General features: G+C 37.5%; 8 protein-coding genes across 8 annotated transcripts; 3 read left to right on the top strand and 5 right to left on the bottom strand.

Annotated features, from left to right (window-relative positions):
• Positions 1 to 2,117: 2,117 nt before the first annotated feature.
• Positions 2,118 to 3,137, top strand: LOC130747563 (auxin-induced protein 15A-like). Its single transcript, XM_057600536.1, has one exon. It carries the CDS (start codon positions 2,580 to 2,582, stop codon positions 2,856 to 2,858), a length of 279 nt encoding a protein of 92 aa, XP_057456519.1. The 5' UTR covers positions 2,118 to 2,579; the 3' UTR covers positions 2,859 to 3,137.
• Positions 3,138 to 16,803: 13,666 nt separating this feature from the next.
• On the bottom strand, positions 16,804 to 18,250 carry LOC130747573 (auxin-induced protein 15A-like). Its single transcript, XM_057600543.1, has one exon. The coding sequence runs from the start codon at positions 17,204 to 17,206 to the stop codon at positions 16,955 to 16,957; it is 252 nt and encodes an 83-aa protein (XP_057456526.1). The 5' UTR covers positions 17,207 to 18,250; the 3' UTR covers positions 16,804 to 16,954.
• LOC130747571 (auxin-induced protein 6B-like) lies at positions 18,250 to 18,832 on the top strand. The gene has a single exon (XM_057600541.1). The coding sequence runs from the start codon at positions 18,322 to 18,324 to the stop codon at positions 18,598 to 18,600; it is 279 nt and encodes a 92-aa protein (XP_057456524.1). The 5' UTR covers positions 18,250 to 18,321; the 3' UTR covers positions 18,601 to 18,832.
• A 3,848-nt stretch (positions 18,833 to 22,680) lies between these two features.
• LOC130747567 (auxin-induced protein 15A-like) lies at positions 22,681 to 23,512 on the bottom strand. The gene has a single exon (XM_057600539.1). It carries the CDS (start codon positions 23,135 to 23,137, stop codon positions 22,859 to 22,861), a length of 279 nt encoding a protein of 92 aa, XP_057456522.1. The 5' UTR covers positions 23,138 to 23,512; the 3' UTR covers positions 22,681 to 22,858.
• Positions 23,513 to 25,599: 2,087 nt separating this feature from the next.
• LOC130747572 (auxin-induced protein X10A-like) lies at positions 25,600 to 26,450 on the bottom strand. Its single transcript, XM_057600542.1, has one exon. The coding sequence runs from the start codon at positions 26,023 to 26,025 to the stop codon at positions 25,753 to 25,755; it is 273 nt and encodes a 90-aa protein (XP_057456525.1). The 5' UTR covers positions 26,026 to 26,450; the 3' UTR covers positions 25,600 to 25,752.
• Positions 26,451 to 26,763: 313 nt separating this feature from the next.
• On the top strand, positions 26,764 to 27,582 carry LOC130747568 (auxin-induced protein 6B-like). Its single transcript, XM_057600540.1, has one exon. It carries the CDS (start codon positions 27,053 to 27,055, stop codon positions 27,329 to 27,331), a length of 279 nt encoding a protein of 92 aa, XP_057456523.1. The 5' UTR covers positions 26,764 to 27,052; the 3' UTR covers positions 27,332 to 27,582.
• A 4,644-nt stretch (positions 27,583 to 32,226) lies between these two features.
• LOC130747574 (auxin-induced protein 15A-like) lies at positions 32,227 to 33,338 on the bottom strand. The gene has a single exon (XM_057600545.1). It carries the CDS (start codon positions 32,652 to 32,654, stop codon positions 32,403 to 32,405), a length of 252 nt encoding a protein of 83 aa, XP_057456528.1. The 5' UTR covers positions 32,655 to 33,338; the 3' UTR covers positions 32,227 to 32,402.
• Positions 33,339 to 54,330: 20,992 nt separating this feature from the next.
• Positions 54,331 to 60,001, bottom strand: LOC130747566 (protein transport protein SEC31 homolog B-like). Its single transcript, XM_057600538.1, has 11 exons — positions 59,559 to 60,001; positions 58,167 to 58,212; positions 57,923 to 58,027; positions 57,720 to 57,810; positions 57,588 to 57,624; positions 57,401 to 57,500; positions 57,254 to 57,311; positions 55,967 to 56,064; positions 55,676 to 55,846; positions 55,147 to 55,353; positions 54,331 to 54,946 (listed from the first exon to the last, which is right to left on the bottom strand). Exons 1-11 carry the CDS (start codon positions 59,999 to 60,001, stop codon positions 54,551 to 54,553), a joined length of 1,752 nt encoding a protein of 583 aa, XP_057456521.1. The 3' UTR covers positions 54,331 to 54,550.
• Between the last annotated feature and the right edge of the window lie 11,937 nt (positions 60,002 to 71,938).

Below are 71,938 nucleotides of genomic sequence, written 5' to 3' on the forward strand. Positions count from 1 at the left end.
CAACGAACAAGAAATAGAGTAGCGGAGGGCACGGCATGAACCAGATGTGCAACAGTAGAACAAGAGGCACGGAACAACGGCAAGACGGCACGAGCAGGTTGTGAAAACACAAAAACAGAAGTTGCGCAACGACGGCAGGCACAAACAGGATGTGCGACCTAGGACGAACCAGAAAAAAACAGAGGGCAAGAAAACTGATTGAGGTATCACGTCAATGGGCTCTTGATACCATGTCAAAACGTTTTCTGGCTTGATGCCTTTCTCATCTTATTCCACACTAATATATAATCCAGCAGATTTACAATTGTTAATGACATATAATTGTACTTCCTAATTTGTGCAATCTAAAATAGGAATATAAATATCCTACAGTAAACCTATTGATTCTATTCTAAATAATACAATGTATAATAGGAAACACAACTAATAGCAGATTATATCTGCCTTAACAGTTATGACAAAGACCATGTCGGCTCAATGCGCAAAGACGGATCACTTCCTCTTAAAAAGTTGTGTGTTCGATTTCCGCTGCTGATGTGAGGGTTGTGTTGGTGGGCAGTCGGTAAGCCCTTCTATAAGCAAAGACCATGTTGGCTCAGTGCGCAAAGACAGATCACTTCCTCTCAAAAAGTTGTGTGTTAGATTCCCGCCGCCGATGTGAGGATTGTGTTGGTGTGCAATCAGTAAGTCCTTCTATAAGCAACCTATGGTCTTGAAGGCATGCCCTGACTTATGGTGGTGACTGAAGCCTTACCCACTCAAACTTTGATTCATCGAAAAAAAAAGGTGTTATCACAAAGAATAGAACGCAACCATTGAATTTCAATTCCTAGCAAACTACTACTGGAGTAATTACTAATTTGCAGATGTATATTACTAACTGGAGTAATTACTTTTTGCAATCATACGTCGATTATGTTGATGGATAACGAAAGAGATGTGTGAGAAATAGGAAATGTGAGATGTCATGTCTTGAAGATAAGAAGCAAGACATTAAACTGATTAAACAATTATTAAGTTCCTTGCAATACCAATCTCTTTCATTTTTAGGAAATAATTGTGTGGATGACTTATCTACAATGTGACCTGTTTACTCTAAAATCTTCACTGATGGATCCTCAATATGACTTTTTCATCTGAAAAACTAATGGGAGTAATTCAGAAAAAATGTGTTATCATTTTAATTCTTGTTTTCGCTTAATCTGTGTACTGATTACACAATTTTCATGCAACAGTAGCAGAGAACAGAACAGGGTGTCATAAGAAGTGATATAAATTTATTGAAATATGACCAAAAAGTCATATATCTGTTTATAACTACCTCTGTTCAATGGAATTTTCCATTTACAAAAGAAGGATAAAATAAAAAATTGAAGTGCTTGCTGTACAAGTTTTCTCAACTAATTTATGTATATAGTCTCCTTCCGAATGATTTATCATTCAATTCAAGCCAGATGTGAGGTCTAAGAAAGCATCTTCCTGGCAAGGAATTGTGAGACCACCCATTGGATGACAATACCCATATTTTTCTTCAGCTTGACTTAGTAATTCTTGGAATGAAGGTTGGTTCAAGTATGAAATGGGGATCACGAACCGCTTCATTTTCTCTCCAACATAGACTGCAAGATAGCCTTTTGGGACTCCAACAACCTTGGAAGCTATCCTTCTAATACCAGGTAAATGGAAGCCCATTGTTAAGAGTTGCAAAGATACCAAGAACAACACAACTAAAGCAGAAGCTTGTGTGAGAAAGAAATATTTGAATTTCTAGTCTGTGAGTGACTTGTATTGCTTGAGAATGCCAAGATGAGTATATATAGATAGATAGATAGATAGATAGATATACAAGTCACTGTGGAAACAATTCTGTGCTGAATTGAATGGTTGTTTGGAGGAGTTCTAGGGCCAATGGGATGTCACATGCTATTGTCTTCATGGTGTTTATCAAATTTTACTTGAGATTTGAGAACTCATACCATCTTATCTGCCCCTTTAGAATGAGACTTTAGGCTAATTATTGCATAGCTGATGTAAAGGCCATGTTCCAAACAAGCCAAAACATACCACATGGGCTCTTAATATTTGATGAACTATCAGTTCTTGCAATCCGGTATATAAACCATGAAATCTAGCTGTTAGCTACTAATGGAACTGGAGCCCAGGGAGGAACATATTTTGATATATTACTCACCAGTACTACATCAGCATTAAGCTGTGTTATCGAAATGAAGAAAACATGTCTAAAGCATGTTTACAAATATATGGAGTACCATTCAATGCAAGAACAAAAACATAAGGTCTCATTTGGTTGCAAGTGGGGGCCCTATATTGGTCATTGTTTAAAAGCGTGGGGTACACCCTAAGACAACACCACCTGATATCTCATCCGTATGCCCTCAATCCTTCAACAATCATTTCTCTTTGAATTGGGATTCCAAAGAAGCTAAAATACTATAAATACACTCCTCTTGTATTCACAAACACCACAAGTCATTGGCAATCCTCAAGTATTTAGGACACAATCTTCTTACAAATTTGAGATCTTTGTTTTCTTCTCCTTCCTTCAAATAAGCACAAAAATGGGTTTCCATTTACATGCTATTCGACGAGCATCATTCACTGCTATCCAAGGAAGTTCAAAATCTGCGAAAGTGCCTAAGGGTTATCTTGCAGTATATGTTGGAGAAAAACAGAAGCGGTTTGTGATTCCGCTATCATACTTGAACCAACCTTCATTTCAGGACTTGCTGTGTCAATCTGAGGAAGAGTTTGGATACGAACATCCCATGGGTGGCCTCACAATTCCTTGCAACGAAGATGTCTTCCATCAAATAACTTCTCGCTTGAATGGGCTCTAAAGCTCACACTATAGGAAACTGACATAGTGATTAGTAGAGACAATTTTGTACAATAGTCATCTTACTTGTAAAAATTATGCCTCTTCAAGTGAAAAGGGAAAATTTTACTATATGACAAATTCACATGCAAAGTTTACCCTTTACTTTTTTGTGTAATTACAATGAACTCAGCTAGCTACTAAATGTTTCTTTTATCAATTAAAATTTCCACCTCTCAGTACAACTAGGCCTTATGCTGCTGTGAAAAAAAATCTAATTGCTATAATAAATTCCAGAAAGAAATAAATGTGTGATTCCCAGCCAGAGTAAAGCTGAGGTTACTTTTTCTGGAGCTAAAACGCAAAGAAGACTACACATAAATCAATATAATCGGATGCAGTTCTCTGCATTCTCTAAATTCTGTCAAAAATAGGATATAAAAAAAATCATATTTAGTGCTATGCACTGTTCCTTGATAACTTCTAGTTTGATAAGGGGAACCACAGAAAATGAATCTGCTAATGAAGGTTACAGATTCGGTTAACAGGACAACAAATAGGGTCACTTGAGAATTAATTGAGCAGTCCCTAGTAAAGCTTAAGAAAACTAATTTTGTCACTCATGTGGTTACTGAAGGTATGAAAAACGGAAGAAAGGAGGGGTTTGAATAACGTTTTCAGTATAAAGCTTCCACCTTAAAGATTTTGACAAATCTTTCGAGAACTTAAGTGCTAAAGATAAGAGATAGAAAAGCACACAAGGATTTTATCCTGGTTCACTTGATAAATCACTCAAGCTACTCCAGTCCACCCGTTAAGGTGATTTCTTCCTTCTTAGAATGAAGGCAATCCACTAATCAGGTAAGAGTTACAACTGCACTTGAAACCTACAAGTGACTAACAATTACACTGACTTAGCTCACACTAAGATTCACTCTCTTAGTCTTCTCTAGGATCCGATCAACCTTGATCTCCTAAAGGAACTAAACAAACTGTTTATCAAAGAATTGTTTACAAGAGATTTGCTTCTAAAAAGCTAATAGTAAACTCAATGAATTTCAGATGAAAGAAAGCTTAGAAGAATTTGAATTTATCTTGTGTGTATGTAAATGCTTCTAGCCGCTTCTTTCAGTCTTCAGCCTCTTTATATACTCTAAGGATTAGGGTTGAGCGTTGCATGGAAAATGCTACCGTTGGAGGGCAGTTCTGGAAAATCCAGCTTCTGCTATGTCTGAGACTGTTAGGTAGGTCGTCAGGAAGGTACAGTTGCTTTTGTACTTGGATAGCGACTTGACCTTTAAACCTAGGAGACTTCTGATCAGGGGAATGCTTCATATTGGAACTTGTGAAGCCGGTTGATCAGAGTCAGAGGGAAAGCCCAGATCCTCTGACCATTGTTTCTTCTGATTCTGAACTCAGAGGGAAGTACATGGTCTTCAGAGTATCTTGCTTCTGGACATCAGAATTTCACTAATCAGCTTCTGGATCTTCAGAGTCTTCTACACCATCAGAATATCTGAGCCTTCAGTGTTTCTTGATTATCAGACTTTTTGGATTTTCAGAACTTCTAGTGACTGAGTCCACATCAGAGTTTGTATAACTTCAGAACTTCTGAAGCTTTTCCACTGTTCATACTGAACATGGTGAATGCGAAAGCGTTGCTTGGGTCGCTCTTTAACACAGTGCTTCTGATTTGTGTGAGATTGAGTTGAGGTCAGAGCCTGTAAATAGCACACTCAGAAAAACACGTTAGAGTACCACAATTGTTCATATCAAAAGGTTAACTTGTAATCATCAAAACATAGAGTTGTACTACTAGATCAAAACTTGATCTTACAATCTCCCCCTTTTTGATGATGACAAAACTAAGATTTTTGATGAACAATTCTTAAACATTAAACTAAATTCACTCAGAGTTTAGAGATATAGAATAATACTTATCCTGATGTGAATAGTTTATCTTGCTCATTCTGAATTCAAGTCACTGCTTGATTCTGAGCTTAGCTCCCCCTGAATCTAATACTTTGATGAAAACATTAGTAAAGTCTAGATTCTGAGCTAAATGATATAAGAGTTCAGAGTGAAAAACTTATGACATAGATGAAAATAGAGTAATCAGAACGCATAAGTAATCAGAGTCACAGACAAGGTATCAGAGTCTCGGGTATCAGAGTCAAATTAGAATCACTTCAGAAGAAGTGAAATGTATTCCTTGTATTTGCCCAGTGACACATCTATGGTCATAAAGGTGGAACTCTTAAATTCTCCAAAAGAAAAATAAATCACACTAACACATCTTACACATCAAAAACTGGGTTTACTCCCCCTTTTTGTCATAAGCAAAAAGCCTGGGGTGTGAAAAACTTAGCTTGAAGTACAAGGTACTCCCCCTTAGAGAAGGTCTAAGTTTAAAGAAAATGAAAACGATGCAAGAAACAGAGTTAGGCGAAATAAATAGAAGAGTTAATGCAAGATAAGAACGTTTACCACCGGCCAAGGGAGTAAAGAGGAGGGTCAGTTACCAAGAACCTAACCTCGAGAAACTGTAGGAGCATTAACTTTCAGAGAGAAAGTGAAGCCTATATAAAGCGTTGGAGAGAGATGTAAGCTTCACAACTCGAACAATTTTCAGTAAAAAAGAATGGCATCATACATCGTAGCACTAGAAGAGCTGAGAAAGAAGGCCTTTGAGGAGGACTTGTTCCTGAACATCAGGCATCCAGAGGGTACACAGACCATCTCAGAGCTAACACGGACACTGCTGGAGGAGGACCTGCGTCCAGAGTTGAAGAGAGACTTGAGGGAATTTCTTGCCTTCGTGGAGGAGGTGCAAGAACTCAGCCAGCTTGAACTCAAGCTGCTGGAAGAAAAAGAGATTTTTGAAGAGAAGCTCAAGACTGCAGAAGAGATTCTGGAGAGGGATGAGCTAAAAGACAGGCTCAACAACATCCAGTATGCACTGGAGCGTCTGGAGAAGGAGAGGGCAGAGCAGCGCCAGGAGTGCAGAAGAATGAGGAAGGATCCTCCATTCTAGACTATAGGAAAAGAATGTATGATGTAAACATAAAGAGATTATGAATAAAAAGATTTTTGCAAGCATATGTGACAAAAATATATATAGATATGCATAGATAATCACAAACGAACAAAGTAGAATAAATAAGGAAAAAGAAACAGAAATTAACAAAATAAAACAAAGTTAAAGAAAAAGAAAAGCGAAGAGATCCTAAAACTAGGGTTTATCAGATCGACGCAGAAGTTCCATCATCATGGGCTTCATTTCAAGTAGCATGGATTCATGAGTGTCAAGATGCTGTTCCATGATGTCGAGTCTGGACGAGCTTGACTGAGTAGAACTGGAAGGGACATTCTGAGCAGCTTGAGGAGCTGGAATGGAAGCAGAAGCAGCAGGAGTAAACACTACTGGTGCAAGTGCTTGGCATCTAAGGGCTTCAGCCTCAGCTTCAAGTCGTTCTGCCTCTAATCTGGCTTGTTCAGCTTGAGCTGCTGCTTGACGTGCAGCTTCTTCTGCTTATTCTTTCTTTCTCTTAGCCTCTTCAATAGCTTCAAGTAGCTTATGTCTCTGTTCTTGTTCATGAAGAGCCACCCTTCTAGCAAACGTTTGCTTTGCAGCCTCGATCCTCTGACTTCCTTCTGCATACAGGAGTTGCATCATAACTGGAACTTGAGCCACTATCCAAGTGCCCAGATTGTTCCACTCTTCAGCCACATGTTCAGCATTCTCGCTTAGGTCAGTCTGACCTTGCACATTGCGTAGCATCAAAGAGGCTTCATGATAGAAAATATTGATGCACTCAGAGAGAGATGTGGGTCGGAGGTGAGTGTAAGGAATTATAGAGAGGTTGGTTTCAGGAGAGGCTGGGTGATTGCTGCTGTGAGCTTCAGAGGCACCTTGTGGAGAGCCAATGTTAAACATTTGAGCATTTGGTTCAGAGGTTCCAAGGTGAGGTTCTGAAGTTTCAACCAGAGGATGGGGTGATCTAACTGAGGATTGGTTAGACACAGATTGTTCTGGTTCAGGTTCTGGTTGAATAGACTCTTGTTGGTCAGGGGCAGGGTGAGCTTGTTGAGCCAAAGGGTCTGCCTCATGTAAAGGATTGGCCAAGATAGGTTCATCTGGGTCAACTAGACGTTCAGGTCTAGGGCCAGGATATCTCCTAGGGCTTGGACAAGTGAGGTAATATTCTTCTAAGGTAGACACCTTTTCTTTTCTAACTTCCATGAATTTTCGAAGGGATTCAGAGTTGTTGGAAGGAGAAGAATCAGCAACATTTGTTGGGAATGATACATGTGTAAGGGCTGTGGCAGAGTCTGTATCCGTGGTTCTGAGAGCCAGACGTTCTGATGCTCTTGGGACAGAGTGATCAGAGGTTCTGGGTCCAGGTTCTGTTTGGGTAGGCTCTGGTTGCTCATGAATGATGGGTTCAGAAGTTAATGGGTTGTACGGGATGGTAATGGGAGAGGTTGGTTCTTCTGGCCTAGAGGGTTGGTTCTGGAGCAAATTCCAGAGAGGTGCTTCAGTAGGAGAGGGTTGAAAAAATGAAGACCTTGGGGAATGTGGTGGAGATGTGGTTTGTGCGGCTGGTTGGGACTCAGGAATAGGAGTGAGGGGATTTGAAGAGTGTTTGAGCATGGCTGATATGGGGAGTGCATCAAATAAATTCAAATCATCATCAGAAGCAACTGCAGACTTACTTGAATGTGCTGATGATCTTGTCACTCTGGTAGGAGTTTCAATCCTTCTGATCACTTCAGCAGCTGGTTCCACCCGAGTAGGCTTCACCACAATTCTGACCTGCTTCTTCTTCTTCTTAGGAGGACCATCCTCATTATCACCATCATCACCATCATCACCATCATCGGGCTTGCTGGTTTCATCATGTTTTCTCTTGGATTGACCAGCCTTCTTCTTTTTGATCAAAGGGACATCTGATTCCTCAGAAGATTCTTCTAGGATCATCTTCCTCTGAGCTTTCTTCTTGATAGGAGAAGGAAACTCTGGAGCTGGCGGCAGTCTGTTGAAGAATTCATCGAGATCAATTTCAAATCCTTGAGCCCTTAAGTCTTCAACATAGCACCTAATGGCTTCAGGATTGTCTGCCTGTGTCCACAGAGGGTAGTCATTCAGAGGCACCCTTCTACTTCTGATTTCTGAAGATGTGTCTTCATGGGCAGGAGCAATCTTCTTCTTGACTAGGCCCATTTTCTTTAGAGAATTTGCAGTGAAGACATCACTGACAATAGTGGTCAGATCCTCTGTGCATCCAGCATTTACCAGATCTTGAATGAGGCCACTCTCAATGAAGAGATCAGACAACAGTCTCCCGAAGGGAATATACTTGATTGCTGACTTGATGGAGGCAGTGGTACGAGACTTCCGGATACACTCCTTCAAGTAGGAGAACATGAAGTAGGGAAGGCAGATCTTCTTCTTGTCTTGGATGAAGAACAACATCGCCTTCTGGTTGAAGTTGATGTAGTCTGGGGAACTGCCCTTTGGTCTCTGGTTTATGCAGTGGAGCAAGATCTTGTGCCAGATCCTGAGCTTGGGATGAAGGTCCATCACTTTGTAATTCGTCTTGCCCGGTTTGTAATTGGTGTACAGGGCCTTGTTGGTCTCATCCTTCGTCTTGGGTTTCAGCTTCGATTCAGTGAATTGGAAACGATACCCAAAAGCAGTTTCTGCACCCAGCAAGTTTACGAAAGACTTCTCTGTAATGATGATCTTTCTTCCAAGAATGTGAGATACCACCTGAGTATCATCGCAGTCGGCGTGCTTCCAGAATTTCTTGATCAGTTTATCATACACCGGTCCTCGAAGCCTGTTGAAGTAATTTCCCCAACCTTGAACTTGGACTTCAGGACGAAAATCATACCCATTTGTAGCAAGGTTGTCGAGGTCGAATCTCCATTCTGCCAGTACTTGAAGTTCCTCAGGAGCATATACGCAGTGAACGACACAGCCCCGTTCTGCAATCGGAATAATCTGCTCTTGAGCTTGACCTTGATCTTGTGTCGGATTCTTAGGACCCCTTTGACCTGTTGCTAGACCAACTACCATATGAGGGAACTGGGTTGCATCTGCAGTAGCTCTTCTGGTTTTACTCACCATTTTTGGAGCGGTTGAAGGTTTAGGTAGAAGATGAAGGTTGAAAGATGAAGAGAGATCGAGAGAGAAATCGAGGATAAGCGGTTTTGAAATAGCAAGAGAGAGAGAGAGTAAAAACCGAAAGTGAAGGAGATCGTGTGTGTATAGTGGGTTTTGACAAATAACCGTTGTTGATTCAAAAAGCAATTTAAGATCAACGGTTGAAAATTAAAGATAGATATTAACAGTAAATACACATATCACACACAAGAGAGAAGCACATCTACACGCAATCATGACAGACTGTCACACGGGCACAAGGAACTATGCATCAGAAATACTGATACACGTGTTGCTGTCTCAGCTTCAGAGTCAGTACCAATGGGTACACACACTCTGATTGAGTTACCTTCTGGACTAGACATCTTCTGATCAAGAAGTATCATAGTCAGAGGTTCTGATCCATCTTCACTCTGGACAAAAGTCCATGTTCAGATTTTTCAGAATAAAATTAAATCTATCCTCTGCTAAGGGCTTTGTAAAGATATCTGCCCATTGATGGTCAGTATCAACAAACTTCAGAAGAAGTACGCCCTTCTGTACATAATCTCTAATAAAGTGATACTTTACCTCAATGTGCTTTGCCCTTGAATGCAAGATAGGATTCTTACTCAATGAGATTGCAGCAGTGTTATAACAATAGATTGGGATATTGCTCTCAAGGATCTGATAATCCTCCAGCTGATGTTTCATCCAGAGCATCTGAGTGCTGCATATTGCTGCTGAGATATATTCTGCCTCTCCAGTTGATAGTGCAATGGTTGATTGCCTCTTGCTTGCCCATGAGACTAGATTGCTTCCCAGAAATTGACAATTTCCAGAAGTACTTTTTCTCTCTATTCTATCTCCAGCATAATCAGCATCACAATAACCTGAAAGCTTATACTCTGATGTTTTCTTATACATCAAGCCAAGGTTAGTGGTGCCTTTCAGATACCTTAGGATCCTCTTAACAGCAGTTAAGTGGGTTTCCCTTGGATCTGATTGGAAACGAGCACATAAATGAACACTAAATAGTATGTCTGGCCTAGATGCAGTTAAGTATAGAAGTGAACCTATCATGCCACGATAGAGCTTCTGACATACTTTACCACTTTTATCTTCTTTCTCCAGAATGCATGTAGGATGCATTGGAGTCTTGGCCACTGTAGATTCCAGCATATTGAACTTCTTCAGAAGTTCTTTAGTGTACTTGCTCTGATGGATATATGTTCCTTCTGGTGTTTGATCAACTTGTATTCCCAGAAAGTACTTTAATTCTCCCATCATACTCATCTCAAATTCAGCCTGCATCATCTCAGAAAATTCTTTGCATAGAGATTGATTAGCAGAACCAAATATAATATCATCAACATAAATTTGCACAATTAAGATATCATCTTTATAAGTCTTGCAAAAGAGAGTTGTATCTACTTTACCCCTTACAAACTCATTCTCCAGAAGGAATGAGCTGAGTCTCTCATACCATGCTCTGGGAGCTTGCTTCAGACCATAGAGTGATTTCTTCAATTTGAACACATGGTCTGGCTTCTTCTCATCTTCAAAACCTGGGGGTTGATGAACATAGACTTCCTCTGAAATATAACCATTTAGGAAGGCACTCTTCACGTCCATCTGATGTAGAACTATGTTGAAATTCACTGAAAAAGATATCAACAGTCTGATTGCCTCCAGTCTTGCTACTGGAGCAAATGTTTCAGTGTAGTCTATTCCTTCCTGTTGGCTGTAGCCTTGAGCAACTAGCCTTGCCTTGTTTCTGACTACATCTCCTTTCTCATTCAGCTTGTTTCTGAATACCCATTTTGTTCCAATTACATGGACACTCTCAGGCTTCTTCACTAAGCTCCAAACATCGTTTTTGGAGAATTGATTCAATTCTTCTTCCGTAGTCAGAATCCAATCCTTGTCCTGAAGAGCTTCATCTATGGACTTGGGTTCAATTAAGGACACCAATCCTTTCAGACTGAGCAAGGTCTCTTCAGAGGGTCTGAAGGCTGATCTGGTTCTGACTGGTTCGTCTTTGTTGCCCAGAATCAATTCCTTAGGGTGAGCTGCAGTGATTCTGCTCTTCTTCAGAGTTTGTGAGTTAAAGGACCAGCTTCTTCCTCTGGTTCATCTTCCTCTGGAGCTTTGCCTTTGTCAGAAACATTAATGCTTAAATCTACAAACTTCTCAACTAGCTTTGACTGGTCAGAGTCAAGCTTATCGTCAAATCTAACATGAATAGATTCTTCAATAGTCTTAGCATCAGTATTATAAAATCTAAAACCTTTAGATCTCTCAGAATAACCAAGTAATAGACACTTAGAAGACTTAGCATCAAATTTATGCAATCTATCCTTAGTATTGAGAACATAACAAACACAGTCAAAAGGATGAAAATAAGAAATGTTGAGTTTTATGTTCTTCCACAATTCATAAGGAGTCTTATTCAGAATTGGTCTCACAGAGATTCTGTTCTGAATGTAACATGCTGTATTTACTACCTCTGCCCAAAAGTGCTTAGCCATGCCAGTTTCTTGGAGCATGGTTCTAGCCATCTCCTGAAGAGTTCTGTTCTTCCTCTCAACAACACCATTTTGTTGAGGAGTTCTGGGACAAGAGAAATCATGTGCAATTCCATAGGAATCAAACAGACTCTCAAACTTGTCATTCTCAAACTCTCCACCATGGTCACTTCTGACACGCACAATCCTACAAGCCTTCTCGTTTTGCACTTGAGCAATGAAGGTAGAGAACACAACATGAGACTCATCCTTGCGGGTTAGAAACTTTACCCATGTCCAGCGGCTATAGTCATCAACGATAACCATCCCATATCTCTTGCCACCTATAGACTCAGTTTTCACTGGTCCAAAAAGGTCGATATGCAGAAGTTCCAACGGCCTTGAGGTTGAGACAACATTCTTTGCCTTGAAAGAGACTTTTGTGAATTTGCCTTTCTGACATGCTTCACAGAGAGCGTCTGAAGCGAACTTCAGATTGGGTAAGCCCCTGACAAGGTTTAGCTTGCTCAGCTGAGAAATTTTTCTCATACTGGCATGCCCTAACCGTCTATGCCATACCCATTGCTCTTCATTAACAGACAGAAGACACTTCACATTCTGAGCCTCCAACTCAGATAATCTGATCTTATAGATGTTGTTCTTCCTCTTGCTGTTAAACAGAACAGAGCCATCGATTTGACTTACAGCCCGGCAGGACTTTTGATTGAATATAACATCATAACCCTTGTCAGCTAATTGACTTATAGACAATAAGTTATGTGTTAAGCCGTCTACCAATAACACATTATCAATGCATGGACTATTATCTACACAAATAGTACCAGTACCAACAATTTTACCCTTTTCATTTCCTCCAAAGCCAACTTCGCCTCCAGGCTTAAGTTTCAGCTCTCGGAACATACGCCTTTCTCCCGTCATGTGACGCGAGCATCCACTGTCCAGATACCATGATTGGTGTTTCAGTGAAGCTATCAAGGATATCTGCAACATAGATAATCTTGTCCTTAGGTACCCACTTTCTGGGTCCTCTCTTGTTAGTTACCCCAGAGGTTCTGATCACCTTGGGTGTCTCAACATGATATTTTAAAGGAATATTTGCATGATATTTAGTCATAGAGAAGGATCCCTTTTTAAGAGGGTTTTTAGCAACTTTAGCAGGTAAAGGATCAGGCAATATGGTACCAGAGGGAACAAAGCATTCATACAAGGATTTAGCTTTAGACACAGAGGGCTCATTTCTAATTGGTTTAGAATAGCCAATGCCATGCATTCCATTTCTGCTTACGCCATAGATCATTGAAGCCATTAAGCTTCTATCCACGCTCTTAACTAGGAATCTTTGAAAAGACTTTTCATACTTAGACTCATTTCTACAATCAGAGGCATCACAGGCAACAATTTCTTCTAACTTAGCAATCTGGTTCTTAAGCACAGAGTTAGAATTGATCAAAGCATGATTATCATTTTTCAAATCAGAAATAATTTTCTCATGTTCAGAAGGAGTCTTGGAAACAGCAGATAAGTCCTTTTTCAGCTTCTTATGCTTAGACAATAAGGAGTTATATTTATCCATGATATCAGACAATGCATGTTTCAGTTCAGAGGTAGAGAAAGAAGCGAATACCTCATTTTCATCGTCTGAGTTAGGATCTCCTTCTGATTCTGAGTCAGAGTCAACAGCTCCCTTTGACTCTGCTTCCTTGTCTTTGACAATAGCCATGAGTCCTTGGACTTCACCATCAGAGTCAACATCCTCTGACTCTGATTCATCAAATGTCACCATCAGACTCTTCTTTGTCTTGAAGTGCTTCTTTGGCTTCTTGTCCTTCTTCAACTTTGAACAGTCACTTTTGTAGTGCCCTGATTCTTTGCACTCAAAGCATGTGACTTCCTTAAGTGAGGACTTCTTCTGACCTGAGGATTCAGACTTTCCTTTTGCCTTTCCAGAGCCTTTGTATTTGCTCTGCCTGTGCTTCCAGATGCGATTGAGTCTCTTGGAGATCAGAGTCAGCTCATCTTCATCAGAATCTTCTGATGCTTCTTCAGATTCCTCTTCTTCAGCTTGAAGAGCTTTTGACTTCTCAGCCTTAGCCTTTTCAGATTTAGATTTCAAGGCTATGGACTTTTTCCTCAGATCTTGCATCTCTGAGCGCTTCAGCTCATGGCATTTCAAAATGCTGATGAGTTCTTCTAAACTCATATTCTCAACATCTCTCGTGAGCTCTATTGAAGTCACTAAAGGCATCCAACTTTCAGGAAGACACCTGATGACCCTTATGACATGATCTTTTGTTGTGTAGCTCTTGTTGAGAGGTCGTATGCCAGCTACAAGCAACTGGAATCTGGAGAACATTTCTTCAATGGACTCATTTGGCTCCATGATGAAGGATTCATACTTTTGGATCAAAGACAATGCCTTTGATTCTTTGACTTTCTTGTTTCCTTCATGAGACATCTTCAGAGATTCGAAAATGCCTTTCGCAAACTCACGATCTGTAATCTTCTGGTACTCTTCATAGGAAATAGCACTTAGAAGAATTGCTCTTGCTTTGTGATGTTGTGAGTACAGCTTCTTTTGATCTGCAATCATCTCTGACCTTGGGATCTTCTTGCCATCTGCATCAACGGGACGCTCGTAGCCATCCACAATAATATCCCAAAGATCTGCATCGAAACCCAGAAAGAAACTTTCCAGTCTATCTTTCCAATATTCGAACCTTTGACCGTCGAACATAGGAGGCTTTGCATTGTAACCATCTCTTTGAGTTTCACTGGTGGTGGCAGCCATTGTTTTTCACACCGGCCCGGATCACTGAACACTGTTAGGTGTGGTAATCAGAACTTGCGCTCTGATACCAATTGAAGGTATGAAAAACGGTAGAAAGGGAGGGGTTTAAATAACGTTTTCAGTATAAAGCTTCCACCTTAAAGATTTTGACAAATCTTTCGAGAACTTAAGTGCTAAAGATAAGAGATAGAAAAGCACACAAGGATTTTATCCTGGTTCACTTGATAAATCACTCAAGCTACTCCAATCCACCCGTTAAGGTGATTTCTTCCTTCTTAGAATGAAGGCAATCCACTAATCAGGTAAGAGTTACAACTGCACTTGAAACCTACAAGTGACTAACAATTACACTGACTTAGCTCACACTAAGATTCACTCTCTTAGTCTTCTCTAGGATCCGATCAACCTTGATCTCCTAAAGGAACTAAACAAACTGTTTATCAAAGAATTGTTTACAAGAGATTTGCTTCTAAAAAGCTAATAGTAAACTCAATGAATTTCAGATGAAAGAAAGCTTAGAAGAATTTGAATTTATCTTGTGTGTATGTAAATGCTTCTAGCCGCTTCTTTCAGTCTTCAGCCTCTTTATATACTCTAAGGATTAGGGTTGAGCGTTGCATGGAAAATGCTACCGTTGGAGGGCAGTTCTGGAAAATCCAGCTTCTGCTATGTCTGAGACTGTTAGGTAGGTCGTCAGGAAGGTACAGTTGCTTTTGTACTTGGATAGCGACTTGACCTTTAAACCTAGGAGACTTCTGATCAGGGGAATGCTTCATATTGGAACTTGTGAAGCCGGTTGATCAGAGTCAGAGGGAAAGCCCAGATCCTCTGACCATTGTTTCTTCTGATTCTGAACTCAGAGGGAAGTACATGGTCTTCAGAGTATCTTGCTTCTGGACATCAGAATTTCACTAATCAGCTTCTGGATCTTCAGAGTCTTCTACACCATCAGAATATCTGAGCCTTCAGTGTTTCTTGGTTATCAGACTTTCTGGATCTTCAGAACTTCTAGTGACTGAGTCCACATCAGAGTTTGTATAACTTCAGAACTTCTGAAGCTTTTCCACTGTTCATACTGAACATGGTGAATGCGAAAGCGTTGCTTGGGTCGCTCTTTAACACAGTGCTTCTGATTTGTGTGAGATTGAGTTGAGGTCAGAGCCTGTAAATAACACACTCAGAAAAACACGTTAGAGTACCACAATTGTTCATATCAAAAGGTTAACTTTTAATCATCAAAACATAGAGTTGTACTACTAGATCAAAACTTCATCTTACAGTTACTAACAGGCAAATTAAAGCTAAAATCAAGAAAGGGACATATCAATTATTGACACTAACTTACAACAATGTCTTAGTCTCAAATTACATAACAAGGTGAGCTGTACTTGTGCTGTTAGAAAAGCGGGTGGGTCTTGATGGAGACTGCAATCAGAAGCAGTTTCCGTTCTCTTCACAAGGACTTGCCGTGCAAGTTGTCTTAGCATGCAACCATTGAATTTTAGTTCCTACCAGATATGTGTCAACAAATGGAGTGTTTAATTTTGATGACTTTACATGATAATGCATACACATAAATCCATTCCTTTTTGCTATCATGGCTCCACTATATCAATGGAAAACCTAAGAGAGATGTGTGAGAAAATGAAAATATGACATGTCTTGAAGATAAGAAGAAAGACTATAAAATGGTTAAACAATAATTAAGTTCCTTTTTGTACCAATGTACTTCATTTCTAAGCAATGACAGTGTGGATGACTTATCTACAAAGTGGGCTAAAATCTTCACTGATTCTTGATGAAGACCTGCAAGACAACACCATGTGATGGTTAATGAGCTCTTGTCTCTCTCACCAGACCCCATCAAATAGCCCAGCCAGAAACCATTCACATCTGTAGAGAAGGATATCAGACTTACAAGAACTAATAGGAATCATTCAGTGAAATTGTGAAATCATTATAAATTTAGTTTTCCTTAGACCTTTGTGATACAAATTCCTTTGAGTATAGTTCATCTCCACCTATAGAAACAGAAGATTAAGCCATGCCTTAGATTTTCCAAATTTCAATTTTTTGTGTTGTACTTGTCAGATTTAAATAGTAATTATGCTGAAGCCAAACTACAGTTACTCTACACATTTTCTCAACCTAACAAGCTCAGTGGTCAAAGTGGAAAACATACAGAGAAAAGATTTTCACCCCAATTTTCAATGAATTTATAAGACTGGCTTTTGGTTGAAGAACTGGCACTTTCTTGCATATGCTTCCCTTCATTTTTTATTTTAACATTAAAGAGGCATTAGGCAAAGGCTACCATAGATTATCGTAAGTGATATGCAATGCACAGTACCAGACCATGATCAAACTTTTGAAACTGCTAAAAACCACTAAAGCTTTTAATTTTCACCTTTCAATCCTTAATAGAAATTTTGTAATAAAGGGATATAGTATTAAATTTCCAACACTAAATATATTTTCAGCAAAAATAAGATGTCTATAGAAATTCATTGAAATTGGACTAAATAGTCCAATAAATCTGTTCATAACTATCTCAGTTCAATGGAATTTTGCGCTTACAAAAGAATCATAAAAAGAAAAATGAAAGTGCCTTCTATACAATTAGCATCAACTAATCTATGTCAGTCCCCTTGAATTCAATTCAAGCGAGAAGTCAGGTCTAAGAAAGCGTCTTCTCTGCAAGGAATTGTGAGACCACCCATTGGATGAACATATCCATATTTTTCTTCAGCTTGCCTTAGTAGTTCTTGAAATGAAGGTTGATTCAAGTATGAAATGGGGATCACAAACCGCTTCATTTTCTCTCCAACATAGACTGCAAGATAGCCTTTTGGGACTCCAACAGCCTTGGAAGCGATCCTTCTAATACCAGGTAAGATGAAGCCCATTGTTATGAGTTGCAACACACCAAGAACAATACAACAAAAGCAGTAGCTTGTGTGTGAAAGAAATATCTGAATTCGTATTTTGTGAGTGACTTGTATTGCTTGACAATGCTAAGATGAGTGAGTATATATAGATAGATATACAAGTCTATGTGGAAGAAAATCTGTGCAGAATTGAATGGCTGGAGGAGTGTTAGCTGTTATTTAATGGGGTCCAGTGGGAGGCAAGGGCCAATGAGATGTCACATGCTATTGTCTTCATGGTGTTTATCAAGGATTTCATGAGATTTTAGAACTCATACCAACATATCTGCCCCATCAGGAAGAGACTTCTCAGCCAATAGGCTAATAATAATTGCACAACTGATATAATGTAATGATCTTCTTCCAAACAAGCCAAAAAATATCACATGGGTTCTTCATATTGTTAAACTACCAATTCTTGGAATCTGATACATAAACTATGAACTCTAGTTGATTGCTACTAATGGAATTGGAGGACAGGGAAGACCACATTTTGAACAACATCCTATTGTCCTACCTAATATTACTATTAATAGTACTGGGAAGTCATGAGGGTCCCAGAATTGCCAACCATTTCACTGATAACTAAAACAGTAAAATGTTCTGTCTATTGTAAGGAAGTTATGTGGAGATCAGTGGCTCCCTCCCCATAATAAATGTAATGCAATGCATATCCATAAACTTAAGCAATGGTCTATGATCTATAGTTATCCGTTTTCTAGCTGTATAATTACAAAAAAAAAACATGTCTAGAGCATGTTAGCAGAAAAATGGAATACCAGTCAATACATGAACTAAAATTAGGTTGCACTTGATTTATGTGCCATATGGCTGCAAGTGGATGCTTCATATTGGCCATTGTTTAACAAGGTGGGGTAAACTCTAAGACAGCACACCACCTGATATCTCATTGGTCCTATCCATCCTTCAACAATAATTTATCTTGGAATTGGATTTCAAAAGAACCTCAAAACTATAAATACGCTTCCTCTTGCCTTCGTAGACAAAGCAAGTCATTGGCATCCTCAAGTATTTAGATAAAACTTATATCTCAAATCTTTATTTTTTTCTCCTTCCTTCAAACAAGAACAAAAATGGGTTTCCGTTTATATGCTATTCGACGAGCATCATTCACTGCTAGCCAAGCAGCTTCAAAATCAGTTAAAGTGCCAAAGGGCTATCTTGCAGTGTATGTTGGTGAAAAACAAAAGCGGTTTGTGATTCCTTTATCCTACTTGAACCAACCTTCATTTCAAGACTTGCTGAGTCAAGCTGAGGATGAGTTTGGGTATGATCATCCCATGGGTGGCCTCACAATTCCATGCAGTGAAGATATCTTCCAACAGATAACTGCTAACTTGAATGGGCTCTAAATCATACACTACAGGAAACTGATGTAGATTAATAGAGACAATTTTGTAAAATAGGCATATGCTTATAACTTGTAAATATTACTTCATTTCACATGAAAAGGGAAAAAATTATATGATAGATTCACATACAAAGTTTATCCTTTTTTTTGAGTGATGACAATTAACTCAGTTACTAAATGATTCTTTTATCAATTCAAGTTTCCACTTCTTCCTACAAGTAGGGTCTTATGCAGGAGCAGCCTGGCTGCTTACGGTTAAAAATAATAATAACAGACCGGGTTACTCTCATAAATTTCACAGAATAAAGGAGTTGATGCATTCTTACTCTCAATTTTTCTTCTTATCTCTCTCTTTTCTTTTCCTATCACATATCTATCATAGAGATATGCGTGAGAAAGTGAAAATGTGGGATGTCTTTGAGAATAAGAAACAAGACATTAAATTTGTTAACCAATAATGAAGTTTCTTGCTTTACCAATCCTTTTCACTTTGAAGCAACAACTGTGTGGATGACTTATCTTCAAAGTGGGCTGTTAATTCTGAAATCTTCACTGATTCTTGATGAAGACCTATTAGACAACACCATGTGATGGTTAATGAGCCCTTGTATCTCTCTAGACCCCATCAAATGGTCCATTATCCATTCAATTCTTTCAGATGCAGCATTATAACTCATTTGAAAGAACTAATAGGGGCGATTCGCTTTCCCTGTGATTACACTTTCCTTTGAGTATGGTTTATGTCTACTTATAGATACAGAAGATTTTGCCATGCCTTAAAATTTTCAAAATTCAATTATCAGATTTCAATACTAATTATGCTGAAGCCAAATTGCAGTTGTTCTACAGATTTTCATAGAGATTAGATTCCTCCCCACCCTCCCTCCAATTTCAATGAATTTATATGACCAGCTTTTGGTTGAAGAACTGGTACTTTCTTGCATATGCTCCCGTTCAGTTTTTTCTAACATTAAGATGCATCAGGAAAATGCTACCATACATTAATTATCATTAGTATTGCACAATATCAGACCATGATCAAACTTTTTGAAACTTCTAAAAACCTCTAAAGCTTTTAATTTTTAATTTTCAATCCCTATAGAAATTTTATAATAAAGGATTACAGTATTAAACTTCAAACTCTAAATATATTTTTAGCAAAAACAAGATGTATATAGAAACTCATTGGAATTTGACAAAAAAGTCTAATATATCTGTTCACAACAATCTCAATTTGATGGAATTTTCCACTTACAAAAGAATGATAAAAAGAAAATTGAAAGTTTCTGCTGTACAATTAGCCTCAAGTCCTCAACTAATCTATGTCAGTCTCCTTCAGTATGATTTATCATTCAATTCAAGCGATAAGTGAGGTCTAAAAAGGCATCTTCCCTACAAGGAATTGTGAGACCACCCATTGGATGATCATATCCATATTTTTCTTCAGCTTGGCTTAGCAATTCTTGAAATGAAGGTTCATTCAAGTATGAAATGGGAATCACAAACCGCTTCATTTTCTCTCCAACATAGACTGCAAGATAGCCTTTTGGGACCCCACTAGCCTTGGAAGCTACCTTTCTAATACCAGGAAAGAGGAAGCCCATTGTTATGAGTTGCAACACACCGAGAATAATACAACTAAAGCAGTAGTCTGTGTGTGAAAGAAATATTTGAATTCGTATCTTGTGAGTGACTTGTGTTGCTTTAGAATGCCAAGAGGAGTATATATAGATAGACTTAAGAGTCTTTGTGGAAACAATTCTGTGCTGAATTGAATGGTTGGAGACTTGGAGGAGTGTTAGCTATTATTTAATGGGGTCCAGTAGGAGGCAAGGGCCAATGAGATGTCACATGCTATCGTCTTCATGGTGTTTATCAAGGATTTCATGAGATTTGAGAACTCATACCAACATATCTGCCCCATCAGAAATAGACTTTAATGTCAATATGCTAATAATAATTTCATAGCCGACATAATGTAATTGTCCTCTTCCAAACAAACCAAAACATATCACATGGGTTCTTCATATTGATAAACTACCTGTTCTTGGAATCTGATATATAAACCATCAAATATAGCTGATTGCTACTAATGGAATTGGAGGCCAGGGAAGATCACATTTTGAACAACATCCTCTGTCCCTACCTAATATTACGTTTATTTGCACTTGGAAGTCATGGGGGTCCCAGATTTGCCAACCACTTCACTGATCACTAAAACAGTAAAATGTTCTGTTTATTTTAAAAGAGATATGTGGAGATTAGACCCTCCCTCCCCATAATAAAAGTAATGCAATGTATATTCACAAACTTCAATGATCCATAGCTATCCATTTTCTAGCTGTGTTATCACAACGAAGGAAACATGTCTAGAGCATGTTAATAAAAATATGGATACCACTTAATAGAGTATAGTAGTATACAAACATTAGGACGCAAGTGGATGCTCTATATTGGTCATTGCTTAACAAGGTGGGGTACACTCTATGATAACACACCACCTGATATGTTACTGGTACTATCCATCCTTCAACAATAATTTTCTCTAGGAAATGGGTTTCCAAAGAACCTCAACTATAAGTACACTTCCTCTTGCCTTCATAGACAACACAAGTCATTGACATCCTCAAGTATTTAGATAAAACTTGAATTTCAGATCTTAACTTTGTTCTCCTTCCTTCAAACAAGCACAAAAATGGGTTTCCGTTTACATGCTACTCGACGGCCATCATTAACTGCTAGCCAAGCAGCTTCAAAATCTGTTAAAGTTCCGAAGGGCTATCTTGTAGTGTATGTTGGAGAGAAACATAAGAAGTTTGTGATCCTTGTATCATACTTGAACCAACCTTCATTTCAAGACTTGCTGAGTCAGGCTGAGGATGAGTTTGGATATGATCATCCCATGGGTGGCCTCACAATTCCTTGCAGCGAAGACGTCTTCCAACATATGACTTCTCACTTGAATGGGCTATAAAGCTCACACTATAGGAAATTGAAATAGAGATTAGTAGAGACAATTTTGTAAGATAGGCATCTTTTTAACTTGTAAAGATTACCCAGTTTCATGGGAAATGGAAAAAAATTACTATATGAAATTATGAATGACAAACTGATAAACAGATTTTTGGTCGTCAACTTTTGGGTTTAATTACTATGAATTCAAATACCAATCGTTACAATATTCACTTATTCATGAAATTAGGACCCTATGCGCAAGTAGTAAAGCTGGTTTCTGTTCAAAAAACAAAAGTTGTTAGTCACAATTGATTCCCAAGCAGAAACAAATTACTATAAGTGATTCACAACTTAAGCATCAGTTTATATGGGAAGGGATTAAAAGACTCTTAAATTTTATGCAGAGGTATGTAAAATTAAAATTATTGGTCCCAATCATACATAAGATGCCCCCTGCTAACTTCCAACACATGTGACAAAGGACTTAAAAATCAAGGTTTAATGATTTCCATGAATTTCAATGAATGAAATCCATAGCTAAATAAATATATCATTCCTTTGACGTGTGGTTTATCTCCACTAATAGATTTTCTTATTTCTCTTCTGAACATTTAGCATTTCAATAAAATTTTAACATTTCAATGATCACAGTTGTATTTACTATTTATCATACTTCTGTACTAATTATGGTGAATGATAACCACATTCTGAATTGAATGGGTGGAGGAGGGCTGTGGTTTATGAAGGATTACTGAGATTTGTGACCTCATACCAACTCATCTTCCGCTTCAGAAAGAGACTTTACAGCCAATACACTGTAATTAAAGTAATGCACTGAGATTGGTTAACTATAGGCTATCAGATATATAGGCTATTAATAATTGCATAGTCAATATAATGTGTAAAAAAATTATCTACTGTAAAGAAACTATGTGTAGATCAGCCACTCCCTCTCTGTAATTAAAGTAATGCACTGAGATTCACTAAATAACTATCGGCTAACAATTATAGAAATTTTGAAATTTATGGGAGAACATAGTCTATTCTGTCTAATAACAAGTAACCTTGCTCATGCTTCGTGAGTTCCTATGTTAAGCGAGAACTGAAAATTATAAAGAGCTGCTTGAGTAGTTGAATTCATTGTCAATACACCAAAAACATAAACTCCAAAAATTCGTCATTCTGATTAGTCTTTTTTCAAAATTTCAAGAGAAAGGGAATCTTTACAAATTGAGAAGATGCCTAAATGTACAAAACTGTCTCTACTAATCTGTGTCAGTCTCCTGCAGTGTTAGAATTAAGATTCATAGCCTATTCAGGTGAGAAGTCATATGTTGGAAGACATCTTCGCTGCAAGGAATCATGAGACCACCCATGGGATGATCATATCCAAACTCTTCCTCAGCTTGACTCAGCAAGTCTTGAAATGAAGGTTGGTTCAAGTATGATATGGGGATCACACACCGCTTCAGTTTCTCTCCAACATACACTGCAAGATAGCCCTTTGGCACGTCCACAGCTTTTGAAGATGCTCGGTTTGCAGCAAGTAATGCCTTTTTGATACCGGTTAAACGAAAACCCATTGTTGTATGTGTTAAAACTTGAGAGGAGAATAATAGTCTAAGGAAGACTTGAAAATAAGAACTAAGTGTTTGAAAGTTGAATATTTTTCTTTTCCTTGTGTTTGTTCTAAATGCTCACAGCCATGAATATATATAGATCAAAGAATATGTAAAGAAACAATTGGCAATTTAAATTATTGGTGGACTCCGGAAACAAGATGGGGTCATATGACCCAGCTGGGAGAGAAGGTCACATAAAGGGTCACATGGTTTTGTCTTAGAGGACTTTCTCAAGTACCAAAGTAGCATACCGTAATGGAAAATACAAGTACCACCCAATAGACCAAGAGCCAACAGATTACCCACCTTAAATAAATCAGATGTTTGTATGCCAGAGATTGTCTAATGGAAACATGCTGATACTTAATTAATAATTAGGAAGGCACGGGACCGCAGAGTTCATGTATGCATTTTTTCACGGGGTGTTGTTGCGTATAAATTGTTAGTACACAAAAATGTGGTTCATAGTTGCTCATGATTATGTGTTCAATATTGGTTCTCTTCTTATCTCCAAGCACTGTTACAGAACGATCAATCAGGTCCTGCTCAAGTCGTACTAGTTGCACCTTATCACTTTGATATTATTTGGTAGATGTATGTTAGTAACATGTCAATCTGAAGAATCATGTGATATGTCTAACACATGTCTACCATTAGATTAATTATAGCAAACTCCATGAACAAACATTAGGATCACTTGTCTATTGTCTTTAATTTCAAGTGGGCAATCTGTTGGCCATTATTTCAGAAGGTGAGGTAGGCAGTCCCATTTAACTTCCTAATCCTTGAAATGGACCTCTAAAGCAATAGCATGTGATCCCTTATCCTTCAGTGGACCACATCATTTTCCCTTCAAAATCCATTGATTGAGGGAATTAGTTGGCACTTGACATAGGCCCTTAACAACTATATATACACTACTTCTCAAGCAGCAGAAGTCATTGGCATTCTGAATTAACAGAATTCAACTATTTCTTTCTCATACAAGCCCTATAACATCAGTATATATTTTTTTTCTGTGTAGAGCAGTTAAAAACAATGGGTTTCCGCATATCAAGTATTATCAGAAGAGCATCGTTTTCTACAAATCAAGCATCTTCCAAGGGATTTGAGGTCCCAAAAGGCTACCTTGCAGTCTATGTTGGAGATAAAATGAGACGGTTCGTGATTCCCGTATCACACTTGAACCAACCTTCATTTCAAGAGTTACTACATCAAGCAGAAGAAGAGTTTGGATATGACCATCCAACAGGCGGTCTTACAATTCCATGCAGGGAGGATGAGTTCCTAAACCTCATGGCACAGATGAATGAATGAGCTCTAAATCATGCCAGCAGAGAGTGAGATAGATTAGTTGAGGCAAATTTGTACAGAATACATTTTATTCTATTATGAAGATTTTTCATTTTGTTTCTTCCATGTATCATTCCTTATGGAAGTAAACAAATTTTACCTGAATGAGAATACATGAAATTGTTTTAACACTTTCCAAGTCTCAATTAGTTTGATAAAGAAGTATCATTATCGAATTTCAGTTGATATATATATTATGCTAACAGGTAATAGGCTTTTAATGAATGCAAAAATATCAACACAATCAAATAGAACAGCACTGTACTAAAATGCAGAAACATTATAGAACTAGTTTGCAGACTAAAAATTCAAAATAAAAATTTATAGAGAACAAAATAGATGAAAGAAAATAAAATGATTTCAAGATTGGAAAATGAACATTCAAATCAAATTGAACAAGAACAAGACTTTTGGAGGCTCACTTACCAGACTGAGCTTTCTAGAAATGATGTGCATTTGAAGATCCAAACGGAAATTGCAAATTGCCCAAATTCACGAACCCTAATTTGAGCCTGAAGATGAAAGAGGATAAGCAAGGAGCATGATATAGAGGATAAGCGAGTGGTTCAATTTAGGAGTGAAACAGAGAGAGAAGCTCAAACATGTAAAAGAGAGAGAGAGATGCAATTATAATTGCCAGAAACAAAAACATTTTCTGGCGGTTTTACGTGACACTACAAAGGTAATGCCACTAAAATGACAATTTTTTGTAGTAATCAGATTTTTATGCTGAAGGCAAATACACATTTTCTCACCCTAACAAGCTCAGAGGCCAAAGTGGAAAATACACTCAACACACAGATAAGATTTTTTCCCAAATTTCAATGAATTTATATGACTGGTTTTTGGTTGAAGGACTGGCACTTTCTTGCACATGCTCCACTTAATTTTTTTTAATTCCAAAATTAAGAGGCATCAGGCAAAGGCTACCATATTATCCTAAGTCTTGCATAGTTTCAGACTTTTTAATCCTTATAGAAATTTTGTGATAAAGAACAATAGTATTAAATTTCCAACATCATATCTAAATTTTTCAGAAAAAATAAGATGTATATAGAAATCCATTGAAATTAGACAAGAAAGTTTAATATATCTGTTCATAAATATCTCAGTTCAATGGATTTTTCCACTTACAAAAGAATGATGTAAAGAAAATTGAAAGTGCCTGCTGTACAATTAGTCTCAGCTAATCTATGTAAGTATCCTTCAGTATGATCTAACATTCAATTCAAGCGAGAAGTGAGGTCTAAGAAAGCATCTTCCTTGCAAGGAATTGTGAGACCACCCATTGGATGATCATATCCATATTTGTCTTCAGCTTGGCTTAGTAATTCTTGAAATGAAGGTTGATTCAAGTATGAAATCGGGATCACGAACCGCTTCATCTTCTCTCCAACATAGACTGCAAGATAGCCTTTAGGGACTCCAACAGCCTCGGAAGCTGCTTCGGTTGCAGAAAATGATAACCTTCTAATACCAGGTAAGCGGAAACCCATTGTTATGACTTTTGAGTTGCAACACAGCAAAAACAATACAACAAGGATAGAAGCTTGTGTGTAATATTTGATTTCTTATTTTGTGAGTGGCTTATATTGCTTTAGAATGCCAAGATGAGTATATATAGATAGATATACAAGTCTATGTGGAAATTCTGTGCTGAATTGAATAATGGGGTCTAGTGGGAGTGGGAGGCAAAGGCCAATGAGATGTCACATGCTATTGTCTTCATGGTGTTTATCAAGGAGTATTTGGGATTAGAGAACTCATACCAACTTATCTGGCCCTTCAGAAGATATCTGGCCCTTCAGAAAGAGACTTTACATCCAAGGGGCTAATAATTTCATAGCTGATGTAATGGCCTTGTTCTAAACAAGTCAAAACATATCACATGGTTTCTTCATATTGATAAATTGTGTTCTCTGATATATAAACCATCAACTCTAACTGATAGCTACTAATGGAATTGGAGGCCAGGGAAGACCACATTTTGAATAACATCCTCTGTCCCTACCTAATATTACTATTAATTGCACTAGGAAGCCATGAGGGTCCCAGAATTTCCAACCACTTCACTGATCACTAAAATAGTTAAGGAAAAAAAAAACTTTTGTGAAGGAGTTATGTGTAGAACAGTTTCTCCCTCCCAAATAATAAAAGTAATGCAATGTATATCCACAAACTGTGTTATCACAACCAAGAAACATGTCTAGAGCATGTTAGAAAAAAATATGGAGCACCAGTTAATGCATGAACAAACATTAGGTTGCACTTGATTTACGTGCTGTATGGATGCAAGTGGATGCTCTATGTTGGCCATTGTTTAACAAGGTGGTGTACACTTCAACAATAATTTCTATTGGAATTGGGTTTCCAAAGAACCTCTCAAAACTATAAATACACTTATGTACTATCCATACTTCACAGCCAACAATAGTCATTGACATCCTCAAGTATTTAGAAAGAAAGAAAAAACTTGTGTTTCAAATCTTTTCTTCCTTCTCGTTCCTTCAAACAAGAACAAAAATGGGTTTTCGTTTACTTGCTATTCGACGAGCATCATTCACTTCTAGCCAAGCAGCTTCAAAATCTGTTAAAGTTTCGAAGGGCTATCTTGCAGTGTATGTTGGAGAAGAACAGAAGAGGTTTGTAATCCCTGTATCATACTTGAACCAACCTTCATTTCAAGAATTGCTGAGTCAAGCTGAGGACGAGTTTGGATATGATCATCCCATGGGTGGCCTCACAATTCCTTGCAGCGAAGATGTCTTCCAACAGATAACTACTCACTTGAATGGGCTCTAAATCTCACACTAAGGGAAACTGACATAGTGATTAGTAGAGACGATTTTGTACAATAGTCATTTTCTTATAACTTGTAAATATTACCCATTTTCATGGGAAATGGAAAAAACATTACTATTAGAATGACAAATTGATAAACAGATTTGGTCCTCTATTTTTTGGTTTAATTACAATGAATTCAGATACCAATTGTTTCTGCATATCAATTACAATATTCACTTCTTCCTTAAATTAGGACCCTGTGCATTAGTAGTAAAGCTTCTTTCTGTTCAAAAAAAAGTTGTTAGTCACACTTGATTCCCAAGCAGAAACGAATTACTATAAGTGATTCACAACTTCAGCATCAGTTTATAGGGTAAGGGATTAAAAACTTTTAAATTTCATGCAGAGGTCTGTAAAATTATAATTATTGGTCCCAATCATACATAAGATGCCGCCCCAGTCAACTTCCAACACAGGTGACAATGGACTTAAAATCAAGGTTTAATAATTTCCATGAATTTCAATGGATGAAATCTATAGCTAAAGAAATATCTCATTCCTGTGACGTGTGGTTTATCTCCACCAGTAGATTTTCTTATTTCTCTTCTGAAGATTTAGCCAAGCAATAAATAAAATTTTGAAAGTTCAATTATGCTTCAGGCCAACTACAGTCTACAGATTTTTTATCCTTACAAGCTCATTGGTAAAAGTGAAAAATCCACAGATTAGATTTTTGTGTTGTTGCTGAATTGAATGGTTGGATGAGGGCTGTTGTTTAACGGGGCCTAGTGGGAGTTAGGGCCAATAAGATGTCACATGCTATTGTCTTCATGGTTTTTATCAGGATTACTTGAGATTTGAGCCTCATGCCAACTTATTTGGACCTTCAGAAAGAGACTTTACAGCCAAGGGGCTAATAATAATTGCATAGCTGATATAATGTAATGGTCTTCTTTCAAACAATGCAAAACATATCACATGCTTCTACCAGCTCTTGAAATCAGGTCTACCATGAAATCCACCTGATACCAACTAATGGAATTGGAGTCGAGGGAAGACCACATTTTGTGAAAATATCCTATGTACTAACTACTGTTACTTGCAACTTGGACCCAGAATTGAGCCAACCACTTCACTACTCACTAAAACAGTAAAAAAAAAGTTATCCACTGTAAAGAGACAATGTGTAGATCAGTCACTCCCTCCCTGTAATTAAAGTAATGCACTGAGATATAAGGCAATCTTTAAGAGATTGGCTAAATAACTATAGGCTAATAATTAAAGAAAGTTTGAAACTTATGGGAACACAAGTCTATTCCGGTGTTCAGCGAGAACTGAACATTATAAAGATCTCCTTGAGTAGTTTAATTCATTGTCAATACAACAAAAACATAAACTCTATAGACTTACCATTCTGATTAGTCTTTTTTAAACATTTCAAGAGAAAGGGGATCTTTACAAATTGAGAAGATTTCTAAAGTACAAAACTGTCACTACTAATCTGTGTCAATCTCCTGCAGTGTGAAATTTCAGACTTATAACCTATTAAGGTGAGAAGTCATATGTTCGAATACATCTTCCCTGCAAGGAATCATGAGACCACCCATTGGATGATCATATCCAAACTATTCCTCTGACTCAGCAAGTCTTGAAATGAAGGTTGGTTTAAGTATGATATAGGGATCACACCGCTTCTGTTTTTCTCCAACATACACTGCAAGATAGCCCTTTGGCACGTCCAAAGCTTTTGAAGATGCTCTGTTTGAAGTAAATAGTGCCTTTTTGATACCGGTTAAACGAAAACCCATTGTTGTATAGACTTACCATTCTGATTAGTCTTTTTTAAACATTTCAAGAGAAAGGGGATCTTTACAAATTGAGAAGATTTCTAAAGTACAAAACTGTCACTACTAATCTGTGTCAATCTCCTGCAGTGTGAAATTTCAGACTTATAACCTATTAAGGTGAGAAGTCATATGTTCGAATACATCTTCCCTGCAAGGAATCATGAGACCACCCATTGGATGATCATATCCAAACTATTCCTCTGACTCAGCAAGTCTTGAAATGAAGGTTGGTTTAAGTATGATATAGGGATCACACCGCTTCTGTTTTTCTCCAACATACACTGCAAGATAGCCCTTTGGCACGTCCAAAGCTTTTGAAGATGCTCTGTTTGAAGTAAATAGTGCCTTTTTGATACCGGTTAAACGAAAACCCATTGTTGTATATTTTAAAATTAGAGAGGAGAATGGTCTAAAGAAGACTTATAAATAAGAACCAAGTGTTTGAAAGTTGAATGTTTTTTTGCTTGTGTTGGTTCTAAATGCTCACAGGAAGTCACAGACATGAATATATATAGATCAAATATGTGAAGAAACCATTGGCAACTTGAACTATTGGTGGACTCTGGTATCAAGATATGGGCCATATGACCAGCTGGGAGTGAAGGTCATATAAAGGGTCACATGGTATTGTCTTAGAGGACTTTCTCAAGTACATATAAAGGGTCACATGGTATTGTCTTAGAGGACTTTCTCAAGTACCAAAGTAGCATACTGAAATGGAAAATACAAGTACCACTTAATAGACCAAGAGCCAGCAGAGTACCTCACCTTAAATAAATCAGATGTTCGTATGCCAGAGACTGTCTAATGGGAACATGCTGATACTTAATAATTAGCAAGGCAAGGGACCAAGAGTTCATGTGTGCATTTTTTCACGAGGTGTTGTTGCTTGGAATTTGTCGTACACAAAAATGTGGTTCATAGTAGCTCATGATCATGTGTTCAATATTGGTTATCTTCTTATCTCCAAGCGCTGTTTCAGGACCATCAATCAGGTCCTGCTCAAGCTGTACTAGTTGCACACTATCACTTTGATATTAGTTAGTAGATATATATTAGTAGCATGTCCATCTAAAGAAACATGTGATATGTCTAAAGCATGTCTACCATTAGATTAATTATACAAACTGTATGAACAAACAATAGGTTTCACTTGTCCATTGTATTTAATTTCAAGTGGGCAATCTGTTGGCCATTATCTCATAAGGTGAGGTAGGCACTCCCACTTAACTTCCTAATCCTTGAAAGAGACCTCTAAGACAATAGCATGTGATCCTTGTCCTTCATTGGACCACATCATTTCCCTTCAAAATCTATAGATTGAGTAATTAGTTGGCAGAGGCCCTTAGCAACTATATATACACTACTTCTCAAGCAACACAAGTCATCAGCATCTTGATTCTTGAGTTATCAGAATTCAAATATTCCTTTCTCATACTAGTCCTCTGACATCAGTATACTGTTTTCTGTGTAGAGAAATAAAAAAACAATGGGTTTCCACAAGTTTCTTAGAAGAGCATCATTTTCTAAAACTCAAGCATCGTCCAAGGGATTAGAGGTTCCAAAAAGCCATCTTGCAGTCTATGTTGGAGATGAAATGAGGCGGTTTGTGATTCCAGTATCATACTTGAACCAACCTTCTTTTCAAGAGTTACTGCATCAAGCAGAAGAAGAATTTGGATATGATCATCCAACAGGTGGTCTCACAATTCTATGCAGGGAGGATGAGTTCTTAAACCTCATCTCTCAGTTGAATGAGCTGTAAATCATGCCAACAGAGAGGGAGATAGATTAATTGAGGCAAATTTGTACAGAATACATTTTTCTTCTATTATGAAGATTTTCCATTTTTTCTTCCGTGTATCATTTCTACAGAAGTAAAAAAATGACATCTACTGACATGAATGAGAATACAAGCAATTGCTAGAAATCTTTCAGATTTTTCCAAGTCTCAACAAATTCCAATATATAAAGAAGTATGATTATCAAATTTCAGAGGATATATACCAGGCTATATGCTTTTAATAGGATTAAGGGAATTAATTATTTTGCAGATATAAACCAAACTTGATAATGGTCATCATCACCGTTTCCCTACTGTATTCCATTGTGTCCTTGAGCCATACGTGGAAGTACATAAAACACATTTGTCCAATTGTTACTAGGTTCTTCTATAATCTTAAAATTCGGGTTAACTCTACCTCAAAAGATATTAGAGGTGAGGGTTCTATCCTCTCAAACAGATATATGAGAACAAAACAGATATATCTAGCATGATATATGATCTAAATTATCCATTTCCTTACAATATGTCAGCCAGATGTCACTTACCAGCTCAATATCAGCATTAATTTGTGTATCAAAATGAAGAAAACATGTCTCAGCATTAATCTGTGCTATCAAGAATCAACAAACCTCTGATTGTTGTTGAGAAGAACACTGGATATACAGCATGTGAGGTGGATTCTGCCATGACCAGAGGTAACTGTTTTGAACAATAAAAATTCATTTTTGATCAAAGAAATTCACTGGTTCATCATGAAGTCTTTGCCAGGAATAAGGAGTTTTTCTTTTAATTGGGTGAATGATTTGAAATTTTGTTTGATCTGGGTGGATCTTGGAGATGTTTACAAGGTGTTTAGAAAAATGCTCTAGAGATAATTGATTCTTTATGTTTTTACTCTTAACCTTGGACCTGCTTAAAAGGTGTTTATAAAAATGCTCCACATATAGGAATTAATAAAACTGGAGGTATGCATACTGTACAATTGATCAGTAAATTCGGCCTCCATTGGAATAAGTCCAGTAATGAGAACTGTTAAAGAAGAAATGGAGGAAGATGAGAGAAATCAAGGAATCAATATTATCATTATGACTTTTTCATCTGAAAGAACTAATAGGAGTCATTCAGTGAAAATGTGAAATCATTATAATTTTTCATTTTCCCTTAACCTGTGTGATTATATAATAATCATTCAACAGTAGCAGTAGAGGAGCAAAAGGGGAGAAACATAGAAAATAGTATGGAAGCTTTGACTGTCTATATATATAATTAATAGGAAAATATAAGATGTAATATAAATTCATTGAAATTTGACCAAAAGTCACATCTCTGTTTATAACTACATCAGTTCAATGGCATTTTCCATTTACGAAAGAAAGATAAAAAGAAAAATGAATGTGCCTTCTGTAAAGTTGGCCTCAGCTAATCTATGTCAGTCTCCTTAGGTATGATCTATCTTTCAATTTAAGCGTGAAGTGAGGCCTAAGAAAGCATCTTCTTTGCAAGGAATTGTGAGACCACCCATTGGATGATCATATCCGTATTTTTCTTCAGCTTGGCTTAATAGTTCTTGAAATGAAGGTTGATTCAGGTATGAAATGGGGATCACAAACCGTTTCATTTTCTCTGCAACATAGACTGCAAGATAGCCTTTTGGGACTCCAACAGCCTTGGAAGCTACCCTTCTAATACCAGGTAAGAGGAAGCCCATTGTTATGAGTGACACACGAAGAGCAATACAACTAAAGCAGTAGCTTGTGTGTGAAAGAAATATTTGAATTTGTATTTTGTGAGTGACTTGTATTGCTTGAGAATGCCAAGATGAGTGAGTATATATAGATAGATATACAAGTCTATGTGGAAGCAACTCTCTGCAGAATTAAATGGTTGGAAGAGTGTTGTTTAATGGAGTCTAGTGGGAGGCAAGGGCCAAGAAGATGTCACATGCTAATGTCTTCATGGTTTTGTGAAGGATTACTTGATATTTGAGAACTCAGACCAACTTATCTGCCCCTTCAGAAAGAGACTTTTCAGCCAATGGGCTAATACTTGCATAGCTGGTGTAATGACCTTGTTCTAAACAAGTCAGAACATATCACATGGGTTCTTCAAATTGATAAACTACCTGTTCTCGGAATCTGATATATAAGCCATCAAATCTAACTGATAGATACTAATGGAATTGGAGGCCAGGGAAGATCACATTTTGAACAACATCCTATGTCCCTACCTAATATTACTATTAATTGCACTTGGAAGCCATGATGGTCCCAGAAGAATAGCCAACCACTTCTGTGATCACAAAAACAGTAAAATGTTTTGTCTATTGTAAAGGAGTTATGTGGAGATCAGTGGTTCCCTCCCCATAATAGAAGTAATGCACTGTATATCCACAAGCTTCAGCAATGGTCTATGTTCTATAGCTATCCATTTTCTAGCTGTGTTATCACAAAGAAGAAAACATGTCTAGAGCATGTTAGCAAAAATATGGAATACCAGTTAATGCATGAACTAACATTAGGTTGGACTTGATTTACGTGTCATATAGATGCAAGTTCATGCTTCTATATTGGTCATTGTTTAACAAGGTGGGGTACACTATGACACATACCACCAGATATACCATTGGTCCTAATACTAAGCATCCTTCAGCAATAATTTATCTTGGAATTGGGTTTCCAAAGAACCTCAAAACTATAAATACACTTCATCTTGCCTTCACAGACAACACAAGTCATTGGCATCCTCAAGTATTTAGATAAAACTTATATCTCAAATCTTTACTTTGTTCTCCTTCCTTCAAACAAGAACAAAAATGGGTTTCCGTTTACCTGCTATTCGACGAGCATCATTCACTCCTAGCCAAGCAGCTTCAAAATCTGTTAAAGTGCCAAAGGGCTATCTTGCGGTGTATGTTGGTGAAAAACAAAAGCGGTTTGTGATCCCTATATCATACTTGAACCAACCTTCATTTCAAGACTTGCTGAGTCAAGCTGAGGATGAGTTTGGATATGATCATCCCACGGGTGGCCTCACAATTCCTTGTAGTGAAGATGTCTTCCAACAGACAACTGCTCACTTGAATGGGCTCTAAATCACACACTGCAGGAGACACAATTAGTAGACACAATTTTGTACAATAGGCATTTGCTTGTAACTTGTAAATATTGCCCACTTTCATGGGAAATAGAAAATAAAAATCCTGTCTGAATGACAAATTGATAAACAGATTTGGTCCAATATTTTTTGGCTACTATGAATTCAGTTACCAATTGTTTCTGTATATCACTTACAATCTTCTATATATATATATGTAAAGCACACTTGAGTTTTAGCATTAAATACATAAGCAAAACTCAAATGTTGCATTATATTAAAAGCATTGTAATAAACCATTATAATTTTCTTTGAAATAAATATATTAATCAATAAAATAAAAAACTGAAAATTTGTATTCCTAAAAAACTATTCAACTACTTACATTAAATAAAAAAATCCATAAACTAATTAAACATTTACTTGAATATTAAATTTCAAAAATATTAAAAATTAAAGTCAATAATAAAATAATTTTTATTAACAAATAATTTGGAAAAAATAGTTTTAAAATAATTTTTATTTATTTATATGTAAAGGAAATTTGAGTATTACATTAAATGTATGAAACCATAAAACTCTCATTCCTTTGTATTAAAACACATTCGGAAATAATATTTTTTCTTAGTAGAAAATATATTACAAAATAATTGAAAAAAAATGTATATTAAAAAACTATTCAACTAATTACATTAAATAACAACATGAATCAACTTAAAATTGACTTTAAAAAACTAAGATTTTCTTAATTTTCCATTGAAAAATATTAAAAATTAAATTTTTTAAATGAAATAATTTTTTAATAAATATTTAGATAAAATAGTTTCAAAATTAAAAAATGCTTCTAAAGGGTATTTAATATGAACTATAACATATATGTGAATTATCAAAAAAGAAATATTTAAATATATTTTTTATCTATGATATGGTAGTAAAATTTACTCGAGAAAGCATAAATAATAATGCCCCTTAGTTGTATATTTCTTTTGTGAGATACTTATCCACTTAGCGTGATCGTAGAGTCTCGAGGGATTAGTCTCATGTCTATCAACTGTGATAAAACATTTAGAAACCAAATAAGTTGAATCTATATAATATATTAAAGGAAGGTTTTTTTCTAGAAGGTTTTGCCACGTGGCACCCCCACATCGTTTTGAAATATTAATTTTAAGAAATTAAAAAAAAAGAAATTATTAACAATAATTTTTTGGAAATATAATAAAATCACATAGTCAATAAATAAACATATTTTGAGCAATGATCTCATTATACTAAAAGAAAATTTCTTTATATAGATAATAAATGAACATGATTTTGTATCAAAATAAACTCTTCATCTCTTTAATTATAGTAATTTAAGATAAAATCTTTTAAATTGATCATGAGTTTTTAATCATGATTTTGTATTAAAATAAATTTTTCATCTCTTTAATTATAGTAATTTAAGAGAAAATCTTTTAAATTGATCATGAGTTTTTAATCATGATTTTTTATCAAAATAAACATATCATCTCTTTAATTATAGTAATTTAAGATAAAATCTTTTAAATTGACCATGAGTTTTTAATTTAATTTTATTATGATGCTATAAATTGTGTACACATAATTTAAGACAATGTTTTTATAGATTGACCACGATATCAATTTTTTTTGCCACGTGGCACCCCCATTTCATCCAAATTCCTTCCAAAACAAAAAAACCAAGAACACATTAATTCTTAAACATAATTAAATCAGGCAGAAAATTATAATTTAATGAATTGATCACACGTTTTTTTACTTATATTTTAACAAAATAATATAAATTTGTTTTAATTTTCTAAAATACATTTTATTTATTTTACTTTATTGTGTGATTAATATTATATTGATTTTCAAGTGCGTATAAAGAGCAAATGAATATTTGTATATCAAATAAATATTTTTTCAATTTTCCGGATCACGATTTTTTTTTTTGAAATTCTCGAAATATTTATTAAAAATAATCATAATTATTTAGTTTGAAAATGAAATATTAGATATTTTATTTACAACATTATTACATTTGATTTCTTTTTCTTTATTGTGTGATTAATATTATATTGGTTTTCAAGTGTGTATAATGAGCAAATTAATATTTGTATATCAAATAAATATATTTTTTCAATTTTCAGGATCACTATTTTTTTAATTTTGAAATTTTCAAAAATTTTATTAAAATAATCATAATTATTTAGATTAAAAATGAAATATTAGATTTTTTTTTACAGCATTATTTTTTTAGAGCACCAACCACAACCCTCGTTCCAACATCCGATGTACCTCCCTATGACCTACATCCGTCGAATCATAAAGAATCCCTTCACCGCTAGGTTTAAGTAAGTGCGCTTGCCTTTAGGTTCCCTTCTTATCTAACTGTTGCCATCAGAGTTCCAAGTCCTCACATTTTGAAATTAATTTTCATTGAAATTGGTGTTCCTCCGTTCTGAATCTTTTCATTCTCTTGCTTTTGTAAAATAGTCAAATCTATCTGATTTCTCTGTACTTTGTGTTTTGAGTTGGTTCAGGTTTGGACTTACTTCGTGGGGCAGGACTACCATGTGTTTCAAGAAGCTGCCACTACAATGCTGATATTTTCTCTCTTCATTGTTATGTTATTTCGTTCATGAGTGATATATAAATTGGTGTTTTCTTCGTTTTTTTAATTTGGATTAATATATACGTGTGTTTCTTTATTTGTTGTTTGGTTGGCCTGAATTGTTTTTATTGTTTAGGAATCTTTATGGGTGAATAAACATGTATCGATTCAGAGGCTTCATATTAAAGGTGACCAGAGGTACAATGAGAACTTTATGTTATAGTTTTGCCAATTTTATTTGTAACTCTATGAGTACTTCAACATATGTAGTTGAATCTTTCTAATTTCATATGAGATCAACAGATGAAGGGAAAACTACTTTCTACACATGCACCCACTGTGGCCATCAATTTCGAGAGAATTAAGTAAATGAATTTCTTGGACTCTTATATTCTTTTTGTTTCTCTTCCTAGCTATTTTTCAACAAAGCTGACTCACTCAATATGATTAGTAGAACTTTTGTGCACCATTGTTGAGCAAATATCAGAAATTTTTTATGCTTACTTTGCTACTTCTTTAACACATTCTGTGGCAATTTTGATTATGTTTGATCTAACAAGTCAATGCACATTAATCAGGCGTCATCTTTATCATGTTAAATTTAATTAACTAATTCAGGATATGTAGTATATGCAGCATTTTTAGGAGCTAATTGATAATCACAAAAGTTCATACTATTTTTCGGTTTTGGTTAAGTTTGAAAGAATGGTCAAATTCATTTTTTTTTGTTGTTGATGTCATTTATAAAGTCTATTTAGTCTTATATAGGTATAATCTATATTGCTCTATAAACAATACAAAGCAAAATGATCACGTACACTATTACACTTTTCCCTAATTTTTGAGGTCCAAAAATGTCCAAGCAGATGGTCTATATGTAGAAGCAATTGAGCTAGATAGTCAAAATGTAGTTTACTTGGTTAATAGTGTCTTTGCTCATATTCAGCATAAGGAATATGCCGTGGTAGTTCAATATGAAGTTGATCCTAAATAGTCAGAGGTACTCTGATTCCTTGAATAAATTATGGAGTAGAGTTGTTAAAATAATGTTTTTGGCTGAAGGTTGTTTGTAGAAGGGAAAGAAAGGGCTTGACATTTTCACAAAACACAAGGATTAAATTAAAACACTACTAAATCTGCATTTAATTTTTTTTCTTAACTTTGAAATACATATTTTTTTTTTATAAATATTAAAACTAATTTTATAAAAAAGTGCTGTGAATATTTTATTTATATTTGTTTCAACATTTTAAAACTCATCTTAAAACCAAATATTGAACAAAAACCCATCATATATAAAAAAGTGCACGTTATTGTATTTAAAAATTAAGTTGTAATAACAATGACCAAATTTTTTGATTCTTTGAACCTATAACCTTATTTATTAGATTAAAAATATTGACTAAATCTAAAATCAGATTATCAATTTCAAATAAAAAATGTGAATATCACCTTTTATGCTATTTATTTTTTATTTTTCAGGTGATTGAAAGGTTGCTTACTTCTTCGGCAGGCAATTTGTGAATCACCAAAATTATTGCATGTGAAGCATGGTGGATTCATCTCTGAAGGTATGAAAAACGGTAGAAAGGGGGGGTTTGAATAACGTTTTCAGTATAAAGCTTCCACCTTAAAGATTTTGACAAATCTTTCGAGAACTTAAGTGCTAGAGATAAGAGATAGAAAAGCACACAAGGATTTTATCCTGGTTCACTTGATGAATCACTCAAGCTACTCCAGTTCACCCGTTAAGGTGATTTCTTCCTTCTTAGAATGAAGGCAATCCACTAATCAGGTAAGAGTTACAACTGCACTTGAAACCTACAAGTGACTAACAATTACACTGACTTAGCTCACACTAAGATTCACTCTCTTAGTCTTCTCTAGGATCCGATCAACCTTGATCTCCTAAAGGAACTAAACAAACTGTTTATCAAAGAATTGTTTACAAGAGATTTGCTTCTAAAAAGCTAATAGTAAACTCAATGAATTTCAGATGAAAGAAAGCTTAGAAGAATTTGAATTTATCTTGTGTGTATGTAAATGCTTCTAGCCGCTTCTTTCAGTCTTCAGCCTCTTTATATACTCTAAGGATTAGGGTTGAGCGTTGCATGGAAAATGCTACCGTTGGAGGGCAGTTCTGGAAAATCCAGCTTCTGCTATGTCTGAGACTGTTAGGTAGGTCGTCAGGAAGGTACAGTTGCTTTTGTACTTGGATAGCGACTTGACCTTTAAACCTAGGAGACTTCTGATCAGGGGAATGCTTCATATTGGAACTTGTGAAGCCGGTTGATCAGAGTCAGAGGGAAAGCCCAGATCCTCTGACCATTGTTTCTTCTGATTCTGAACTCAGAGGGAAGTACATGGTCTTCAGAGTATCTTGCTTCTGGACATCAGAATTTCACTAATCAGCTTCTGGATCTTCAGAGTCTTCTACACCATCAGAATATCTGAGCCTTCAGTGTTTCTTGGTTATCAGACTTTCTGGATCTTCAGAACTTCTAGTGACTGAGTCCACATCAGAGTTTGTATAACTTCAGAACTTCTGAAGCTTTTCCACTGTTCATACTGAACATGGTGAATGCGAAAGCGTTGCTTGGGTCGCTCTTTAACACAGTGCTTCTGATTTGTGTGAGATTGAGTTGAGGTCAGAGCCTGTAAATAGCACACTCAGAAAAACATGTTAGAGTACCACAATTGTTCATATCAAAAGGTTAACTTGTAATCATCAAAACATAAAGTTGTACTACTAGATCAAAACTTGATCTTACAATCTCCCCCTTTTTGATGATGACAAAACTAAGATTTTTGATGAACAATTCTTAAACATTAAACTAAATTCACTCAGAGTTTAGAGATATAGAATAAGACTTATCCTGATGTGAATAGTTTATCTTGCTCATTCTGAATTCAAGTCACTGCTTGATTCTGAGCTTAGCTCCCCCTGAATCTAATACTTGATGAAAACATTAGTAAAGTCTAGATTCTGAGCTAAATGATATAAGAGTTCAGAGTGAAAAACTTATGACATAGATGAAAATAGAGTAATCAGAGCGCATAAGTAATCAGAGTCACGGACAAGGTATCAGAGTCTTGGGTATCAGAGTCAAATTAGAATCACTTCAGAAGAAGTGAGATGTATTCCTTGTATTTGCCCAGTGACACATCTATGGTCATAAAGGTGGAACTCTTAAATTCTCCAAAAGAAAAATAAATCACACTAACACATCTTACACATCAAAAACTGGGTTTACTCCCCCTTTTTGTCATAAGCAAAAAGCCTGGGGTGTGAAAAACTTAGCTTGAAGTACAAGGTACTCCCCCTTAGAGAAGGTCTAAGTTTAAAGAAAATGAAAACGATGCAAGAAACAGAGATAGGCGAAATAAATAGAAGAGTTAATGCAAGATAAGAACGTTTACCACCGGCCAAGGGAGTAAAGAGGAGGGTCAGTTACCAAGAACTTAACCTCGAGAAACTGTAGGAACATTAACTTTCAGAGAGAAAGTGAAGCCTATATAAAGCGTTGGAGAGAGAGGTAAGCTTCACAACTCGAACAATTTTCAGTAAAGAAAAATGACATCATACATCGTAGCACTAGAAGAGCTGAGAAGGAAGGCCTTTGAGGAGGACTTGTTCCTGAACATTAGGCATCCAGAGGGTACACAGACCATCTCAGAGCTAACACGGACACTGCTGGAGGAGGACCTGCGTCCAGAGTTGAAGAGAGACTTGAGGGAATTTCTTGCCTTCGTGGAGGAGGTGCAAGAACTCAGCCAGCTTGAACTCAAGCTGCTGGAAGAAAAAGAGATTTTTGAAGAGAAGCTCAAGACTGCAGAAGAGATTCTGGAGAGGGATGAGCTAAAAGACAGGCTCAACAACATCCAGTATGCACTTGAGCGTCTGGAGAAGGAGAGGGCAGAGCAGCGCCAGGAGTGCAGAAGAATGAGGAAGGATCCTCCATTCTAGACTTTAGGAAAAGAATGTATGATGTAAACATAAAGAGATTATGAATAAAAATATTTTTGCAAGCATATGTGACAAAAATATATATAGATATGCATAGATAATCACAAACGAACAAAGTAGAATAAATAAGGAAAAAGAAACATAAATTAACAAAATAAAACAAAGTTAAAGAAAAAGAAAAGCGAAGAGATCCTAAAACTAGGGTTTATCAGATCGACGCAGAAGTTCCATCATCATGTGCTTCATTTCAAGTAGCATGGATTCATGAGTGTCAAGATGCTGTTCCATGATGTCGAGTCTGGACGAGCTTGACTGAGTAGAACTGGAAGGAACATTCTGAGCAGCTTGAGGAGCTGGAATGGAAGCAGAAGCAGCAGGAGTAAACACTACTGGTGCAAGTGCTTGGCATCTAAGGGCTTCAGCCTCAGCTTCAAGTCGTTCTGCCTCTAATCTTGCTTGTTCAGCTTGAGCTACTGCTTGACGTGCAACTTCTTCTGCTTGTTCTTTCTTTCTCTTAGCTTCTTCAATAGCTTCAAGTAGCTTATGTCTCTGTTCTTGTTCATGAAGAGCCACCCTTCTAGCAAACCTTTGCTTTGCAACCTCGATCCTCTGACTTCCCTCTGCATGCAGGAGCTGCATCATAACTGGAACTTGAGCCACTATCCAAGTGCCCAGATTGTTCCACTTTTCAGCCACATGTTCAGCATTCTCGCTTAGGTCAGTCTGACCTTGCACATTGCGTAGCATCAAAGAGGCTTCATGATAGAAAATATTGATGCACTCAGAGAGAGATGTGGGTCGGAGGTGAGTGTAAGGAATTATAGAGAGGTTGGTTTCAGGAGAGGCTGGGTGATTGCTGCTGTGAGCTTCAGAGGCACCTTGTGGAGAGCCAATGTTAAACATTTGAGCATTTGGTTCAGAGGTTCCAAGGTGAGGTTCTGAAGTTTCAACCAGAGGATGGGGTGATCTAACTGAGGATTGGTTAGACACAGATTGTTCTGGTTCAGGTTCTGGTTGAATAGGCTCTTGTTGGTCAGGGGCAGGGTGAGCTTGTTGAGCCAAAGGGTCTGCCTCATGTAAAGGATTGGCCAAGATAGGTTCATCTGGGTCAACTAGACGTTCAGGTCTAGGGCCAGGATATCTCCTAGGGCTTGGACAAGTGAGGTAATATTCTTCTAAGGTAGACACCTTTTCTTTTCTAACTTCCATGAATTTTCGAAGGGATTCAGAGTTGTTGGAAGGAGAAGAATCAGCAACATTTGTTGGGAAGGATACAGGTGTAAGGGCTGTGGAAGAGTCTGTATCCGTGGTTCTGAGAGCCAGACGTTCTGATGCTCTTGGGACAGAGTGATCAGAGGTTCTAGGTCCAGGTTCTGTTTGGGTAGGCTCTGGTTGCTCATGAATGATGGGTTCAGAAGTTAATGGGTTGTACGGGATGGTAATGGGAGAGGTTGGTTCTTCTGGCCTAGAGGGTTGGTTCTGGAGCAAATTCCAGAGAGGTGCTTCAGTAGGAGAGGGTTGAAAAAATGAAGACCTTGGGGAATGTGGTGGAGAGGTGGTTTGTGCGGCTGGTTGGGACTCAGGAATAGGAGTGAGGGGATTTGAAGAGTGTTTGAGCATGGCTGATATGGGGAGTGCATCAAATAAATTCAAATCATCATCAGAAGCAACTGCAGACTTACTTGAATGTGCTGATGATCTTGTCACTCTGGCAGGAGTTTCAATCCTTCTGATCACTTCAGCAGCTGGTTCCACCCGAGTAGGCTTCACCACAATTCTGACCTGCTTCTTCTTCTTCTTAGGAGGACCATCCTCATTATCACCATCATCACCATCATCGGGCTTGCTGGTTTCATCATGTTTTCTCTTGGATTGATCAGCCTTCTTCTTTTTGATCAGAGGGACATCTGATTCCTCAGAAGATTCTTCTAGGATCATCTTCCTCTGAGCTTTCTTCTTGATAGGAGAAGGAAACTCTGGAGCTGCCGGCAGTCTGCTGAAGAATTCATCGAGATCAATTTCAAATCCTTGAGCCCTTAGGTCTTCAACATAGCACCTAATGGCTTCAGGATTGTCTGCCTGTGTCCACAGAGGGTAGTCATTCAGAGGCACCCTTCTACTTCTGATTTCAGAAGATGTGTCTTCATGGGCAGGAGCAATCTTCTTCTTGACTAGGCCCATTTTCTTTAGAGAATTTGCAGTGAAGACATCACTGACAATGGTGGTCAGATCCTCTGTGCATCCAGCATTTACCAGATCTTGAATGAGGCCACTCTCAATGAAGAGATCAGACAACAGTCTCCCGAAGGGAATATACTTGATTGCTGACTTGATGGAGGCAATGGTACGAGACTTCCGGATACACTCCTTCAAGTAGGAGAATAGGAAGTAGGGAAGGCAGATCTTCTTCTTGTCTTGGATGAAAAACAACATCGCCTTCTGGTTGAAGTTGATGTAGTCTGGGGAACTACCCTTTGGTCTCTGGTTTATGCAGTGGAGAAAAATCTTGTGCCAGATCCTGAGCTTGGGATGAAGGTCCATCACTTTGTAATTCGTCTTGCCCGGTTTGTAATTGGTGTACAGGGCCTTGTTGGTCTCATCCTTCGTCTTGGGTTTCAGCTTCGATTCAGCTTCAAACTTGATTCCAAAGCAGAAATGAATGAGTGATTCACAGTTATAGGGTAAAGCTAAGATTATTGATCCTCTAATTAAAAGGCTTTTAAATTTTATTCAGAGGCATGTAAAATTAAAATTATTGATCCCACTCATAGATAAGATGCCATCCCCTGCCAACAATGGACTTAAAATCAAGGTTTAATGATCTCCATTAATTTCATTTTTCCATGGATGCCATCTAAAGCTAAAGAAATATCTGACTCCTTTGACGTATGGTTTATCTCCAATAGTAGATTTTATTTTTTCTCGACTGAAGATGTAGCCATGTTATAAATAAAAAATTTAAAATTCAATGATCTCAGTTGTATTCACATGTGATGCATGGGTACGGCTGTTTTGGCCGTGTATCCGTACCGGGTACGTACCCGGTACGCATACGCTGTGGGTACGTACCCGGTACCTACCCGTTCCAAAAAAAAAAAATGGTTCCTGGCTCAAAACGAGGACGTTTTGCCCTTTTTTTTAATTTTTTTTCCTGGCTCAAAACGACGTCGTTTTGGCCTTTATATTTTCTTTTTCTGGCTCAAAACGACGACGTTTTGCCTTTTTTTTGCATAATTTATTTATATTTTATTATATATTATATTTAAAAAAATATACATATATCTAACGTACCCGTAACCATGTTTTTTCAAAAATCGCGTACCGCGTACCCAATACGGTACCCGTAGCGGGTACCGTACCCGTACCCGTGCATCAGGTATTCACTATTTATCATATTTCAGTACTAATTATGCCGAAGACCACCAACAGTCTACAGATTTTTTTATCCTTACAAGCTCATTGGCAAAAGTGGAAAATCCACACAGATTTTATTTTATTTTTCAGTTGAATTGAATGGTTGGAGGAGGGCTTTTGTTTAATGGGGCCTAGTAGGAGGTAAGGGCCTATGAGATTTCACATGCTATTGTCTTCATGAAGTTCATCAGAGATTACTTGAGATTTGAGATCCTCATAACCAACTCATCTTCCCCTTCAGAAAGAGACTTTACATGCCAATAGGCTAATAATAAGTGCAAAGCTGATGTAATATAATGGTCTTCTTCCAAACAAGCCAAAACATATCACATGGTCTCTTCTACCTGTTCTTGGAATCTAAAGTATCAAAATCATGAAATACACCTGATATCTACCTACTAGTGGAATTGGAGGCGACGGAAGACCACATTTTGTGATAATATCCTATGTCCCTAGCTAATATTTAAACAAAAAAAATAGAGGACCAAATCTGTATATCAATTTTTCAATTAGATAGTAGTGTTTTTTTCACATTTCGCATGAAAATCGGAAATCTTTACAATTAAGAAAATGCCTAATGTACAAAATATCTCTAGTAATCTATGTCAGTCTTAGACATCTCCAGTGCAAGGAACCATGACACCACCCATGCAAGGATCATATCCAACTAAGTCTGACTAAGTAAACCTTGAAATGATGGTTAGTTCAAATATGATATGGGGATCACACACTGCTTCAATTTCTCTCCAACATAGCCCTTTGGCACGTCCATAGTTTTTGAAGATACTCAGTTCGCAGAAAATAATGCATTTTTTATACCAGTCAAACAAAACCATTGTTGCTGGTTTTAAAGCTTGAGAAAATAATGGTATAAAGAATACTTGTAAATAAGAACCATTTTTGAAAGTTGAATATTTTTTTGTTTGTGTTGACTCTATGCTCACAGCAATGAATATATAGATTAAAGAATATATAAAGAAACCATTTGGCAACTTGAATAATTGGTGGACTCTTGCAACAAGATGGGGTCATATGACCAGCTGGGAAAGAAGGTTATATAAAAGGTCACATGGTCTTGTCTTAAAAGACTTCCCCAATGTAGCATGCTAATGGATAGCACGTCCCACCTGAAATAAAACAGATTGTCTGATTGGAACATGCTATTGCTTAGAAATTTTTGTACACAGATGTGGTTCATAGTGGCTCATTATCATGTGTTCAATATTGGTTCTTTTCTTATCACCAAACACTGTTACAAAATTATCAATCAGATTCAGCTCAAGTTGTACTAGTGGCACCCTATCACTTTGATATTAGTTGGTACATGTATATTAGTAACATTGTCAATCTAAAGAAACATGTGATATGTCTAAAACATGTCTACCATTAAATTAACTATAGCAAACTACATGAACAAACATTAGGTTTTACTTGTCAAGTTTCATTAATCTGAAGTTGGAAATCTGTTGGCCATTATCTCAGAAGGTAGGAAGTCCCATTAAGTCCCATTAAACTTCCTAATCCTTGGAAGAGACCTCTAAGACAGTAGCATGTGATCCTTGTCCTTCACTAGACCCCATCATAGCCCCTTCAAGAGCCATAGATTGAAGAATTAGTTGGCAGAGGGCAGAAGCCATTAACAACTATATATACACTACTTCTCAAGCAACACAAGTCAATAGCATCTTGAGTTAGCAAAATTCAAATATTTCTTTCTCATACTAGTCCTCTGACATCAGTATACTATTTTCTGTGTAGAGAAATAAAATAAAAAACAATGGGTTTCCACAAGTTTCTTAGAAGAGCATCATTTTCTAAAACTCAAGCATCATCCAAGGGATTAGAGGTCCCAAAAGGCCATCTTGCAGTCTATGTTGGAGATGAAATGAGGCGGTTTGTGATTCCAGTATCATACTTGAACCAACCTTCTTTTCAAGAGTTACTACATCAAGCAGAAGAAGAATTTGGATATGATCATCCAACAGGTGGTCTTACAATTCCATGCAGGGAGGATGAGTTCCTAAACCTCATTTCTCAGTTGAATGAATGAGCTGGAAATCATGCCAGCAGAGAGAGATAGATTAGTTGAGGAAAATTTGTACAGAATTCATTTTTCTTCTATTATGAAGATTTTCCATTTTGTTTCTTCCTTTTGTATCATTCTTATAGAAGTAGACAAATGTTACCTGAATGAGAATACAAGAATTCCTTAAAACACTTTCAGCTTTTCCAAAGTCTCAACGAATTCCATTATATAAAGAAGCGTTATTATCAAATTCCAGTTTATAAGTATTAGGCTAAAAGGTTATAAGTTTCGATTTACAGTGCACGGTCACAATTGCTTTAAGATTTAAGCATTTGAAACATATTGATATTATAAAAAAAATTAAAAGAAAAAATAAAATTTCCACCATGTGTATGATATAAACAATACCTAAAGTAAGCGGGTTGCTTATAAATAAAAAGGGGAAGCGCTTCATTGGTACCGTTTCATCCGACAACGAACCCCGTCTCTTTCATGGAATTCAATGATTCCGCTCTTGCTTAAGCGTTTTGGTGAAGGTAGCAATAGCTTCATTCTCAAGAAATTGAAAACTCTCAAACAGGAAGGTAGCATTGTTGATTATCTCTGTGAATTTGAAGCATTGGTGACCCAAGTTACAGATATTTCAGAAGATCAGGTCTTGGAGTATTTTATAGGGGGTCTCAAACCGGAGATTCGGTGTAGAGTGTGTTCTTTTAGCCCTACTGCGGTGTTGCACGCCATGGAGATCGCGTGAAATGTTGAAGAAGAGTTTCTCATTGCTGAAGGACAACCACTACCTCAAAGGGTCAGGAGAGTAAGACAAATGCCATACGCGGAGTTCTTGAAGCTCAACGAGGAAGGGAGATGCATTAAGTGTGGTATGGCTTATGGATTTAGGCATGAGTGTCCAGAAGGGAGTTTGAGGGTTACTATTTTGGGTGAGGACGAATGAGGTGCAAGACACAGTTGATATTGATGGTGCCCTGGTGGAACATTACCAGTGCCAATGAGTGGAATTATCTCAGCTTGTCTCCGGTAGTATAACAACCTTAAACATCATGAAGTTATGCGGTGTAATTGATGGCGTCAGGGTTATAATGCTAATTGATAGTGGCGCCAGTCACAATTTTATAGTGAAGGAACTGGTTTTGTGGATGAGGTGGGAGGTTCAACCTACCTAGCATTTTGGGGTTAGGATGGGAAATGAACAGCAACAATTTCAGGTATGTTGCTCGAATCTAATTTTGAAAAGGCTTAATCCAGTTTTTGGTCCCTATCCTTTGTCATAAATATGGCTTTAGTCCCTCGCCGGAGCAAAGGTGGGGATTGGTCCCCAGTTTTTGGCAAAATAGTTGGCTTTGGTCCTTCCGACCGGTTGAGTCAACGCCGGAGCTCCGCCAGCTGATGTGGCTCTTGCCACGTCAATTAATGAGCCTCGCTGGATTTTTTTTTCTTTTTTCATTAAATTAAAATAAATTTAAGACACACTAATTAATAATTAAATTAGCTAACAACATCATCTTCATTCATTGCATTTTCTTCATCATTATCAACATCATCTTCAATCCATCATCATTATAAAAAAACCGAATTCATACTTGCAAAGAAAAACCCAGATCTGGTCTACAACCCATCATCTTCAACCCATCATCATGTTACGACACTGTCAAACCACCCCCACAAAAACAGAGATCCCAGAAACATCTATGAGAACCCAGAAAAAATCCAACCCAGAAATCAAAGCAATTGAACCCAAAAACAGAGATCCTCATGACTTAAACACATAGCATCTCTCCCTAGCAATCAAAAGCAATTGAACCCAAAAACCATTGAATGAAGCCAGGAAACTCAGAAACCAAACCCAAAACTCTGGACATAGATCTTGGTGTGGTGGTGGCAGAGAGTTGATCGAAGACTTGGGGGGTTTTTTGGGTTCGGAGAGACCCTGATAGACGAAGAGAAGAGGATGACGGTGATGAGTTTGGAGAAAATGGGTTTTGTGAGTGGAGAAGAGAAGAGGTCTGGGTGTTGAAGAGAAAATGGGTTTGTGGGTGGAGAAGAAAGGGAATGGAAGCAGATCGAAGAAGAAAGGGAATGATAATCAATGAATGAAGGAATTAAGGGTTGCTCGTTGAGTGAAACCACCAATAATGGCGGTGGTTGGCGTTGCTATGAAGGGAAGGAAATGGAAAAGGGGGAATTGGGGACAACGATGCAGCAAAATTGAAAATTCATTACTACTTTGATTTATTTTATTTTAAATAAATGAATGATTTAATTAGGTGAATGATTAATTAAGAAGAAGAGATTTAAGGGTTTTAACTTTTAATTATGGTTTTTTATTTTTAGAATTTTAATGAAAAAAGAAAAAAAAATCCAGCGTGGCTCATTAATTGACGTGGCAAGGGCCACGTCAGCTGGCGGAGCTCCGGCGTTGACCCAACCGGTCGGAAGGACCAAAGCCAATTATTTTGCCAAAAACTGGGGACCAATCCCCACCTTTACTCCGGCGAGGGACTAAAGTCATATTTATGACAAAGGATAGGGACCAAAAACTGGATTAAGCCTTTTGAAAATGGGGAAGGAGGACGTTTATCCCTGAGATTTTTACTTGCTTGATTTTAGTGGTGTGGAAGTTATTTTGGGAATGGCATGGCTGGTTTCCTTGGGAAAGGGGCAACATAATTGATAGACCCTTACCATGTCTATTTGGTGTCGCTGATCAATCACCATCTCCGGGTGGACTCTAACTTGTTATGTTGCAACCTTGAGGACAATGTTTAATTTTTGGAGGGGAGTATTGTTAGGGTTCCAAATATTATTGAGCCTGAATTTTACGACAGGCTTGTAGAGGTTGGACAAGAGGGGAGGCAGCAGCTGATGCGCTTAGCTGGTTAGGCACAGCCCTGCGCTTAGATGCCAGGCTGCGTACAGCCCAGCGTTTGCCTCGTTGGACCTTGAGCTTGTGCCTGGGTTTATTTCATTTTATTAGTTAGTCTTTTTGGGCCTATATGGCTGAGTGTGTCTTTTATTTTGGTTGAGTTTATTTTTATTAATTGAGTTGGGCTGTTTGGACTAACCTTATTTCATTAGTAGCGTTAGACTATTGTAAATAGGAGTATTAGCATAAGGATAGGATTTATGTTTTTGTAGTGTTGGAGTTGTAAAAGGGTTTCACTCTTGAAAGGGATTCTCCCTTAGTAGAAGGTTTACCTATTTCAATTAATAATATCAGTTTTTCGTCTCTTAATTCTCTTCTCTACTGCCGAGTTTGGGATGTTGTTGGGTTGACAAACACAACCTAACATGATATGTCTAAAGCATGTCTACCAATAGATTAATTATAGCAAACTCCATAAACAAACATTAGGTTTCCCCTGTCCATTGCCATTAATTTCAAGTGGGCAATCTGTTGGCCATTATCTCATAAGGTAAGGTAGACAGCCCCATTTAACATCCTAATCCATGAAAGAGATCTCAAAGACAACAGCATGTGATCCCTTGTCCTTCAGTAGACCCATCATTGCCCTTTCAAAATCCATAGATTGAGGCAATTAGTTGGCACTTGGCATAGGCCATTAGCAACTATATATACACTACTTCTCAAGCACCACAAGTCATTGGCATCTTGAGTTATCAAAGTTCATAATATTTCTTGCTCATATAAGTCCTCTTACATTAGTATATTATTTTTTGTGTAGAGCAATTAAAAACAATGGGTTTCCGCATACCAGGTCTTATTAGAAGGGCATCATTTTCTACAACCCAAGCATCTTCCAAGGGGTTTGAGGTCCCAAAAGGCCATCTTGCAGTCTATGTTGGAGATGAAATGAGGCGGTTCGTGATTCCAGTATCATACTTGAACCAACCTTCATTTCAAGAGTTACTATATCAAGCCGAAGAAGAATTTGGATATGATCATCCAACAGGCGGTCTCAAAATTCCATGTAGGGAGGATGATTTCCTAAACCTCATTTCTCAATAGAATGAATGAGATGTAAACCATGCCAACATAGAGAGATAGATTAGTTGAGGCAAATTTGTATAGAATACATTTTCTTCTATTATGAAGATTTTCCATTTTGTTTCTTCCTCGTTTCATTGCTGTAGAAGTAAACAACTTTCACCTGAATGAGAATACAAAAAGTTGTTGAAACACTTTCAGCTTTCCCATGTCTTGACAATTTCGTTATATAAAGAATTGGGGTTAAGGCTAGCTCAAGGGTTAATATACTACAATAAACATAATAAATGCTTAATTAATTAAGATGTTTACCCCATATTGATTCAGGTCAGATTCATGTTTTATTTGGTTAGGAAACTTGTTCCCCAGCGATAAATTGAGAGCCTAAATTCTCCCTTTTCTTTTGATCATAATGTTTATGAAAGTCTATACCATTGCACAGCATCTATTCACTTCAGTGTGTATCTGGAGCAGGTTGTGAATTAAGCTGTGCAGTAAATATTTATAATAGAACCATTCCTTTCTCATATCATCTCTGTGTATGTTTTTCTTATTTATTTGGGATTATTGTATTGCCACTGTTATTTGCTTAGCAAAATGTGCAAAATCACCTGCGAAGATTTGTTTCACTGTGGTTTAAATTGAAGCTTTATTGATGATTGGAGATCATATGCTTGGGTTGTTGTCAAGCATTTTGACCACTGGTGTTTTGGGTAGTCGTTAACTGATTCTGGTAGTCCACGTTCCTGGGCAATCTGGTAGTTAGTTGAAATGAAAATTTTGAAGTCCATGCTTGTATAGTGTTGTGTGTGTGTCATAAAACAGAACCACCAAAGAAGAAATGAACAAGTGATTCACAGCTAGGGCAAAGCTAAGATATTTTTAAATTGTATGAAGAGGCATGTAAAATTAAAAGATTCAGTTTATTTGGAAAGGGATTAAAAGATTTCTAAATTGTATGAAGAGGCATGTAAAATTAAAATTATTGGTCCCAAACATACATAAGATTCCCTGCCCCTGCTAACTCCCAACCGAGGTAACAATGGACTTACCATCAAGGTTTAATGATTTCCATGAGTATGGTTCATCTCCACCAGTAGATTGTATTTATCATATTTCAATACTAATTAGATATTTTTATCTTTAAAAGCTCATTGGCAGAAGTGGAAAATCCCACAGATCAGATCCCCCCCCCCCCCACCACCCAATTTCAGTGAATATATATGTATGGTTTTTGGTTGATGAAGCTGGCACTTCAAAATATGTGTGTGTGTGGAAATCATTCTATGCTGAATTGAATGGTTGGAAGAGAGCTAAAGAGGTGTCACATGCTATTGTCTTGATGGTTGATAAGTGCCAAATTTACCATGTTTTCTATTAATCTTTAGGCACTTGTCCTTTCTACCTGTGAGAAAATTCTTGTAAATTGTTTCCTTTTTGGTTTGAATGAGTGGAATTGTGAAATTTGATATAGAATGTGTATTATACATGATTCCAATCTCAATTTGAGTTGTAGGGATGAAGATTTGAGAGGAAAATGCTTGTTCAAGGAGAAAAGGAAGTTTGAGAATGAAGAAACTTATTTAGCCTCTCAAAAAACCCTAAATGCTCAAAGCCATGAATATATATAGAAAAAATAATAGGTAAGAAATCAATGGCTACTTGAATGATTGGAGGAGAAGGGAAACAAGATGGGGTCATATGACTAGTTGGGAGAGAAGGTCTTATAAAAGGTCACATGGTCTTGTCTTAGAGGACTTACTCAAGTATCAAAGTAGTATACAGTAATGGAAAAATACAAGTACCACCTAATAGACAACGCATAGCGAGAGTTTTAATGCACCAGGTTGCCATTTAAGTATCATCCATTGCTCAGACCCTTCCTCGGACCAACGCATAGCGAGAGCTTTAATGCACCAGATTGCCATTTAGGTATCACCCATTCCTCGGACCAACGCATAGCGAGAGCTTTAATGCACCAGGTTGCCATTTAAGTATCACCCGTTCCTCGGGCCAACGCATAGCAAGAGCTTTAATGCACCATGGGATGATCATACCCAAACTCATCCTCAGCTTTACTCAACAAGTCTTGAAATGAAGGTTGGTTCAAGTATGATATAGGGATCACAAACCGCTTTTGTTTTTCACCAACATACACTGCAAGATAGCCCTTTGGCACTTTAACAGATTTTGAAGCTAAGCTTGGCAAACGATGCTCGTCGAATAGCATATAAACGGAAACCCCTTTTTGTTCTTGTTTGAAGGAAGGAGAGCAAAATAAATGACCCGTGTTGTCTGTGAAGGCAAGAGGAAGTGTATTTATAGTTTTGAGGTTTTTTTAAACCCAATTCCAAGATAAATTATTGTTGAAGGATGGATAGGACCAATGAGATATTCGGTGGTGTGTTGTCATTGAGTTTACCCCACCTTGTTAAACCATGGCCACTATGGAGCATCTGTTTTCTGCATCTGTTTTCTGGCTTGATGCCTTTCTCATGTTATTCCACACTAATATATAATAGGAGAGTAAGCGGGTGCGGTCTGATTCGCGAATCGGATCAAACCGATCCGAACCGAACACATTATGGTGAGTTGGATTGGATCATTGGTTCGGTTTGAAATTTTTTTATTGCATCCGATCACCATCGGTTCGAGTATCGGATTCGGGGATTGAAAAATCGATGAATCCGAACCAACCCAATGATATTGAGCTTTTTTTTTACTTCACCATTTTTTACTTCACCATTTTTTACATCACCTCAACGACTCGAGCCTATTATATAATTCACATTTGAAGAGATATGAAAACATGCTGACGGATGTTTAACATTTTACTGTCTATTTTGTTTTAATGAAAATTTGGGGAGTACAAACCCAAGTTAAAGTATTTATATTTAAATTGGAGATGTTGGTTTTAGCCTGTTTATGTTGGATTATATGAATTATGTCATCATGGAATTTTGTTTTTCTGGATATGTTGGATTATATGGAGATTCCATTTTTTTATATAATTTTTCACGTTATTAGAATACAATTCGTGCAAATTTTAAAACAATAGTTTTTTATTTATTTTGAATCCGACCATCCGAATCGTTGGTTTCGTCCGGGTCCAAAATAAAAAATTAGGAAATCCGAACCAATCCAAATTGAACATGTTTGATTGACTCAGATATTTAAACACCTTAAATCCGATCCAATCCGGTCCGATTACACTCCTAATATATAATACAGCAGATTTACAAACAGAAGATTACACTTCTTAGAAATGATACAAGGAATAAACAATGGAAAATCTTCATAATAGAAGAAAATGTACTCCCTCCGGTCCTATTTATAAGCAGCAAAAAAAAAAATTCACATAGTTTAAGAAATGTAGTGAAACTAGATAAAATGCATTAAATTTGTCTTGAATCAAAACAAACTTCCAAAATTACCCTTTGTTATTAGTGTTGGAAAGTGGGAAAGAGAGAATAGTTAATAAGACACATTTTACATGTTAGAATTAATAAGGGCATCATTGGAAAAAAAAATTAATATAGCTCAAACTTTCATTTGGTTCTTATAAAAAGGACCAAGATTTTTCTTCTCTTTCATGCTTATAAATAGGACCGGAGGTAGTATTATATACAAATTTGCCTCAACTAATCTATCTCACTTTCTGTTGGCATGATTTACAGCTCATTCATTCAACTGAGAAATGAGGTTTAGGAACTCATCGTCCCTGCAGGGAATTGAGAGACCACCAGTTGGATGATCATATCCAAATTCTTCTTCGGCTTGTTGTAGTAACTCTTGAAATGAAGGTTGGTTTAAGTATCATACTGGATTGACAAACCACCTCATTTCATCTCCAACATAGACTGCAAGACGACCTTTAGGGACCTCAAATCCCTTGGAAGATGCTTGAGTTTTAGAAAAAGATGCTCTTCTAAGAAGCTTGTGGAAACCCATTGTTTTTTTATTTCTCTACTCAGAAAAATTGTATACTGATGTCAGTGGACTTGTATGAGAAAGAAATATTTGAACTCTGATAACTCAAGATGCCAATGACTTGAGTTGCTTGAGAAAGAATGTATATATAGTTGCTAAGGGCCTCTGCCAAGTAATTCCTCAATCTATGGCTCTTGAAGGGGCTATGATGGGGTCTAGTGAAGGACAAGGATCACGTGCTATTGTCTTTCAAGAGTTTCAAGGTCTTTCAAGCATAAGGAAGTTAGATGGAATTGCATACCTCACCTTATGAGATAATGGCCAACAGAAAACCCTCTATCAATTAATGGAAATGGACAGGTGAAACCTAATGTTTGTTCATGGAATTTGCTATAATTTGCAATCTAAAATAGGAATATTAATAACCCACAATTATTGATTCTATTCCTAAACAATAATAGGAAACAAACTAATAACGGAAAAATAAAATCTCTGAATGAATCATCATGATAAAGGTCTCGAAAAATATGGAATACCAGTCAGAAAAACAACCTAGTTTTAGTTCATGTATTGACTGGTATTCCATATTTCTGCTAACTTGCACCATCAGCATCATCATCATCAGCACCAACACCAGCATCAAAATCATACTCTTCCACATCTTCATCTTCCTCGCTATCAGCTGCGGGGTGACCAAAGGCGACGCTAACTGGCCCAGGAGCTCTGTACTCATCATCATAGTAGAGAGGACGCCTCGGGTTATATTCGTCATCAAAATATTCCTCATCGTCATCCTCCGTACCATCCATCTCGATGTCATCGTCAGAAAACTGACGGAAGCTTCCCTCACTTGATGACCCACTTTCCTCACTTTCTTCTTCATCGTCTTCCTCACTTTCTTCTTCATCATCTTCCTCTGTACCCTCAAGGTAGCTTTCCTCTCCGCTCCCTGTTCCACTTGTTTCATCTTCATTGTTTCCATCAGCGGCCTAAAATACAAAATAGAAGAATTAGGCATAATTCACTCTACTAGCTTATATATTTTATGCCTTAACTTCTTAGTCTATTAAAAGATGAAAATTAAATAGATGCAAGCCTAAATTTCAAGCAAAATGTTAGAATAACCCAACTAAGCTAAGCCTATATGTGAAAACTTTATGGAACACTAGACTTAAAGTGGATGCAGTACATGCCAATTTCCCCCTCGGGAAGATACTGATACTTCTCCAACATGGCACACATCAGCAGTACTAGTACCATCAATTCCATTGTCACCATCATCATAATCTACTCCATCAATGTTTCCATCATGGTACACATCAGCAGCACGAGTACCATCAATGCCACTGTCACCATCATCACCATTATCATCATCATCGGCTCCATCACCAGCGGCCTAAAATACAAAGAGCAGAATTAGGCATCATTCACTCTACTTGCTTATATATTTTATGCCTTAACTTCTTAGTCTATTAAAAGGAAAAAAATTAAATAGATGAAAGCCTAAATTCCAAGCAAAATGTTAGAATAACCCAACTAAACTAAGCCTATATGTTTTTTTTGAATAAGCTATGAATATGTATTAAAATCTAGCACAAGGGGTGCTAGAGCCCAATACAAAGGAGGAGGAAAAGTTACAAACAAAAAGAGGGAAAACTAAGCCTATATGTGAAAACTTAAGGATTTATGGAACACTAGACTTGAAGTGGATGCAGTACCTTAATCTTGTACATGCCAATTTTCCCTTCAAAGGAACATACAGATATTACTCCATCAATTCTTCCATCAAAGGAAGATGCCGATATTACTCCAGGTGTCTCAGGGCACCAATGCACATCAAAGTTCCAACGAGTCCCAGTCGGCAGCTCATAAGCAATCTGTCCCCCACCCTGCCAAAAAAAAGAATACAGTCATTACTAGTCATTACTGAATGAAAGTCATTGGGCAATTGTGAAATTTAACAAAATGAATATAAAAGCAGTTACAGAAGACTAAAAGTCGCCTCTCACCTCTCCAGAAATAGTGTTCCAGCATATAGTCCGGCTATCTTTGCCACAGGTAAGCAAAGAAGCGCCATCATTAGGACACCATGTCATTCCTATTACACCTAATATAGGAGAATCAAGCAGCATAGACAAGTCAAAATAAAACCGTCATTCAGACAACATAGCTTAAAGTAATATCTAAACAAAACTGTAAAATTCAGATTTAGACAGCCAAGCAATCATAAACAAAAACACTGTCATCCAATCATATTATTTTATTAGGAACAATCTATTAGAATAGTTGATATATATTTTCAATTATAAGTTCCTTGTGTATAGGTTTCAGTTATGCACTTCTATTTTATTAGTTATGCAAGTAGTTGTTTGGTAGCTATGCTAGCGGTCAAAGTAGTGATGCTAACTGTCTTTCCCACCAACTTTTAATTTGTATATAAGAGCTAGCTCTTGATTCTGAGTTTAGTGAATCAGATGACACAATTTTATTCCTTTTAGTTCTTCTCTTCCGATCATAAGACAATCAATAATAGATCAGAAGTAGAGAGAAATAAAATACAGCATTAAGGGCAAAACATAGACTTAATGATCTCAGGGCAAGGTTTTTTTTGAAACCGATCTCAAGGCAAGGTTAAAGATTCACCAACTGGGTGAATGTTAGTGCTCAGATAGTTTTATAATAATTGGTGTATAGTGTTAAGTCAGCTATAGGCTTCAGCTTACTGTTGCTTTCTGCGATGCTGAATCAGCAGGTTGTTAAGCTGACTCAGCCTTCTGTTGTAACAGCCTAACAACTTCTATGATAAAAAGACTTAGAAAAGGATCTGCAAACCATGAGAGGATTTCTGTGTCTGACCCTTTTAGTGTTTTGTTTCCATTCTTTTCTTATTCGTTTATGTTTCCAAATTTAACCACATTTAAGCTTTGTCCTTTTATACTTACTTTATATATTTTACCATAGCTGTGCCATCATGTAATGTCCTATAATTTCTAAAATCCGCTGTATCCCTATGTCCATTATGTATAGTGCCCAAGTGTTGTGTCAAATCCGTGTTTTTCTACCATTATCTTTATCAACCTCCCTTCTCAAATACAATTCACACAGATTATTACATCAAGAGATTTACAATCATCAAATTTTTAATTGTTTCTTGCTCATTTGTTTCCCACATGCCTTTTCATTTTCAGTGGGGGTGGATGGGGAATAGGAAGAATATAAACCAAAAAAGAATGTACATTGATAATGACAACTAGGGGAACAAAGAGAGATTACAGTAAAAATTATAGACAAATCACCTCTAGTGTGCCCCACAAACTCCATTATCGGTGCCATGGTAAACCTCAAGTCCCAAAGCTGAATTAATGTGAATGTGCTCAAAGGTCAATATATACTATAAACAAATATCAGGATAAACAAATAATTAATATATGCAATGGCAATACCCTTAAAGGAGAGTCATCTTCAGATGCAATTATAAGCTGTGTAGGAATATCAGGATTCCATTGCAAAATTGAGCACCGCCTTCTAACTGAATCTGCGAAGCTGTCAGTTCACATAGGTTGCAATGAGTGTTTTTAAGATACAAAACCAGACTCTTAAAAAACAAAAGGAAAAACATGATAAAGTTACCTTATCACTTGCTTTAGATTCTTTGTGTCCCATACCACTGGAAAACAAAACCAAAAATTCAAAAAAAAAAAATATAGTATTCTATGAAATACAACATTTTGAGCAAAATATAAATTGGATTTTCTTCCTCACCCATGGTCCCATCATATGAAGTAGATGCTAATATGTGCTGCACTTGACTATTCCAAGATAAGAATGAAATTTCCCCTTGGGAAGCAGAGTCCTGCATAGTGATCATATACACTAAAATGTGTAAATTTAATAAATTGTAAAGAATACATTAGACCATATACTCAATGGATACAGTATCAAATCTCAACGGAAAAATCTCTTACCTTAGGCTCTAAAGCATTGGCCAAATCCCATATGCAGATCTGACCATCCTCAGCACCAGAGGCAAGAAGATTAGGTTCAGTGGTATGAAACTCAAGACCACGAACCTGACATATAAACATGTTAAAGTTCAAAAAATAAACAAATATAAACAAGTTAAACATAAGATTTCACAAGCAAAAATATATCCCAGAGAATAAAGATTGATTAAAACCGACAAGTTAGCTTATAAAAGCAGTGACTAACCGGTCCTTTATGCCTTACAAGGACAGTAGCACTTTGATTTTCTGACCTGAAAAAATGTATAAAAAAACCAATTGGAAAGGCAGAGAGAAGATTGTATATGACACTAAAATCATAACTACAACCAATCAAACCGTGAATCCAAGTATTTAGTCAATCACTTCAACCAAAGAAATACTAAGTGTTTTATCAATATATTCAAGCAAACCATAGAAAAACTTGAAGCTCGCAATAATGCTCCATTTGCTTACACGAATGGCAACTACTGCCTTTCGCCATTTTCATGACAACCACTCTATAGTGTTATACCTTGATTTTGAGTTACAATAGATTAGATATAAATGATTGCCACTATAAGGTCATCCTTCACCTGCATTATTTCAACAGACAAGACACCCAGCAATCTATTGTTCAAACTAGAAAATTTGAAAGACAAAACTGTTTTACAACTCTGGATGGCATGCATGACAACGAATTCACAATAAAATTAGAGGAATTCAGCACAGAGTGCTGCAAATTTTGTGACCCAATCATTGTAGCATATATTTTTATGATGAAATAATTTTGGTTTCCCTTTTATAACTTTACCTTAACAAATTTAACATTCCCTCCTATAATTTTATCCCAAAATGTAATCCATGCCCTTAAAACATAAAATGGAGGATCCAAATATAATTATCGAAGGATGTGTAAGTTGAACCCTCCTTTAATTATCATCATTATATAAATCTTTCTATTCTATATTTAACCATACATATGCTAGTAATTTTGCCCTCAAATTACCAACTAGATGAGATTTTGCTGATTTCTTTTTTCACACCCGTAAATGTTTCTTCTCCCCCTCCCCCAAAGTGCCCAAACCCTCACCCCTTCATCCTCTGGTATGTTTCTCTCGGTCTTCACCTTCAAAAAGTCCCCAAACCCTCACGACCTCACCAAAAGGGAAACCTACTATAATTAGCACTATGCGAACGAACATGATCAAAGCACTATGCACAAACACCGTTGCGGTGGACAAAATAGCACCGATGCCGTGGAAGAACGGCTTCGATGCGGATGCGGTGACCATCGCACCACAAGATTGCGGATACGAACCGCAATTTAGAATGCAAATTAGAATAAACACGCAATAATTTACAATTTCGAACGAACATGATCAAAGCACTATGCACAAACACCGTTGCGGTGGACAAAATAGCACCGATGCCTTGGAAGAACGGCTTCGATGCGGATGCACCACAAGTTTGCGGATGCGAACCGCAATTTAGAATGCAAATTAGAATAAACATGCAATAATTTACAATTTCGAACGGACATTGATCAAAGCACTGTGCACAACATGAAAATTGAAATTGCATCGTGCTTGAAGTAAAGAAAGAAAACAAATCAGCTTACCAGAGGTGGATTTCCCCATCGAACAATCCACCGGCAACGAGGCCGCGAGATTTGGAGACAGAATCGTTCTTCCCCCACGAGAGACGGCTGAAGCGGTGAGGGCTCCGGTACGACTCGACGAGAGGCAGCTCCCGATCGTCTGAACTGAGATCGAGCCGGAATATCTCGAGCTTCCCCGACAAGCTGAATGTTTCATCGACGGTGCCCGCCATGGTGCCCGCGGCAAGGAAACCCTCGTCCGGTGACAGCGCCACCAACCCCGAACGATTCACTTCCTTGAAGAGTTCCATTCGTGTTTTCGAGAGAACCCTAATTGAGCGGGAAGAACAAAGAAATTTCAATTTCTGAAGTGAGCGAAAATGATGCTGAAACAGAAAATGTTCTAAGCTTAGTAGTGTAGTGTTGCATGCAGTTATATACTGCAACTGAAATGCCATGTACATGTTACATGACATGCTAAGTCGGTAACACTCTGTTTTTTTTTTTTTTGGTAATAACACTCTGTTTTTCAATACAATTAATTAATTAATTAATTTTGCCTTGTCGTTCTGACTTCTCAGTTTTTCTTTTTCATGACATTCATGTGGCCCCACCTTGCATTTTCTTTAATACTTCTAATTCTAATTCAACTAAATATGTATAAAATATAAACACTTAAAAATTAAATAAGTTGAATTTCAGGTTGACTCAATTGATTCTTGTAAATTTCAAAAAAAAATTGATTCTTGTAATCCTAATTTCACTTTTATGTCATCTTTTATATCACTACTTTTATGTTGCTGCTCATCTTATAAAACTAACATCATCTTCTAAAAATTACTCTAAAGCATTAATGTTTAGATTTAACATGTAAGATTTTCCTTCAATTTTTCCGATGTATCGAAAAAAAAAAAGAATCTCTTAAATTAACATTTACGTCAATTTTAACTAAAGACATTTCATGAATTTTTTTTAACATATTTCATCATTAGCACAAAACATACCCTAAGCTATGCATATGGGAGTTCTCGTTTGATTTCTTTTTCTTCATATGACCCACACATACATATTGAAACCTATATCATGCAAATTTAATAGGAAATTAGTTATGGTTATAATTAATTAGTTACATTCAATTTCCTAATGGATAAAGTATTGAAATGGCCGTATATAGTGACAACAAAAATATAATATATGTTCAAGTTCTACTATATTTAGTCCCATTCAAAAAACTATATTTAGTCGGGTTTTTTATGTTATGTTAGACGGTTAGAAGTTGTTAGAAGTTAGATTTTCTAATAATTCAGTTAGTTTCTAATTTTCTATTTAAGACACATGGATTAGTTAGTGCGTTATTAGTGTAATAAGGCAAATACTCTCTCATCTCCTTAGATTTTTCTAATTTAGTGACAGCTGTTAAATACATGCCAGCTGTTAGTTTGTTAGAAATAAGTTTTATTCAGTTAGAGTCATTGGGGCTTTTATTAAATACAGTTTTTACTTGTTATCGTGGGCTTTTAGCCTCGACCATTATAAAAATAATAAAAAATTAATTAGTTGTTATGGCACCACCCATAATGAAATTTGGGGAAATCACCATGTACCCAATTTTGTTACAATAAAGAACAAATTAAATTTCATTCCTTTGTCATCTACCTATTTATAGGAACTGGAATTTCTGCCTCCAACATCTATCTATATAATATACTAAAGGAAGGTTTTTTTCTAGAAGGTTTTGTCACGTGTCACCCTCATATCATCCCAATAAAAAAACATATAAATTTTGTTTTCCAATATTAAATCTGCATGTTTTTCAATATTAAATCTACATTAAAAAAAATATATCCCCATATCATCCCAATAAAAAGATATACAAATTTTGTTTTCCAATATTAAATCTGCATTAAAAAAACAATATTAAAAATCACATTCAATAAAATAGTACATAAAAAAAGATTAGGAAATTTTATATTTATCTGTCTTTATATAAATATTTGTATAGCCACACTTATTTTCTACATGTTAAGCGAGGGAATAACACAAATTTCAACATTAATGTAAAATTGACCCATCTTATTTATACATTGATTTCTTGAAGCTTGATTCCAACCTCTAACTAATTTTGACTTATGATATTTTGTAGGCAAATTTGGAAAACGGTGATAAAAGTATGTGTACCAACAGCTTACATTTTAGTCTTTGATGTGAAATTTTTGATAGCTTTTAATGCCTATGTAGTTTGCTAATGAAAATTCTTTTTCCCTCCGGTTATCATGCCCCCGTCTGCCTTATATCAACTTGGTAATAATTCTATATATCAAGTCAAAGTCTTTTGTTTTTATCACAGTATCAAATGAGAAGATGTAGCATTTTCATGATTCCCTTCCTTCAAATATCCCTTTATCAAATTCCCTCACATATGATCATCTATCACCATCACACTAAAGCTATTACTCATTATCCCTATCTACTAATAGTTGTATGAGACAACTAACCAACTATTCTATATCCGTATAAATATTTTCATCACGCTTAACAGCTGCAATTTGTCATGAGCCATTTTCAACAGGTTTAGCATCATCAACATCTCAAGGAGTGGATTCTTTCAACTTCTATAGTCCTCTTTGCTAATTCATCCATTTGCATCTCTTCCTCATCAAGTTCACGCATTAGAGCTTCAATTTCTGCAATACACCATTAAGTTTCAGAAACATTGCTGGTTCTCATTTATAAAAATATAATACATAGGAGAAGCATCAATGAAAATTTGAAACACCAGAAAAGTCAAAAGCTAATAGGAGAAGCCGAATAAAATCCCTCCTCTTTCCTCCTTACTAATTTTGATGTCTTGATGAAAGTAAATAGGAGAAGTCATCACATCCTAAAATGAAATTCGTCAGTTTCTTCAATATTAAAATAGAAAATTACTACTGTATTGAGTTCAAAAGGAGAAAAAAAAAAGGAGAAAACTTGAGTTTAACAAACAATACATAAGGGCATGTCTTTTGGGGTTCTGGTAGGAAAAACATGTGAAAAAACATTGTCAAACCTTGCAAATGCATGACTGAGGCAGTGAGGCATATCAACTTACTTGCCCCCAAGAGGAAGCAAAACCCACACCAGCCAAGGACCCCAAAAAGATTTGTCACCTGAACATTTGTATAAGATAAGAATGATTAGCAATTGAAGCTAGTTCAATATATTTAAACTCAATGAATTGATTGATTAATACGCAAATTGAAAAACATTTTTGAACCATAGTAGCAATGGTAGAACCCAAAAACAAACCTTGTTGATGAACATTTCATGTCAAGCCGAATGTTGAATATTTTAGATCATTATTGCCAACATTGCCAAAGCCGGCAACATGTATTCATTAATGTTAAGAAGTAGTAACACTGAGAGCACCTCCATCTATGCCTTTCGATGACTCGGCCTCACTGAAAAGACAACATAATGCTAAGCATCAACACAAAAACATGTATTTATACAGAGAAAACAGCATCTGATTGCACAAATCAGGAGTTTCAAATTCAAATGCAAAGAAGGGATCAACACAATTTAACAATAAAGAAGGGAATGAGTGAAAATTTCACATATTGAGGCCGAAGGGAATCACTATCAGCTGTACATTGTGACCATTATTTATACACAACTCAGGCAGTGAGAAGCGGGAAGCCTAGAAATTTAAAATTCAAATCCAATACCAACTTCACAGTAGCAAGGACTAGACATCAACTGCTAAAAACCCTATGGATAGCTTTGAAAAAGAATCGTACTTCCTCACCAAACACAGATGTTTGCAAATCAATCAAACCTACCATCAGAGAAGCACACATGGAAAATCCAGGATTTGGGGGAAAAGTCTGTAAAAAAGAGCTGAAATTGATAAAAGGTAGTAGGTTGCGTGATATCTTACCACAAAATCGGTTGATACGACGACACAACACAGGATTCGTGGAAAGAAACAGTACCAGCACCTCCCATCAAACCCTAGCCGTACATCCAGCGAAGAGTACTCAACAGCAAAGACCATGCTTTCTCCTTCTCCTTCTGAAGAGGCAATGAATCACTAAATCATGTGTTGTGTGGAAGAGAAATGAGGAACATAGAAGGTGATGACTGATGAACAGTACGGCAGAGTGGGTAGAAAGTGAGATCAAACACGCGAAAGCCAGCTAGGTACCTTAGGGTTGGAGAGAAAGAGTGCATGTGAGGCAAACGATATCGTTTCCCATGTTTCATGAAGAAAAAAAAGAGTAAGAAACGAAGGACAGGTGGTGCAACTTGATTGGAGGTCTTTTAGGAATAGTAATTCGAGAATAAGATGTAGTAGATGTCTCAAGCACCAAACTCATCATCTTAATTCAGAAACATTAATTATACACAGATTATCCACCTTTATAGCCAAGGTTCAGCAGTAGGTGTCATCTCCCACTTCCTAATAACCCTTGCTCTGATCTCCCATGCTTTTCTCCAGAGCATAAGCTTCGAATGGAATTCAAAAGAACAGGATAATTCAAACAGATAAGTGAGTGAGATAAAATAAAAGTGCGGGGTTTCAAGCAGAAGGATTGGGATATGAGAATTATGTTAGATACACAACAACATGGATAAAATCAATAATTAAGATAAATGAACACAACTAAAATATATTCTATGGTTAAAACTTATTTTGTATCCTCATCTAATAAACTATCCAGGTGTTTACACGGATTTTTGGTAAACAAATATCCTCTTAGTTCGACTAAAGGAAGTTTAGATTCGGGGTCCTTTTGAGAAAACGCTTTGCCAAAGTGTAGTGTGTGAACGAGTGTATTCTCGACAACAATAAACAACTCAAACGAAACTGGACTTTATTGAATATGAGTCGATTACAAAACAGTCAAGCAAACTAAAATAACATGAAAGCAAATTTCGACAAAACAAGCTACACACAAGAACTGGAAATCAACAAACTGAAATGCAGGGAAACTAAAGCGTTGGTTCTGCAACATACTCCTCCATCATCACGTTCTGCTCTCGAAGTCTCATTGATGCAGACGTTTAGAGCTTTTGGTGAATTTTCAGAGTTTTTAGTTGGGAACTTCTTTTTCTGCTGCTGCTTCCTCTATTTATAGTGTTCTTTCTGCCCATGTTCTTGGCGGTTTTTCTTGGGTGCACGATGGCTTCGTGGGTTTTGAATTTTGGCGCCATACCCCACGTTTAGCCGATGGTCTTCGCGCACGTGACTCTATTGCCACGTGGATGGTTCTGAGTCGTGGGCAACCGTTGCTATTCGTGGCATCGTGGGTGTACGCACGTGCTTGTAGTTGCTTATTATTCGGTAACTGCCTCTTTCATTAAGATGATCGAGATTTCTTCATCTTCTGAGTGTGTCGAGTTATGGCTTTTACTAACTTGTCTTTGAGGGACATCGTGTGCTGAGTTGCCGGCTTCGCCAAACCCTTTCTGTCGAGAAACCACTTTTGCACCATGGTGTCGAGAATTGTAGTACTTGTAATTTTGGCTTAACAGTTGCCCCCCAAAAATGTTGGTTGTCGACTGCTTTAGCTCGAAGACACCAAGCATTTTTTATCGCAGCCGTTCGATTCCAACGATTCAAATGCTTTGTGCTCTCGACCATTCGATCTTCAAGTCCAATCAGCAGCCATAACGTCTGATGACTTCTCCACTAGCTGACAGTTATAGCCTTTTTAGGGCCATGATTTCACCTATGCCAAAAAGCTGAGAGGTGACATGAATTAACGAATAAAATAATCGCTTGGACCCCAAATTTTTATAAATTGCTGCTCAATGCGGCTTGGGTTCCGTTCTCCCTTCTGTTTATAAATACCCTCTTGGTATTCCTTGTTCAAGCTTTACTCTTTCCTCCAACCTTCAACTTCTTCTTCCAGACTTCATCGCTTCATCTTCTTCCGTCTTCTCTGAAATACTTACTGCGTCTTTCAATGGCTTCCAATCCTGAGCAAACCATTCCGTTGGCCACTGAGCTTAAGCTGGATGAGGCCAAGCGCGTGGCAATCCCAGAGCCTCCCAACGAAGCAGAGAAGAGAGCTATCTGGAAATCCCAGGTACTCATTCCTTTCTCTGTTAATGGTACTTTACGCGCCATTTTGGGTCCTTTGAAAGTAGTGAAGCATGATAGGCCCAATAGTCTCCCTGAAGAACATGAATCATTTCACCCTAGCGTTAGGGGAGAGGAGCTCATTTTGGCATTTCAACCCTCTTACCGTATGCCATTTCTTTCTGACCCAAAACGAGCCTTTCGTTCAGCCCCTCCTAACCCTTCTGCTAACGACAAGGCCTACCTGAAATGGTTAGATAGGGTTGAGGGAGATAAGAGACAACACTGGAAGGATGTAGGGATTCTCGACTTGATTCAGCTGTCCAGATCTCCAATCTCGTATAACCCTGCTATGCTGTTGAGTGCACTTTATTTCTGGGAGAGGTCCACTAATTGCCTTCATGTTCCCTTTGGTATGATCACCCCCACCCTCTTGGATGTTGCTGCTATCACCGGATTGTGGCCCATTGGTGATGATTATCACTCTGCACCTGCTCCTGTTAAACCCATCTCGATTCCTACTGACAACATTTCTTTTAGTCGATTCATTAAGGACCATTATGTCGAGAGTGGTGAGGTGTCTGATGCTGAACATGTCGCTTTCTTGCTGTATTGGCTGTCTGCTTATGTCTTTTGCACCAAATCTTTGCGCATACCTGCCAAGCTTTTGCCTTTAGCCAATCTGCTTCACGAGGGTCGACAACTTGCTATGGCTAGGCTCGTCCTTGGCAACCTGTATCAAATGCTGAATGAAGCTGTCGAGGATATCCGGAATACTAAGACCGTCTCTCTGAATGCGGCTGGACCACTTTGGCTGTTTCAACTTTGGTTGAATGCAGTCCTCGAATCTCTTCTGCCGGTACAAGATAATCCTCTAACTGTTTCTAACACCAGGATTGATGCCCATAGGCTCGAGACCCTGACCCCTGCTTATGATGCGTCGAGTTTCGAAGCTGATTTCAGGAAGTACTTTACCATGTTTCTCGAGCTGAAGCACTACCGTTCCAGTTTCTCTCCTTACAGCAAGGCTATTCGTGGCCCTTTCTGGCTGAGGAATTCTTATCCTAATGCTTCTGATTCTGCATTGCCCAAGGAGCACCACATCACACTTTGGAGGACCCTCTTATCTCCTAGGGTTTTAACTGTGGGCTTTGCTAGCAGTGACTACACTCTATGTGGCTACAACCCTCAATTGGTTTCTCGACAGTTTGGGCTTAGCCAAGTTCTACCCAACACTTTATTTGACAATAGCCTAGTCCTGTACCCCGGAACTATTAAGAGGGCTTCTGTTTTCGACACGACTGTTCAGTTTTATAACAAGAGACTCCTCAACCTGAGCCCCTTCACTTACGCTCCTTCATATTATGCCACTAATGCTTTCAAAGCCTGGTGGTCTGAGTATTGGGTTCAAATTTCGAAGCCCCTCGTCGATTGTCTGCAATGCATGACAGATGCTTTTCTTTTGCAGAAGCAGGATCCGAAGAAGACCAAAGGTATGCACCTGGCAGAAATTCGATCTTTTCAAGAGTTCTTTGGTGTGGTATATTACCCAACTCTTCGCCTTCGAGATACAGTTGCGCAAGCAGCCCAAGTATTAAGGCAAAAATGGGAACTTAAAGCCAAGAAATCCAAGTTAGTGGTTCCTCCTGGTGAGGAAGGTCTATCTTTTGTTATTCGAAAAACTGGCTTTAGGTTCCCGTCTTTGCCTACGAGTAAGTTTGCATTGGCTTTTCCACCGGTCTTGCCTAAATGGGTTGACCATGTAAACATAAATGTGTTGGCCAATCAAGCTCTACCTCCTCGAAAGCGAGTGACTTGGACTAAGTACCACCTATGGAACTTTCCGTATCATGTGCCCGTCTAAATCTTCAACCACATATCGTTGAACATGCGTATTGGTCAAGGTAATACTTCGACTTGGCCTTGGTTTTCCTGTTTTACTTCTTAATTTTTCTTTTGTTTGCAGCTGAAGCCATTATTCGACCGGCTCCTCAAGTTATTTCCCCAGTGGCTCATTCCTCCAAGGACAAGCCAGTCGTGATTGAGGATGATGATGATGATGATGAGGATGATGATGTCAGTCTTGCTGACAAGCTCAAGGTACTTTCCTCATGCTTTTACCTTTTCCTTTTCGATTTCCTTGGATTATGGGCTGACGTAGTTTTCGACAGAGTCGAAAACGGAAACCTAAGCCTGTTGCTTCGGCCAGTCAGAAGAGGGCCAAGGGGGTTGGTGTTTCCACCCCTAGTGGGGCTTCTAAGTTGGCATCTGATGCTCAAACAGAAGTCGATGACAAAGAGGGTGGTGGCGGCGCCGCCATTCAGGTATGTTCTCCATTCTCGAGGGTACCTTGTGACATTTTTAACCCGTGGTTTCCTAATCTGAGTCATCTCTTGTTTGTTTTGTTTCCTTTAGACTGATGTTCATGAGCACTCTACTTCCAATCCTCCATCCCGTGAGAATTCCCCAGCTCCCATTCCTGCAAAATCCAAAGCTGAAGGTGTCGAGAAACCTCCCAAGGTCGCATCCTCAGCTAAAAAGACCTCCACATCTGAGGGAAGGAGGAAGGTCAGGAGCAAATCTCGTCATAAGTCTCCTCGCCGTTCCAGAAGCTCCACCAACTCGAGCCCTTCTAAGGACTCTGCTCGCCAGGTATCTTTATACCTTTCATGTTTTGTTGACTCCTCTAATATGCGTTTTATTTTATCGAAAGGGCATTAAAGAGGTTTTTCTTGCAGGAAACTCAGGGTGCAACTTCTCCCATCCGCGAAACAGAGCCTCTTCCAGGCAAGGATGACAACCCTATGCCTCCTCCAAAATCGACTGCCACTGTGCAACCTTCGCCTCAAACCAAGGGTGGCTCTTCATCTCATGTGTCTAGTGAAAAGCTCGACACTTTATTTGAGGAGGACCCGCTGGCAGCTTTGGATGGCTTTCTCGATGGCACCTTGGAATGGGACTCTCCACCCCGTCAAGTTGATGCCACTGCTGAGACTGCTCAATCTAGTGGGGTAGCCAGTTCTCAGCAGATCGAGGAGAGTATGGGTCGGCTGAAGGCTATTGTCTTCGCCAATGGGTTTCTCGACCAGATCCAAGCTGATCCTCAAGCGAGCCATGCTGCTAAGGAATTTCTTGTCTTCCTTCTTGGCCAAAAACTCGACTCTCAACAGGCTGCTGCTTTGGCTAACCTTCAATCTTTTTTAGTGGATGCTTCAGCCACCTTTCATCAAGTCAAGGACGTTGGTCAAGCTGTCAGCTTTAAGGAAGCAAAAGTCTCTGCTGGTAAAGCTCAAGTTGCAGCAATGAAAGAGGACTTCAAGAAGTTCACTGCTAGGAAGGTTTTGATCGCAGATGAAATCTCTGAAGTCGACATCAAACTTGAAGAGCTGCATCGAGAGATTACCAAACTGGAGAAAAAGCGAGCTGATTTGGTCGAGGAAGGCCCTGCTGTGAAGGATCAGTTGGATGTGCTTACTAAGGACTCCAAGGCTCTGATCATCTCGACAAAAGAGGTTATCAAGGAATTGGAGATTGATCAGGCTGTGAAGAAGGGTCTCGATGCCAAGATTGCCACCTTTGCTGATTGTTTGAACTCTTTTAAAACCCTGCTGTAGGACTTTCTTTTATTAATATGTAATGATGGCACTATTCTAACCATGGCTTTCGATGCCAATTTGCTTGTAATATTTCGACAATGGTTTTGGCACCTAAGCCATATAATTTGACGTTTAATTTGCCAAGTCTTTTCAGTTTCCACTACGCATTTATTTTGACGGCTATTCATTTACTGTTGCACCGTTCAAACTTCCTTGCGCCCCCTTACATAGTCGTCGCTTTGTTTCTGGGGAATGAACCAATTTATTGCAGTCTTATACCACGTTTTCTTGATTCAATGCAAGTCTTTGTTCATTAAAAGGCAAAGCTATTCACGATGGTGGTGGTAATCTTCATGGCTTTTAACCATAAGATGAAGAGTTGGCAACTGATTGCCATTAATTAATGCATTCCTTGGTTGTTACCCTATAAATAGAGCGTTTTTGGTTACTTCTTTTCAGTAACTTCTCCAAACTCTCCCTTGTTTCTTTTCCAGAACTCTTTTCCTGCTTTCATAAATCCCTTCAGCCATGGCTAGCCGTCGTGTTCTCAACCAGATCCGGAACTTGGCTTTTGATCAAGACTTATTCTGGGAGTTGCACTCTTTCCTTCCTTTGGCTGAAGAGCTTACGGGGCTCATTGACCAACTTCTTTCGAGGAATATTATTGCCTCGGTAAGAATTCCTCTTCAGGAGTTCTTGAGCCTCCTGCATGAAGCTGTACCTCTATATGAAGAACACCAGGAGCTTACTGCTCGAGTGTTCTTTGCTGAACACCAGATTGACGAGAAGATGGAGGAATTTGAAGAGTTGAAGGCTGCTCTTAGCCAGGCGGACCCCGAGGGGAGTGTGGGAGCTCTGAAAACCTTGGTGGACAAGCTTTCTTCTACTGCCCGTGAAGAGATGGATATTCGACAGGAGAAATCGCGACTGGAATCCCAACAAGAGGATGTCTTGAGGCGCATAGAGCCTCTTAGGGCCAGATACAATAGTTGTAGGGCCAACCCTCCCTTTTAAAATTTCTTTGCCATAGTTGTAATGCTCTATTCTACTCAATAAAACACTCGCGTTTGGCAATTTATTTTCTTTTTCTTCCTTATTCGATGTTTATCTCATGCAATGTTGGCTTATACGTTTTTAAATATTTGCCATTTATCGTCATTTGTCGATTACCTCCTAATTCCTTAATCGAATAAGCGTTGTTTAAAAGTACTTTCTCGACTGTAAAAGGGCCTTCCCAGTTTGGGGCCCACTTTCCGTAACGTTTATCTTTTTTATCAATTGGTAAGACGACCTTCCATACGTAATCACCAAGCATGAAAGATTTAGCTCTAACCTTTTTGTTATAAGCTTTAGCAATGCGATCCTTTTGCCTGGTTAAGGTATCCAACACCAATAGTCTTTCTTCGTTGAGATTGACTAATTCGTCAAGCATCATATTCCAATAATCTTCACTTGGAATTTCCTCTTGCCTTTGAATTCTGCATGACTGTAAATATACTTCTACTGGTAATACCGCTTCTTGACCATATGCTAGTCGAAAAGGCGTTGCTCCGGTAGATTCCTTAGGTGAATTCCTGTAAGCCCAAAGCACTTGGCCTAACGTTTGATGCCAGTTTTTAGGTTTTCGACCAACATGTTTTTTAATCAAGGAGATCAACGTTTTGTTGGCCGCTTCTACTTGACCATTCGCTTGAGCATAATAGGGGGTCGAGGTTAGGAGTTTTATACCCCAAGATTCTGCGAATGATGCCACCTTTTGGCCTACAAACACTGTGCCTTGGTCTGTAGTAAGTGACTCAGGTAGCCCAAAGCGGTACACTATGTGATTCTGAATGAACTCGATCACCGTGTCCTGGGTCACATTTTGTAGAGGAATTGCCTCTACCCACTTGGTAAAGTAATCTATAGCCACTATGATGTACTTATGCTGCCTAGAAGAACATGGGTTAATTTCGCCAATTAGGTCTAAAGCCCAACCCCTGAATGGCCAAGGCTTAATGATCGAGTGTAATTCACTTGCTGGCACATGTTGTATCCCCGCGTGTCTCTGACAATCTTGGCACCTCTTGGCATACTCCATACAATCTTTCATAATAGTAGGCCAATACATCCCTTGTCGAAATAGGATCCATTTCATCTTGATTCCTGCCTGGTGGGCACCACATAGCCCGTCGTGAACGGCCGAGATCGCTATGAACGCGTCGTCTTCACTTAAACACTTCAGTAGTGTTCCGTCGACGTTTTTCTTGAATAGCTCGTTTCCCATGATGACATAGCTCATTGCCCTGTATTTTGTCTTTCTATCTGTAGTACCCACAGGATTTTGCAAGTAATCGACAATTGGCTTTCTCCAATCATTAGGTGCCATATTGTCAATGACCAGGATGTCGAGGTCAGAGGGGTTTAGTTTTTCTTTGACCTCGATAAGCTCTTTTAACCTACATTTATCGACCATATATCCTGACGCGATTTGTGCCAATTCATTGGCTTCTTGATTGTCCACTCTGGAAACATGACCTAGCCTAGCTTCGTCGAATTTGGCCAACAAATTGCTAGCTTTCGTGTAATACCTAGCTAGATTTTCACTGATGCACTTGTATTCCTTGGTAAGTTGCTTTATTACCAACTCAGAGTCCCCTTTTACGACGACATTCTTTACCCCAAGGGCTATCAGGATCTCGAGGCCTGATGTTAATGCCTCATACTCAGCCTCATTGTTTGAGCAGTTACTCTTAATC

The sequence above is a fragment of the Lotus japonicus genome, chromosome 3 (assembly GCF_012489685.1).
Source record: "Lotus japonicus ecotype B-129 chromosome 3, LjGifu_v1.2".
Taxonomy (NCBI): Eukaryota; Viridiplantae; Streptophyta; class Magnoliopsida; order Fabales; family Fabaceae; genus Lotus; species Lotus japonicus.

Bases quoted from the DNA above. Each gene is read 5' to 3' on its own strand.
- LOC130747574 (XM_057600545.1), bottom strand. From the start codon at position 32,654: ATGGGCTTCCTCTTACCTGGTATTAGAAGGGTAGCTTCCAAGGCTGTT.
- LOC130747567 (XM_057600539.1), bottom strand. From the start codon at position 23,137: ATGGGTTTTCGTTTAACCGGTATCAAAAAGGCATTACTTGCTGCAAAC.
- LOC130747563 (XM_057600536.1), top strand. From the start codon at position 2,580: ATGGGTTTCCATTTACATGCTATTCGACGAGCATCATTCACTGCTATC.
- LOC130747568 (XM_057600540.1), top strand. From the start codon at position 27,053: ATGGGTTTTCGTTTACTTGCTATTCGACGAGCATCATTCACTTCTAGC.
- LOC130747572 (XM_057600542.1), bottom strand. From the start codon at position 26,025: ATGGGTTTCCGCTTACCTGGTATTAGAAGGTTATCATTTTCTGCAACC.
- LOC130747566 (XM_057600538.1), bottom strand. From the start codon at position 60,001: ATGTACATGGCATTTCAGTTGCAGTATATAACTGCATGCAACACTACA. The intron at 57,811-57,922 runs GTAAGAGATTTT...ATCACTATGCAG, and splicing joins CCAATGCTTTAGAGCCTAAG to GACTCTGCTTCCCAAGGGGA. The intron at 57,501-57,587 runs GTAACTTTATCA...GTGAACTGACAG, and splicing joins AATCTAAAGCAAGTGATAAG to CTTCGCAGATTCAGTTAGAA.
- LOC130747571 (XM_057600541.1), top strand. From the start codon at position 18,322: ATGGGTTTCCGTTTATATGCTATTCGACGAGCATCATTCACTGCTAGC.
- LOC130747573 (XM_057600543.1), bottom strand. From the start codon at position 17,206: ATGGGCTTCATCTTACCTGGTATTAGAAGGATCGCTTCCAAGGCTGTT.